Source organism: Xiphophorus couchianus, chromosome 4 (assembly GCF_001444195.1).
Source record: "Xiphophorus couchianus chromosome 4, X_couchianus-1.0, whole genome shotgun sequence".
NCBI lineage: Eukaryota > Metazoa > Chordata > Actinopteri > Cyprinodontiformes > Poeciliidae > Xiphophorus > Xiphophorus couchianus.
The window spans coordinates 20,308-88,764 of NC_040231.1; the positions used below are offsets into that span (position 1 = coordinate 20,308).

Genomic DNA, 68,457 nt, shown 5'->3' on the forward strand with positions numbered 1-68,457 from the left:
CAGAACCAGCCCGGTTGTGAGTCCCAGACTCAGGCTTTGTTTGCTGCTGCAGGTTAATTCAGCCGTTAATGCAGCCTGTCATGCTGCTGCAGCTTTTACTGCGCCGCTAATTGGTTTTTTGTCCCGTTGTGTTTTGGGAGCGGAGGCGGCCAGCAGCTGGAGGACACAGGGTTCCTGGTCTCTATCTGAATTTTTACGCATTAGGTCCAAGTTTTACCATGAGCTCAACTTAAATCTCAAGGTTTGGAGAAACCTTCCTCTTCTGGTGGGATTCTGTGATTGGTCGGACCACCTGAGCAGGTGACGTCACAAACAGTTCAGTTGGAATAGAGCGATAAATTAATTGCATCATATTTTTCAGTTTCCAGCAGCTTTCATGAAGGCAGAAACATCTTCCTGGTTCTGATGTCTCCGGCTGTTCTTGTTCGGATGTCAGAGGCTGGTTCTGATCCGGACTGGACCCGCCCGCCTCTCCGAGTCTCAGTCTGCTTTAATTTAGATGATTTATGGAGCTGCTGATCCAGCCGGAAACGAAACGTCAGCTGGAGATTTATTCTGACCCGAACGTCACTGGGTTCCCATCAGAACCGACTTCATTACAGCAGCCGGAAAAAAATCATGAAAATATTCAAAACGGTTTTTATGTCGACATCAGCTGGAAAAGTTCATTCAAAGAAAAACACTGGATTTATAAGAAAATAAATACACTTTACAAATGAATTATACTTTATTTATTAAAGAAGTTATGAATAAAATTTTTTGTTTTATAAAATTTTATATTTTTGTTTTTCTAAAATAATAAATTACTAAAATAAATATAACTGGTATTATTATTTTAAAATCTGTAATTTATTGTCTATATTTTTTTAACTGCAAAAACAGTAAAAATTTCTGTTTATCAGGAAGATGAAATATTTCAGCTTCCAACATGATTTTAACTTTTCATTCCTGCAACAGGAAAACCTCTTTCCGTTTCCCGGTGGGAATACCGGAGCGGCGGCGCATTTCCCAGGAGTCCGTCTGTCTGTCACTGAGGGGGGGCGGAGCGGGGCATCTTAATCTGTTCTGCATGCTAAGCGCCCCCCCCAGGATCACATTGTTATAAATGCTGTTTATGGTCCTGCTATGACAACTGTGAAGGGCAGAGAGAGAGATTCATCCTGGAGGAAATCCTCGGCCAATCAGAGCGCAGGACGGCTTGTAAACGACCGGCGGGGCAATAAAAGGAGGCGCAGCTCCGTGGAGGGGGAGGAGCGGGGCAGTTATTAATATTAATAATAATATCACAGGCTGACTTTAAGTCGGCAGTGTTTGTTTTGCTGTTGACGCCTGATTTTATTTATTTGAACAGCAGAAGAAGAGCAGTTTGTTTCTCATCGGCCGAATTAACCCGGAAATAAATCAACTTCAGAGAAACGATCAGAAGATCAACGACCTTCCTGGAGGTCAACTTCAGATTCACAGATTAAACTGCAGGAAACTGGGTCTTCTAAAGACTGGAGGTGGTTCTGACCCACTTTTAAAGCTCGTCTTAAAACCCATCTATTTTATTTGGCTTTCAACCCTAGCGGGATCTAGTTTTAAATTGCATGTTTTTGTTTTTAAACTGTAAGTTTTTATTTTATGTTTTTTTTATTGTTATGTTGTGTTTTGATGTACAGCACTTTGTATCAGCTGTGGTTGTTTTAAAGTGCTTTATAAATAAAGTTGGTATGGTATGGTATGGTTTGTCTGGTTCTGACCCATTTGGTTCTGCAGACTCTGAAAGTGGGTCAGGACGACTCGGCGTTCTGATGGGTCAGGTTGTGTCTGAAGGAGCAGATGGAGGCCGGGAGGCGAGGCCCGGCAGAACCCTGGCAAAACCCCAGCAGGGGGCCACGGGGGGCCCGGGCCCCAGGCTGTCAGTTTTTAGAGCGGTGCCACTACAAAGACAGCAGAGCGGTTCTGCTGAACCGGGTTCAGAACCGCTCATCTAAACAGAACCTGCCAACAACGAGGACCGGGTCCGACTCCAGAACCCGTCTTCATCATCTTCATCATCTTCAGCCTGACCTTCATCGTGGTTCTGGATCATCAGAACCTCCAGAATTCCTCAAACCGGCTGGAAAAATTCAGAACAAACATGAATCTCTGATACCAGAGGTTCTCTTGTCAGACGTTCATGGGACTGGTTCTGGACCGTTTTGTGCTGGTCCAGAACCAGCAGAACCAGTCCGGTCTGAAGCTCCGCTTGTCTTTTCTTACAGTAAATCCAGCAAAAATGATTTTATTTTCATTTAAAAAATAAATATTAATTTCAGCAGTCTTTCAGGATGCGTTCAGGGACGGTGGGAGAGTTGGACCCGGCTGGTTAACCAGAACCAGAACCGCAGCTTAAACCTCCATTAATTATTAAATGAACTCAAAGCCGAGAAACGAGATCAGACACCGAACCGGGGCAGTAATCTGATTACTCTCTTTCTGGTTTCACCCTGATGGAACGGGTCTGAGTTGATTTCCGCTGGGACCAGCACCAGACTGGAGCTGAAGCATCCAACAGAACCAGAACTCAAAGAGCAGAACAGAAGAACTTTAGACACTTTAACGTGTTTTTCACAAACAGAAACATTTTATACTTTGTCAGGATCCAAACAGGGCTCAGCCGGAGCAGAAACGGACCCGGTAGCGGCCCGGTTCCGATGCAGCAGCCCTGAGGAACACCAGGCTGGCTCCTCATGGACGAGCCGTCTCCCTCATAGTCAAGCAGCCAGAAAGAGGCAGCAGGAACTCTGACCTTCATGATGTAACGGAGCAGCGAAAGCCAATGAAGTGAACAAGGCCGCGCCCGGCCTCTGATTATGATAAAATATGTCTGAGCGCCACCAAAGACAAACGCACGTCCCCCCGTGACAGATATGGCTCCATATTTTAATAACGGCCCAATTTCTGCAGCACTAAAGTGTTTTACTGCAACCCATAAAACATGGAGGCCGACACAGAAAGCCTGGTTCCCAACGCCAACGAGCCAGAGGAGCAGGAGGAAACAGAAAACACGGAGGAACCAAAGAGCCATGGGAAAATCCGGACAATGGTTTTCCAAACAAATATTTCCCCATCACACTAAAACCGGGTTTAGATTGCAGTAAAGGTGTAGTACGCATCATCAGGCCTGTTCAGTCCGCTTTAACCCGACTCCGGTCCGTTTGCTATAAAGTCCGGTTCGGTTGGTGAGGTGTGGACGCTAACCGACCTCTGACCTCTGGTCCTCTGGTCCTCCAAACCTCAGTCTGGGTTTGGTTGAAGTGAACTCTGGTTTGGTTCGAATATGAACGCCCAGCAGACCAGAGGCTCCAAAAGCCAGAAGTGGACTACAGCGCAGGGCATTCTGGGTAAATACAACCAAAACAAATGTGCTAGTTTAGCGCTAGTGGGAGAAATGGCTCCTGGTCTTTAGCCAGAAACAAAAGAAACTGGAGGAAAACCGTCTTTGATAATGTGAAAAACTACGATATGTTACTGTTTTTTAGTGGATGGAGATTGTAACTTTATTAGCAACATTTCATAAGAGATACTAAATAAATACTAATAAAGTCCTACCACTTTTTAATAGCTCAATAACATTTTTATTTTACAATAAAAATGATTGAACTATTACTTACTATAACTAAAAAACAGTTATTATGCACATGAAAAACTTCATACCTGGTCCTAGCGAACCCAAAGGAATGGGCTCTTTGCACCTGCCGCGCTGACGTCACAACCGCATGCGCAAATGCGCCTCTCTTTTTTACCCTTTGAGTTACCATGACAGCTAGAAAAGACAAAGTCTTATTTCAGACGCAAATAAAACAATACTATGAACATTGCTGTCTTCCTAATATAATGGGCTTTTAAGTTTTCATGGATTTCCAAACGATCCTGAATTAAGAAGATGGTGGCTTGTAAATATTTGTGCTACCAGTTAAAGCTAACGCCGCACAGCAAAGTTTACAGCCTTCACTTCACTCCGGATCAACTTCTTCAGCCTAAAGCAGAAGGTAAAGGAGCCTCCTGTGTTATTTCCATGGAATCACTTCTGTATTCAGCCTGAAAGAGTTTATGGGAACCAGAGAGCAGACCAGAGCCAGACAGCCGAGCTACTGACCCGCCTGAACACACTGCTGTAAACACCGTCCTGCTTCACAAGAAACATGCTAAACTAATAAAGTGAAGTAACAAGGAGACCTTAAGGAACACGGCCATATTTTTCTAAAAGCAACAACTGAACCTGAACCGTCAGCTGAACTAGAACTCCGACACCAGAGCTGCTCTACTGTTAAGCTATGGGCTTGTTGTTCCTCAGGCTTCAGAAGCAAAAAGCCTGAACCGTAAAATCCCCGTTACTTGGTCTCTGACACTAACGACAATAAACCACCTAATATACTTGAACACAAGGTAAAAACATTGTCTGTTAGAATGGATGAAAAATGTTTAGATACTTAAATAGCACATTTTTATAAAAAAATGTCTAGCATAAGCTAAAGCTAATGTTAGCCACAAAGTTTAAAGAAAGTAAAACTCACCTTCGTATCTGTGAACTTATAACGAGGCGAACATCTTAAAACTTTTCTCCAGCTTATTGTCGGGGCTTCGGATCGATGTTCATCATTAATTGTTACCTTGGACAAGCCCTGCTAACACCCAGTGGAAAGAACCTTTTTCAATAGATCGGAAACGATTGAGCCGCTTTTCCCAAACGAGGAAGCTGAGGAGCAAAGAGCCCATAGAGACCGTATGCTAGCAGGAAACTTCTGACCCACCATAATGGTACGGCCCTGTAGGAGCCATTTCTCCATTATTTTCAGTTAAAGTTTAGAATGTAGATTATTTAGTTTATTTTTTTGTTTTGTAGTTGATTTATAATTAGAATGTTTATTTTGTTGTTTCTAAATACGTTTTTGGTTAGTAATTCACTTAATTAGTTAATTGATTTCAGTTTGGGAAGTGGGTGTGTTTCACAGTATAAATACGTAGAGTTTAGATGAGTCTAGAGGCAGATGGGAGGTCTTATGTTTTTTACCTGTCTGTCATCAGTCAGTCAGTTTTATCAGTGAGAACAGGTGCAGGAGTTAGGGTAGGTTTATCCAAAGCCTGTAACTTGTTTTTAGCCAAAAAACGGAATAAAGTAAACAAAGAGCTGCATTATGACTGTTTGACCTTTTGTTGGACTGCGTAAAGCAGAACCCATGATGCCCAGTATTGACTGTTTGAGTTTATTTCATTTTGCTTTGATCACCTTTGAGATTTGAATTTTTTCGATTTTGGAATTAAGTTTTTGGGACAAATAGTCAATACAGGCCTGTTAAATTTATGCATTTAAACACCGAACTGGAACCCAAAATAACACTCTACAAGCTTAAGAGCCCATATCTCACCATAGCCATAATAAAGGATAGACGAGTCACTGCACGATCTGTTCAAGCAGCATCATCCGAACCCTTGGCTCATTTGCGCATGCGCTGAAGAAATTCTTCCGGATTCTTTAAACGTACATCAACAAAGTGTAAAATATTCATTTATGTTGAATGAAATACTCCTTGTTATAAAACACATTTTAGGCAATTTTATAATTCTCTTAATGAATAACTGTCATAATTTAGCTAAACGATTATTAGATTAGAATATTGTGTGTAAAATATACACAATATTACGGAAGAGGATTAGGGCCACCGAAAAAAAAAAAGAGTTCTCTAATCCTCTTCCATACAATATAGTCTGCGGGGTGAAAAGCTAACTAGACTGTTAGCTAGTAGCTACCGTCAATGCTCCCTCTGGTGGACTCATCAGAGACCAAAAAACTTTATTTTTACAATAATTACGGTACATCTTTTATGAGATTAAATGTGTTATTGGACTGCACAAGACGACATACCGTGTTCATGGGAAAACTAATTTATTAGTCATGGGCAAATTAGTTGACACTGGAAGAGATCGCGCAGTGACGGCTTCCTTCTGCTCTATTAATAACCACAGTTTGAGGGATTTTGTTGGGAAATGTTTTATTTTACTTTTCTACATTTTCCAGAAAAGATGCTAAATGTTGTTTGCATTTGTTTTGTCTAATCAACACCCAGCTTGGTGTTCATGTAAGTGCTGTGTTCTTTGTATAGCTACTTCATTCGTTGGTTTGTTGTCATTTATTTAAAAGTAAATGAATAAATAAACTTCCTCCTGCTCCTCAGAAAAAGAGGGAGTCGCCATAGCAATCTTTGATGCAGCAGCCGCTTTCTCTCCCTGATGACATTAAATCAGATTTTTTAATGTGTGTGGTCCTGATGACGTCACTAATCTGGACGGCGGGCCCTGACAGCCGGCAGGGAGGCGGGATCGTCCCGCCGCCATGGACAGCTTCAACGCCAGGCTTGAAATTAGTTTGGAAGTCTGCGGGGTGAAAAGCTGAGCGCCTCCACTCTGGAAAAGCCAAGAAGAAGAATTAGGGCGACTGGGAGGACTGGGAGGACTGGGAGCGTGTGTGGTCCCTTCAGTCGGAGTGGAGGGAAGCTGTCAGCCGGATGAAGAGGAGGAGGAGGAGGCATTGTTCCTCCTGAGTGTCGGCAGCCGCTGAAAGGCAGAGAAGACGGCTCCGGTAGTTGATTTAGTCCGGACAAAGCCTGGGTCTCTCTCCCGGAGGAAAGTGATTGAGCGCGGCTTTGTTTGGGCCTGAATGGCTGCGAGACAACACGGCTGGAAGTGAACTGTTAGCTTAGCACATAAAGCCGCCATGCAGCCCAGCAGGCAGCTGCAGAAAACTTTACCACAGCTTCAGAAACAGAAAGATCTCATTCATCCAGTTATTTATTTACCTGCTCAGGTGAAACCAGCTAACAGGGAGAATTCACCTGAGAGGCTCCAGCTTCACTAATTATAGTTCATATTCTCAGCAACACACACATTTAGAAAATGAAGATTTTAGCAGGACCTGTGATGAGGTCATCACATTTTAATAAAACCACATGTCAACAGAATAAGCAACATTTAGAGTGGCTAAAACAAACACCAACTTTAGTTCAATTAGAAACCAGGAGTTCCCATTCCAGTTCTCTCAGTCAACTGGTTTCTAAATGAACTGGTTTCTGTGAGAACTGAGGAGGAATCGGGTTATTGGAGCAGAATGGACCGGGTCGGCGCTGCAGCAGGAGAACCGGCCTCTTGCTCCACTCCACATGAGGCCAGACGGGAGCAGGAAGCTGGATGAGGCCTGGCCTGCTGCAGCCCGCACGGCCTAGTTAAAGGCTGCATGTGAAGGATGGCAGCTGTGAAATCCTGATGAAGAGAATGAATCTTTTTCTTCTGTCAGGTTTTGCAGATTCAACTCAAACTGTTTGTTTTGTTTTAATCTCTGGAACTGATCTGTGGTGACCACCTGGGGGCGGTTGCCACGCCGACCTGAAATACTCGCAGGGCGTTCACACCGACATCAGAACCACAGTTCTGGACCAGAACCAGTTTAAAGCTGTTTATGGATCCAGAAGAGAAGAAATGCTATTACATGTTGTAACTGATAGCTGTGGACAGGAAGGAGCTCCTGTAGCAGCCTGTGTTACAGCAACTCTGAAAACCCTCTGACTGAAGACTTTAGGTGTGACAGTTTCATGAAGAGAATGTCAGTCATCTGTTCTTGATTTTATGAAGAATCCTTCTTTTCATCAGAACCAGAACCAGAGACTGAGCCGCTCCAACATGGAGACACCAGAAGAGTTCAAGTTTGAGTCAGAATCTGCAGAAATTACACTAAAAAACAAAAACTTTGCTTACAAGAGAAACTGGTTCCAGTAACTGGGACTAAACCAGGCCTGATGGAAGACGACTGGTTCTGTGCCCTCCCAGTTCAGAACCAGTTCAGAACCAGTTCTGGACTCCCTTCCGTTCTCATTCTGCAGCATTTTGTTTGGATTCTTGGTTTCTGATCCTTAAAATACATTCTGTGCAAAAGTATTCACACTGGGACAGGAAGCCTGATGGAGAAGAATCAGAACAATCTTGGATGGCTTAGATGGGTTGGAATGGCCTAGTCAAAGGCCAGACCTGAATCCAACTGAGAATCAATGAGAGATGATAAAAACTGATCCAAATTGGAGGAGAAAAACTGCAGACGGCCTGCAGCCACAGGGGCTGAAAATAGAAGCACTCCACACTTTTCAGAATCATTTCCTGCCCCTGATGCAGCCTCTGTCGGTCCGTCCCAGTAAGTCCCAGTAAGTCAAACTGGAGTTGGGGGTGTGAATACTTCAGGATAAACAGTTGTTTCCTGTGAACCAGTGGCGTGACCTCTGACCCCTGTTCCTCCTGGATCCACCTGGCTTCCCTTCGCTGCCTGCTGCAGATTGGCACCAAGAAGCCAATCTGTTGCCGTGGCGACCGACTGCCAGCCTGAATAAATCATCCTACAAGAAGGTGGAGCGGCGTGTGACCCGGCAACCACGGCAACAAGGTTTCATCTGCTGCCCAATCAGAACGCCTCGTTGCGTATCCAGAACCAGAACCATGGACCGGTCTAATCATAAACAAAACAAAGGAGATGACTGTAGATTTAAGAAGGAACGGGGTCAAAGGTCATTATTTCCACCATGGGAGAAGATGTGGAGGAATGTAAGTAGCACAGACTGCTACAGGAGCCTCTGACATCACAGCCCATTAAATTACAGCAACATTAACTCTGAAGTGAATCTTTAGAAAAATGAACAACAATAATTTATTCAGCAGAAAAACATGGAGGTTCAGTTTTCATTTAATTATAAAAATCATTTTAAAATAATATTGTATGTACTAAATATTTAGCTAATATGCTAATTAGCTTGTCGACAATTACATTCATAGTTCTTCTGATCTGGAGCTTTAATGGAACCAGAACTGGATCGGGTTCTTGTTTCCGTCTGAGAGGAAGAGAGATAAATCTTTATTGTCATTGTCACAAAAACAACGAAATTCAAAAGGTGCCGTCAGTCGGTGAACAAGTTTAAAAACAAAAAATAACTGTCTCACAATTCACACACAATGTAAGAATTAACAAATAACTGGTAAAATAATAATAATAATAATAATAATAATAATAATAAATAAGAACCAGATTAGCCCGAGCGGGTCGGAACGGAACCGCTGTCACTGAGCCGGTTCTTTTCTGGACCGGTTCCTCCTCCTCTGGTCCGAGGAACTGTTAAAAACATTTCTGCTTCCTAACCGTTAGCAGATCTGACTGGTTCTGGTTCTGGACTGGTTCTGATCCGAGAGATGAATCCGGACTGTGTTCTGAAGGAGACGTGTTGGTTTGCAGAACCTGAACGGACCCGTTGGGTTCCTGTAGGAGGCGTTGAGGCCCGTTTGGTTCCCAGGCTTGAAGATGACTGATGGATCCGGACGGAACCGGTTCCAGGACCCTCGGGTCGGGTCGGGCAGGACCGGGTTTGTCATTTTGACTCCTGAAGCTGCGCTGCGGCTCTGCTGATCCAGTTGGTTCTGGTTCTGCTTGTTGCTGAGGAATACTGAGATGATAACAGACTGCCGGCCGTAACAACCTGCCGCCTGCGGCGCTTTGCGGCGCTTTGCGGGTTATTTACGAGCAGCTCAGGAATCCTCTCCGGCCGTAAACTCACACCTTCAGCCGCGCGTCAAAGCCGCCGCCGCATCAAGGCGTCAGGCGTCCCGCGCCGCGGCGCTGCGCTGCGGGCCACAGGGCCGAACCGGGCTCCAGCGTCAGGCCACAGAGGAAACTGGACTCATTCTGTTCATTAGAACAAGCTCCAGTTCTTATCAAGGCCAGAACATTTCAGCCACCTGATGCTTTGCCAGATGAAAACACCAGAAACAAACAAGAAACTTTATTTCACAGCAGCAAAGTAAAGAAAACGATGAAACATTAAATCCAGACTGGAATGAATCTATTTCAGTTATTATTAGTCAAAGGAACTCTTAAGTTTTAACAACCTAAAAAGTACCTAGGCTAGCTCTGCTATTGCTAAATTGCTACACCAACAGGGTATTTAACAAAAGCTAATGCTAAATTGCTACAAAATGGTATTTAGTGGACGCTAATGCTAAAGCGTTGAATTTAACCATGTGTCAGGAAAAGAATGTGAATCTTTCACAAATAAATCATATGTCTGTATTTAACATGTATTTGTTTAACACTTCACTCATTCATTTGTTGTATTTGTCACTTGCTCAATAAAGAAGAGAGAACATGAAGACAGGACTGTTGCATTCAAAATAAAAGCATGAATATAAACGTTTAACTGCTTGAATATTCTTAGCTGAAACTTCAACACAAACAAAATGTATTCAGCTGAAAGTTACAACCAAGTAAGAATCGATCTGTGCTCTAAATGTTTTAAAAGTTAGCATAAAGCCTGAAGCACTAAATGAAAATTAGCGCTGCGCCTCAGCGGATTAGCGCCGTAGCTTTAGCAGGGTGTTCCCACCACTGGTATTTAAAGGAACTCAGTGTTTCGGCTGTTTTTCAGTTTTCTGGAAGATTGTTCTAGATTTGTGGAGCAGAAGTTGAATGCTGCTTCTCCATATTTGGTTCTGGTTCTGGTTTCGTTTGGACCGAATCTTCCTGCTCTGATGAAACCGCCTCCACCCGTGGGTGGAAGTGAAGTGAGTGCCAGGGAGGGGGTAATGGGAAGTGACGTAATCATCATTGTCATCATCATCTTCTTCATTGCCTTTCTGACGGTTTGCTAATTGAAGGTTCGGGGACTCCGCCTGGCACCGCGGCCTCTAATTAACGAGCGGCGGAGTGATTCATTACAGCTCAGCAGCACATCTTCATCATCATCCGGCTCCGCTCAGCTGGAACTGAGCCGGGAGCTGAAGAACGTTCTGTCAGTTTGGATCTTTTCTGTTTCTGATCTGGAGCAGCTCCTCTTCTTCTTCTTCTGCGGTCGGTCTCCGTCTCCTAGCAACGCTGTCAAAGAACCTCAGCTTTAATGGAGCTGACTGTGTTGGGCTACTGGCCGGATCCGCTGGACCTGAGTCCGGGCCGGATCGGACTAATTCTGGGTTCTTCCGAACCGTCCTGTTCGGACCGAACCTCAGACTCAGACAGTAACTGTGTTTCCATTAACTATAGAATTGCACAAATCGGAATTAAGGAAATAAATTAATTTACTGGAAACCCAGTAAGTTTGAGAAAAAAACTCATATTTTTTCATAAAAGGTTTTTTGCTGAATTAAATGATTTTTATTCAAATAGACACATTGAATTAAACTGCAATCAAACACTGTTTTCGCAGCATAGAGTCACGCGATCAACGGCGGGACATCTACTGGCGGAACCCACGAAGAAGACAACAGGAAGTAGTTTTCTTAGTAGTTTGTAGTTTTTATTAATTTATGTATTTTTGACAACAGGAAGTTGTGAGTCATTCCAACCTGTTGAATCCATTGCTACTCGATAAAATGGCCGACTACCGCATGGTAGCCGCCCCCACGTGGGCGGGGCTTGTCGCTGCAACGCCTCCTCTGATTGGTAGATGATGAGCACAAGCGGGTAAATTATGAACATATCTGATATAACTTCCAACACTGCCTAGACTTTTAATGATTTATCGCGTGATCAGGCTAATTCGCCTGTGATTTCAGTTTCATGTCGTTTTTAATAGAATATCGACTAAAATTTGCTCACATTTGTAATGAAAACGCAGCAAATTTCTTCCAACATGAGAGGAAGAAGAAAGAAGCTGATTCTGCAGCTCTGGAGAAACATCTATAACCAGTTACTGACACATTAACTAACCAGCTAACTCTGTTAACTAACCTCTTTAACTAACCTGTTACTATAGTTACGCTGTATGTTTTTCAAAAACCTTCGGGTGCCGGTTCTGTTTGAAATGAACGGACCTGAAACCTGAGATGGAAAGTTCTGGTTCGGCCCAAACAGAACCGGATCAGAAGTCTGGTCAGTAGCTGGTTGATTTTGAGGTTCTGGTGCCGGTCGGGTCAGATCATGTTAGAGTGAGACCTCTTGTTTCTGTACCAGCTTTGTTGCTCTGTTTCGTTGTTACACTTTCTTGCATTTATCACCTTGTCAGTATTAATATTAGTAAATATTCTGCTTAAGTTTGTGATATTATGGTTTTATTTCTTTCTTTTATTATCTCATTTAGTCTTTAAAATAATATTTGCACATGACGTCATATATTTTCTCTCTGTGATGACGTCGTTTTAAAATATGAAATGATACGTTCAGATCAGAACTAGTTTTACTTTATTTCCTCTAGTTTGAGAAACTTCTTGGACGACTTTTTACTTTTATTTGAGTAAAAATATTTTCTCTTATTGCGACTCTTACATGAGTTTATGGATCATCTCCACCTCCGCATATAAACACACAGAAAGCATAACGCTAGATGTCATTTCTTATTTTAATATACATTTCTTTAAATTCGGGCTGCAGGTGAATTTAGTTAGAAAACTGCAGATGCGCGCGCCTGTGTGTTTGAAAATAAACACATTTAAGGAAAAAGGAGTTTTTGTTTTATTTATGAAAACAATTTTTTTCCTGTCATGAAAACAAATTTGAAAAAAAAAACACATTGTAGGATCAAATCAAACGAAACAAAGTTTAAAAAAGGACATTTAATATTTTTTCACGCAAAGTATCACACGAAAAAAAAAAAGAATAAATTAATAAAATAAAGGAGATGAACATCCAGTAAAATAAAATAAAGTTTCTGATTCACAGAAATATTAAATCTTCTGACTTTCTTCATCGGTAAAAAAAAAAAGAAAAACTTTGAACCCGCAACTCCAGAAGCAAAAAGTAAAATCTGTTTTCATCTGAATTACAGAGAATTTCAGCGGAAACTGAATCTGAATGAAAACAGTTTGAAATCAAAGCGACGGGAAGCGAGAAGCTGCTGGAGCTTCACCTGCGGACAGGTGAGCCGCTGCTCCTCAAACACACACACACACACACACACACTTATTATTAATCATTTTCATTATAAAATCACTTTTAGCTTCTGTTTTGTCGGTTTCAGTTTCAAACTGTTAATATGAATATGAACTGAATTTGAACGTCAGTAAATTGATTTTGTTTCTGGAATTAAAATAAAATGATTGTTGTAGTTTTTCAACATTTGCAACAATTAGAAAAAAAGAGTAAAATGTGGGATTATGTTTTTTAAAAAGAGCCAGAAATAAATTAAACATTTTTTAAATATGTTCTTTAAATTTTTCCACCAACAAGAGAATGAAGCAAACAGAGGAGCTGCAGACGATTCATGCTTTTTGATGCTCAGGAACATTTTTACAGCAGCATGCGCGCACACACACACACACACACACACACACACACACACAGCGAGGCCTCTGGTTCTTCCTTCAAAGTGCTTCTCCGTCGTGGTTCCGTTCGGTAGAACTGTTCTCTCTGTTTTAGAAACAAAGTGAAGTAATTTTTTTCCCCCGGAACTTTCCTCTGAAGTTCTGATAAAGTTCGGTTTCACTCATGAGTTTCCTTCAGCTTCATGTCTCTGCTGGACCCACCGAACCTCCAGATCCGAACCGGGCTCCGTGGAAGGTCAGAGGTCTCATTAACAGACACGAACCCGCAGCTTGCCCCGCGTCTTGCGGTCCTGCGTGGCGCAGCGCGGCGCTCAGTGCACCGCCACCGCGGACTGCAGCGGCTCTGCGGGCCCGGCCGGGCTGCTCTGGCCGGCGGCGGTCTGCGGAGACGTCGGGCTCAGGGAACGCGGGGAGTGGGCCAGGAAGGCCGGGATGTGTGCGGGCAGGCCGGGTGCGGGTTTGATGGGCACCGGGATGGCGGGCAGAGTCTGTCCGCCGTGGCAGAGCGTCTTCAGCGGCATGCCGTAGGCCGAGTAGTCCGCGGGCGCCACGGAGAGGGGCGTCGCGGGGTCCATGACGCCCGGGCCGTACATGTGCGGCCAGGCCGGGCTCAGCTGGTTGTGCAGCGGGTAGCCGGCGGCCGGGAAGGCGGCCAGTCCGCCGGGAACCTTGTACTCTCTGGCGATGATGTTCTCGATGGCGAACGGGTGCTTGAAGCTGGACGGCTGCGTGGAGCTCAGGCCGTACCCCGCGGGGACCTGCGGGAGATGCGCGGCGGCGTGCAGCGCGCTCAGCCGCAGCTTGGCCTGCTGCTGCAGGTAGTGCGCGGCGTCCTGTGGCTTGCTGGGGCACAACGGGTCCGGCACCGGCACGCCGCCTACCTTGAAGCGTTTCCGGCGTCGCAGGAAGCTTCCGTTCTCGAACATGTCCCCACAGTTGGGGTGCAGCGCCCAGAAGCTGCCCTTTCCGGGCTGGTCCGGCCGGCGCGGGATCTTGATGAAGCAGTCGTTGAAGGAGAGGTTGTGGCGCAGGGAGTTCTGCCAGCGCTGCGTGTTCTCCCGGTAGTAGGGGAAGCGCTCCATGATGAACTTGTAGATGTCGCTGAGCGGCAGCATCTTGTCCGGGCAGCTCTGGATGGCCATGGCCGTCAGGGAGATGTAGGAGTAGGGCGGCTTCTGGTCGCTGTACGTGTTCCTGCCGGGCCGCGGCATGGTTCCGAACGGCCCAAATCACTCCAGTCCGAGTCTCTCCAAACTTTCAGCTCCTCACTGCGTCTTTACGCACAGCGACTCGCATGGTTCCGTCTGGGCTGGGAGGGAAACTCTGTGTTAAAGTTCAGGGAAAGTTGGATGAGCAGCAGCGGATGGTCCTCCGGTTCTCCTCCGGCAGGCGGCGGGGCTCCGTGCTGTCTGTGGCCGCTGCTGCGGTGCGCTAGGCGGCCCTGTCCTCCTCCATGTCCCGCTCTGCTCCGCTCGGCTCCCTGCGCGGCTGTCAGCGCCGGCAGCGGAGCGGCTTCATTAATGGGACGCTTTTCCACAGTCACGTGACGGCCACACGCAGGAAGGGGGGTGGGTGTGTGGGGGAGTCGCGCACGCTCACGTGGACGCCCTCAGGTTGAGTGGAGGAGCAGCTGGCGGAGCTGCGGCCGGGCAGAGGAGGCTGATGATGGGGAGGATCCGCGCTGCGGGTCGCTGCGGAGCCTCTCACGCACGGTGTGACTGTGGGAGCGGCGGGTGCGTGTTTCTGAGTGGGCTGTGGGGCCCCTCCAATTTACAGTGACAAATAGGTCCGCTGAGAGCCGCTTTCATTTCTTTATCCTCTTCAGCGCTGCTGAGGAAGAGGAGGAGGAGGAGGAAGGCTCAGGTAAACAAGCTATAAAAAAATCTAAATATGAAGAAGTAAAAAATGAATGAATTTAATTTCTGTGGCCTTTTTATCTAATTTATGGGGTTTTTTTGTTTCTTTTAATCAAATATTAAATGTTCATGGTTCGTTTTTTCTGCTGCTTCTAGATTCATATTTTCTTTATTTAATCTCCTTTAATGTCGCGGACAGCGAGGAAAATTAATCTTAAAAATGTTATTTAATTTTAATAAGAACTTTTGTAGTCAGGTCTTAGTTTTTAAATATTTTAAAATTCTAAGTTCTGTGTTGGCGCAGTTATATAATAACAATAATAATAATCATAATAACAATAATAATAATAATGTTATTGCAGCATTTTGTACAATTCAAGAAACGTTTTTTTCACGCTGTTGTCATAAATGTTGAAGCCGATTTCATCTTTTCTGTTCCGCTTATTTGTCACTTTTGATTCTAATTATTTAATTAAAGATTAATTTCACTGAACAGTTTAAAGAATTTATTTTAGCTTCATGTTGTGATGGAGCAGATGGAGGATTAAACATGAAGAGCGGGTGGAGTGTGTGTGTGTGTCTGTGTGTTTGGTGTGTGTGTGGGTGCGTGTGTGTGTGTGTGGGTGTGTGTGTGTTTGGTGGGGGTCGGTTGCATTTAACCACTTTAACACGTCTGACCTTTGACCCGACGCTGCTGATGTGACAGACGGGATAAAAGTCTCATTAATTTATATTTATTGTGAAATAATTTTGTAATTTCCCTTTTTGCTCAGATTCTGTTTATTTGATCATATTTTTGTTGCTTGTTTAATTATTTGACTCAATAAATTAAAATGAAACTGATGAATTATTCACTTCTTCTGTCATATGATTTTATTTTATGCATATTTTAGTCGTTCATTTTTAGTTTTAAATTTCGTATTTAAGCAAAATTTTCATTGAAACTTGGAACCAAAACAGAATTAGTTTATACTTTTAAAAACATGGAAATGCATCTATCTTGTTTTTGAGTTGAGTCTGGAATAAAATGTTTAAAAAAACTGAAATTTAACAGATTTATTCATTTGATCAGAAATGATGAGAAATATTGATTTAACTGGGGAAAGTTGATCAGAACAAACAGAATTTACACAAAGCAAATATTTCCTGGGCCAATAAAAGCAGACAGGCTGAGGGCCTCTGATTGGCTGCTGCTCAACCAATCAGAGGGCCTCCGCTTCTGACGTCATCCAAGTAAATAGGTTTTTAAATTGAAACTCTTCAGTCATGTGGCTCCGCCCCCTCATGTCAAAGGAAAGTCACCTTAGAAGGGTTGAGGCAGATCAGAACCAGACGGGTCCAGTTCAGCCTGCAGGTTGCTGGTTCTGGAGGTTCTGGGTGTAAACTGGGAGGCAGGTCTGCTCTCCACTGGAACCAGCTCCAGTTGACCTGGATTCTGTCCTCTGAAGCTGGGGTCATCCTGAGCGCTGGCTGTAGTCATGCTGCTACAGGACAAACTGACCACTTCCTCCTCCTGCTGGAAGGGCGGCGTGTGTGTGTGTGTGGGTGTGTGTGTGTGTGTGTGTGGGGGTGGGGGGGTGGGGTGGGGGGTTGTACCTGGTCTTATTTTAGTTTTAAAAGCCAGTTTTACGTAAAATAAACCTTTTTGATCTTTCATCATGTTTTTTCCTGGAGTGTTGCTTTGACTAGTTCATGTTTGAAAAATCCTTTTAACCATTTCACTGAGCAACACACCTGGGTGGACCGAGTCCCTGCTGAGCCCAACAGCTGCTGCTCAGAGCACCGCTGGTAAAAATGTTAAAGCGTTTAAAGAGGAGCCATATTGGGACGACTTCCTGGAGGCGGAGCTTCAGGAAGAGCAGGAGTTTTTCCTGCTCCCGTTATCCTCTCAACATTCTTCTGCTGGGACTCTGCAGTGCTACACACTGGGACTCCATCAAACATCTCATTGGGCTGTGGAATGCCAAATGTCCCACAGACAGTGAACTCAGCACATCTGGGAGGTTCAGTTGCCAAGGTAACTAAATACCTGAGTCTTTGGTCAGGATTAGACATGTCAGAAGTGAAATGTTTCAACGTTTTGGGCTGTTTGTCGTTTCTGCTCAGTGCTGGAGCAGAACTTGACTTCAGTTAAATCCAAAGTAAATGGATCATCAGAACCGATCACTGACAGGCCGACCAGCTGGGCTGGGTTCTGGTTCAACCAGCTTCATCTTCATCGTGTTCTGGTAGGACCTAAAAGTCTGAGTTCCCTTCAGGAACCTTTCCTTTGTTGGAGTTCAGAGATGTTTTCATGCTCCTCCCACCCAAAGAGCCTCCAGGTGAGTGAGGAATGTGGCTCAGGTGTGTCAGAGTTAGCTCCGCCCACAAAGTGAGCCACTGCTCTGACAGAGCCAGAGTGTTTTGGAGCAGCAGCCTCCTTGGTGTGGTCCACTGAGCAACCAGAACCTTCACTGTGTCTGTTGTTTCGGGCACCGCTAACTAAAAACTTAGCTATGCTAACCAAAGCACTAAACATAAACATTAATTCTGCTAATGCTAAACTTCTACGCCAACATGGTTTTTAGAGAATGCTAACGCTAGAGCGCCAAATTAAAAATTAGCTCCACTGTTAGCACATTAGCAGAAATGCCCCGTCACCCCCACTGTTGCCATGCCAACGTCAGGGCCAGGTCCCCTAAATACACCGACCTCCATGTTGATTCTACCAGACATCATGGCCGCCGCTGTCTGCGCCTCACCTCCGCCCCCTGGTGGCGGTTCTGCACATGTATGTTTTAAGAACTGATGTTGAACTCTGACCCCACAGCCAACATGGCACTCAGCAAGCAGTCTGCAAAGGTTTATACTGGGAGTGATGGGAATCACTGCAGAGCCAGAGAGAAACTGGAACCTTTAACTAGGCCAGAACAAAGTCTGCAACATAAAACTAGATCTGCAGATTCTAGAAAACCGTCCAGTAGAACCGTCTGCAGCTCAGGAGGATGATAGAGATCAGAGTTTATTTTTCACTAATTGCTTCACAATAATCACAGGTAGATAAAAAAAAACAGAAATGAAATCAAATTTGGTAAAAATCTCATCTTTCCATCAGGAACTCCGGCTGACCTCCAGGGAAAACCGTCGGGAACGTCTCAGAGTTACCGGGGAAACTGCTGGAAGTCTGATCCCAGTCAGATCCGATGGGACCTGACATCGGATCAGAACCTGATTTAGCTTCCGGCTCGTTAAAGCTGATCTCAGGTCTGAATGTCTAATTAATAATTAGTCAGTAATTCCTCCTCAGGAGTTATTATCCCTCAAAGCGGCTGGAGAATTTAATTATTAGCAGCCTTTTTGTTTCCGCGCCGTCATTACTGTCAGGATTGATGAAACATAAACTTCATTAAAAATTAAAGTGGGATTCTTTAATTACGAGGCCGCCCTCACTGCAGCCTGAATTAGCCAAGTCAGTGATGTGCAAATGAGAGCATTATTTAAGAAACATGCTGGAAGTAGTTATGCTAATTCAGCGGCTTCACAGTGGCAGAGCGCTGCGCTGCTCCTGCACATCCATTAAATGCTGGATGCAGATTTAATGTAGCAGCCGTAGAAACGCCTGTTCATTTACTCAGATTTATTGAGACGACTTGTAAAAAGTAGCCGTTTAATTAGCTCATCTGCTGCTGATGGCTGAGCTTTTTAAAAACACTCGGCAGACGCACGCCTCCTTTCCTTCAGAGGAGAAGAATTGCTGCTGCTGCTGGAGGAGGAAAGGGTTCTGAACACGAGGAGAGCGGGCCGAGCCGGGCCGCAGGCGGCAACACGTCAACGTGGGTCAAGTTGACCTCTGACCTGAGCGTCGGTCTGACCCAAAACTCAAAACACAAACGTAATTACGGATGTACACGTTCATTAACGCTCTGTCAGAAACAGGAAGTTCCTCTGGTCCACAGGAAGTTCCTCTGGTCTATGAGCTTGAAGTTGGATGCCTGGATGTGACTGAAAGTAGAACCAGAACTGGGTCCAGATCTGGGAACAGCAGCAGGACCGGAGGCTGCTAGAGTTCGGTGTCAGCCCGGTTCGGTGTCAGCCTGGTTCGGTGTCTGGCCCGGTTCGGTGTCAGCCCGGTTCGGTGTCTGGCCCGGTTCGTTTCTCAGCTGTCAAACAGCTGCAGAGTTTGCCGCTGAATCCTCTGGATCAGGTTCGGCTCTGATCCCGGCAGGAAGCTGTTAGCAGCTGTTTATCCGCAGCTTCCCGTCCCGCCGGTTCGGCTGGGTTCGGCTCGGAAAGCCGCCGCTCCTCGGCCCAGAGAGGCAGCGGAGAGCCGGAGGGACTAAACCCACAGATCAGAGCCGAAATCCCCGAGGCGAGTTCCGATCAGGTCCAGATTTACTCGCTGATCGCTCTGCTCTCCAGACGGAGTCAATTTGACCTGAGAGCGGCGGCATTACGGCGCCCAGGGCCCTCATGAGGGGCCCGGGGGCCCGCAGCTCCCGCAGTAATGGGACATTAATGCCGGGCTTCGAGCTGAATCCCGGTTCCGGTTCTGTTGGTGCCGCATCAGTCAAGCTGCCGCGCTGCATCCTGGGAGCCGTTAAGCTGGATGGATCTGCTGTATTTATTGGGCTGTTATGCAGTAATAAAGTGACGCTCTTTACACAGAGAGGATTTATCTGCTTTAACCTGCAGCTCAGACTCCTGCTGATGCTCCAGACGAACCGGAGGAAATCTGATCCATGGAGCTGCTGGAACCGAACAGGCGGGATCCGGACCTTCGCTGCGATGATTGTTAATGATTTCCTCTGAATGCATGTTGTAGTTCTGTTCATAACCAGAAATAAAACTGCGTGTTTCTGCAGCAGAGGCTGACAGTTCAGTCACTCTGAGTTAAAAACCGGATCAGAAACTGAATCTCTTTCCTGGAGAATCTCAGAGTAAATATTCACAGCAAATCTCAGTGAATGAAACTGAAGCTGCTGAACAAACAGAACAGATCCAATTAGCAGAAGATTAATGTTTGGTTCTGTTCAGAGATGAACTTTGATGTGATCGCAGCTCGGTGGTAATTAAATCCAAATCCTCCTCAAACACCACAAGCTGCTGTCTGCCCGAGTTTTTACAGGACTTAGCCACATCCCGCTTCCTGCCACAGCGCCGGCCGAACACCAGAACGTTCTGATCCGGTAAGCAGAGTACCAGAGGAGAGAGGTTGGACCTGTTCGGTTCATTAAGAACCGGGCCGGAAACCAAAGTTAGCCTTTAGAAAGAAAGCAGGTAAAGATGAGACATCACAGCTCTGACTGACCAGAACCGGAACCAGTACTAGAACCAGAACCAGGACTAGGACCAGAACTAGAACCAGAACCAGGACCGTCTCACCTGCCCGCCTCTCTGCTCTGCAGCTCCAGGATCTTGTGAGCTGATGGTGAATCAAGATGGATGCGGCGGCGGCTCAGCAGGAGGACACTCCATCTTAACATGGCCGCCCGGTGTCTTATGATATCTTATCATTAGTTTCTCTGACAGTGATGGAGCAGCCGCCAGCCGTGTATAAAAGTAACCTTCTTTCCATAATAATGGCCATTCGTCACTTCCTGAACTGTCACGCAAACAAAGTGGCCTTTAACAAGGCGTGGGGGGTCAGAGCGTTCAGTGGTCCTCAGCGTTCACCTGCTGATGCGTTCAGGGAGAGTGGGACCGCAGAGCATCATGCTGCCAGGCCGCGTCCCTCCGGACAGACCGCAGACAAACTGTAGGTCAGAGCGGCCCGCTGCCTGTCAGGCAGAGCACAGGGAAAAACGTTTGACTAATTCTGGAGGATTTACAGAAATGTTAATTAATTTGTTCCTGATAAATAAATAAAAGAGCAGAAATCATAAATAACATCAGGTTCTCCTCAAACATCATTAGAAAGTTTTATCACTTTTATTCACTTTTCAACAATAATTACATCCGTTTAGCATAAACGCCCCCCTGCCCCCCCCCACCCACACACACACACACACATTTGAACAAGGCTGGTTTGGATGTCCCACAGAACTGGACCGGTCCAGATCCGCTCTGCAGAGAGCTCCTTCAGAGGTGACCTTCACTTCCTCCAGGTCAAAGGTCAGGAGAGGTCAGCTACCAGGACTTTGACCTCCAGGGCGGCGCTACAGAGACGGTTGATGAACTTCTTTCTTTATCTGTTAAAACAAAACTTCCTTTACTCTCATTTAAGTTTTTATATATTTATAATTAATTTCTGCAGGCTGTGAGTCCAATAAACCAAAGTCAGACTGATTGTATGAACTCACAACCAAAGCTGGTTCTGGTTCCGGTTCCGATGGTTTTCCAGAGATTATTACGTTTTTCTATTTCTATTTGAACTCTCAGGTTTTTTTTCTGGAGGTTGAAGCTGCATTTTGATTGGCTGTTGGTCTGAATGAGAATGGGTTCAGCTTTTAAACTGATCAGAACCTCCAGAACCTGCAGAGCTCAGATTTGGGTCTGATGCAGGACCGGAGCTGAGATTAACGGCAGCAGCAGCAGCAGCTCTGCTCTCATCAGTCTTTAGGGCCGTTTCCCTCAGATTGATGAGTCTGATTATCTTCATAAAACGCTGCGAGAAGCGAGAAGAGGTCGGTCATCTGGTGGAGGAAGAACCAACTGGCAGCGAAGTCCACTTCCTGTCAGAGGAGAAGAAGAGCTGCAGCTGGTCGGACCGTCAGGCTGCAACCTTACAGTAAAAATGAACAGCAGTAATTTAGGTTAATCTACGTCAGACCTCACAATGTTTGTAGCTAAATATTGAGCTGATCTAAATATATTTGAGTTAAATATTTTGGAGGTAAATATCCAGGTTGCTAAGTAGCTTAATATTTAATTAGCTCTGAGCTAACCATTTCCATCCATCCATTATCTTATCAATAGTGGAGTCATGAGAGGTGATGGTGACTGACTCCAGCGGGGTCACCTGGGCGGGTCAACTGGACGGGTCACCAGTCCATCAAGCTAACTACTTGGCTTGGAGATAAATATTTAGCTGGCTAACTAATTATTCTCTTAAGACAAGCTTAATAATCCAAAGTATTGCTGATCATTTTTGAGTGCGGCGCTTTACAACCTGCAGCTGCTACGATCCTGAGCCTAACATGACAAACAGAAACAGGAACATCCTGGTGAGTTCTGACTCTTCTTTGGGTTTTCTGCTCCCAGCTCACAGGAAACGTTCCTCTGAAAAGCTTCTGAAGAAATTTATGGAAACTACACACTGAGTCTGTAGAAGTTCAAGAAACTGAGGTTTCCAATGTGAGATGGAGTTCCTGAATGCATCACTCAGCTGGATGAAGCTCCATGTTTGACTGCAGATTAGCGACAGCTAATTAGCTGTAATGCTGCTAATGAGAGCGTCCATGTTTACTCAGACATCAGAGCGCGGCCGGATTACAGGAGAAATCCGCTGAAATCCCTCCCAACATGAACTGTTTGTCTTCCTGTGAGGAAGCTCTGTCTGCACACACACACACACACGCACACACACACGCACGCACGCACGCACGCACGCACGCACACACACACACACACACACACACACACACACACACACCAGGAGAGCCGGCCTTACTGGGACACAGCAGAACCAGGTCTACACTTGAGAGACCAGAACCGGACCTGAGAGACGAAGCTGATCATCAGAACCAGAATAAATGAAACGAGGAGGAAGAGGAGGAAGAGCAGTTCCCAGCAGGAAGGTTGGAGAGAAACCATGAGAGCCGCCGTCCCCGTTCGTTTGGACACATCAGTTCAGTGATGTCTCTAGTCACATCTTTAGCCCATAAACACGTTGGGCCACTGGATGACTGACCAGGTCAGAAAGTGCTGTGAAGGAAAACCTGCATCATGTCTGCAGGCAGAGTGAGAGACACGGCTGGCTGCTGCCTCTTCGGCTTCCCCTGTCTCCGTCTCCATGGTAACCACCTTTCCTTCCAGGTGAGATGAAGGGTTCAGGAACTGCTGCATGTGGTGATGTCTTCATGCTGTGTCTCTGCAGCGACCCGGGACGAGTCGGGTCTGGTTCCGGACCATAGTTCAGATGAATGTTTCCATCGTTTATAATCGTTCTGCCTGCCGGCCGCTCTGTGGCTCCTTGTGCCTCTGGGGGTCAAAGGTCAGAGCAGTGGCTGCTGAAACAGAGCCGTCCACTAGCACCCGTCCATCACATGCAGTCGGCTCCCAGCACAACCAGAACCAGAACTAGAACCCGGCCTCCACCTGCGGGGCCTTGCTCTGAAAGGAAGCTGCGTGACGGAGCAGAGAGGAAAACCTTCCGTCAGTCCACTTCCTGATTATCATCATCCGCTCAGCAAATGAGGCTTTAGGAATTAAAATTAAGAAAATAATCTTAAAGCAGCAGAGATTAGATCCATCAGGTATATAAAATGTTTATGATATATTTCCATAAGTTTATTAAAATTAATTTCAGTTTGAAAGTTTTTCTCTGGATTTAACCTAAACTAGAAAATTAAAGTTAACAAAAAAAATAATTTTTTCACAAATTTCCTCAGACATACATAATTTCTGGTCTGAGCTGATCATTTTTCTGGGTTTTCCTCACATTTTAACCCCTCTTGGTTTATTCCCCTTTTCTCATCACATCCAATCCGCACAAACAAGGAACCAGAGCAGCAAACGGGAAATAACTGGCCTGTATTATACTGCCACCTACCGGCGGATCCCAGCAAGCACAATACACACACACACATACAGTATAAAAAAAATTCCCTTCTCACCCACCACGGGTGGTTCTTATCCTCTGAGCTCGGGTCCTCTACCAGAGGCCTGGGAGCTTGAGGGTTCTGCACATTTCTGGACTGAGATGTCTGATGTTGTTCCTGGGATCTGTTGTAGCCATTGGTCCAGTTTGGGGGTGACTGCCCCGAGGGCCCCGATGACCACAGGCACCACTGTGGTCTTCACCTTCCAGGCCCTCTCCAGTTCCTCCCTGAGGCCCTGGTATTTCTCTAGTTTCTCCTGCTCCTTTTTCCTGATGTTGCAGTCGCTTGGTATTGCTACATCTACCACAACGGCTTTCCTCTGTTGTTTATCCACTACGACAATGTCTGGTTGGTTCGCCATTACCATTTTGTCTGTCTGGATCTGGAAGTCCCACAGGATCTTAGCTCTGGCGTTCTCCGCCACCTTTGGGGGTGTTTCCCACTTTGATCTCGGGGTTTCCAGTCCATATTCTGCACAGATGTTTCTGTACACTATGCCTGCAACTTGGTTATGTCGTTCCATGTACGCTTTCCCTGCCAGTATCTTGCACCCTGCTGTTATGTGCTGGACTGTCTCAGGGGCCTCCTTGCACAACCTACACCTTGGGTCTTGTCTGGTGTGGTAGATCTGGGCCTCTATTGCTCTGGTGTTTAGGGCCTGTTCCTGGGCGGCCAGGATGAGGGCCTCTGTGCTGTCCTTGAGTCCAGCTTTTTCCAGCCATTGGTAGGATTTACTGATATCAGCCACTTGGGTTATTTGCTGGTGGTACATCCCATGTAGGGGCTTGTCCTCCCATGATGGCATCTCTGGCACCTCAACCTCCGTTCCCTGTTGTCTGAGACATTCACTGAGCACATTGTCTGTTGAGGCTTTGTCCCTGAGGTATTTATGGATCTTAGTTGTTTCGTCCTGGACTGTGGTTCTCACACTCACTAGTCCTCTGCCTCCTTCCTTGTGGCTCGTGTACAGTCTCAGGGTGCTGGATTTGGGATGGAACCCTCCATGCATTGTTAGTAGTTTTCTAGTCTTAATATCCGTGGCTTTTATCTCCTCCTTTGGCCAGTGTTAAGAAAAATGATTAATTTTAGTGCTTAATACAGTTAATCTACGACATGCGTAACAGTTATATTCAATACTCTTATTTGGAACAGGTTTCGTCTGAGATGCGGTAAGGAGTTGAATAAGCAGGGCCCTTTTTCCTCCCCCGCTGGCAGACAGAGCAATAAAATTTACATTCTGATAGGGGGAAGAGACTTTTTGGTGCCAGGGATCTCCCCGTATCAGACAGAGATGAACACGAAGTGGTCCGCCCTTTTACTTAGACAAAAACCAGACACCTTTGCCATAATGAGGGGAGTTTCCAAGTTTGTCTGAGTCCCTACGGAGTTTCTAATTGGTCAAAGAACGGAACGCCTTGACTGCATATATTAAATAGGGAAACACCTCTTTAGTTTAAGATTCCGTGTTAGGAAAAAAACCAGAGAGAGAGACAGCGGCCGCTATTTTTTGCCTTTTTTTGTCTGTGTTTTATGTTTGTCTGTCTTCCCCTTGTGTGTTTTTATTTTTATGAGAAAATACATATCTCTGTACCTCTGCAGCTTTGTTAATTGATTCATGCGTTGCTTTGTGTGGGATTAAACTCTGTGATCTGTGACGTCAACACGCTTTGTTGTTTTGTTTTAGCAGCACGCCGTCGCTGCACGTCGCCCACGGAGAACGTCACTCGCCGAGGACTCGGGAGATTAAAAGAGGAGAAAGCCAAACGTTTTATCCAAAGCTAGCATTAAATGATCCTCTTTTTTTAATACCAGCTAATTATTCCAGCAGGGTATCTGATTACTGGCAGGGCATAGCTGTTTATCGCACGGATTTTGTTCTTGCCATTGAGCTGGCTTCTCAGGACTTGCCTTATTCGTTGGAGGTATTTAGCTGTGGCTCCTTTCCTTGTGACCTCATCGAGGTTGCCATTTGCTTGTGGTGTATATTAGGGCTGTTGTAAACGAATATTTTAGTAATCGAGTAATCTATCGATTATTCTTACGATTAATCGAGTAATCGGATAGAAAAAATTTATAAAATAAACTATTGGCAAATCTGCAATAACACCAGTTAGTCCAGATCAGTCCAATATCTCCTTTTTGAGCATCCCTAACAGTTAAATGTTTGTAGTTTAGAAAGTTTACTTGTAACTGTAGTTTGCTTTAACCTGAAGAAAAGTTATACTAAGATATTAAATTATATTCAAATAATAAAGTGGCAGGCTCACAAATATGCTTATAAAAATGTCTACACTCCAGCTTTTAGTTTATGTATTTATCTTCAGTGAGTAATACACATACACGTAAAAGAACTAAGTAAACAACTCATTTAACTCTAACATTTTATTGATAATAACGCAATTTTGAGGATGCTTTAATTAAAAGCATTATTTTTAACCATCACAGAAAAATCTAAATGCAGTGAAATGTTTTTTTATGTATTGGAAAACAGAATGTAATCTATATGTTAGGAAAAAAATAAACTTACTCAAAATGTAAAGGTTTGAGTTTGTACAGAGTTCTGCAGCCTTAACTAGTCATAATAAAATGCAAAAATGTTGCTATTTTTATTAAAACGATGCTATTATTTATTCTTGATTGCTTAGGTATAAACAAATATAGAATTACTACAAAAAATATTAATAAAAAATTTCTAATTCATACATAACAGTAGCGAGAAGAAAAGACTGTAACTTTTCAGGATGGAAAGACACCAATAAATAAATGCTTTTCAGCTTATGCCTGTAATCTGTTGCTGCGTATTTTTATTAACAAACTTCCATTAAGTCCTGCATAATTTCTCTCAGTTCCACCCTCACATACAATTTACACTACACCCGGTTAAGTAACTGCTATGTTTAGATGTAACGTCAGCAAAATAATGTGCCTCAATTTACATCTATAACATGGCAGATTATCACACAACGTAGTTAGCAAAGAGAACATAAACGTTACCTGTTGGCAACCGTGTACGAGTTGGATGCATGTAGCGGGTGTTTTCTCTTCAGATGCTGCAACATTGATGTCGTGCTGTTGTGGTGCGCCAATTCTGCTTTGCAGTGGATGCATTGCGCTGTGTTGTCCTTTCTGTTTAGCCTAAAATGTTCCCAAACTTTTGACATTTTTTGTCGCTTTCGGGGTTCTCCTTCTGAGCATTCTCCGGTTCCCTCCATAGCTACAAACTTAGCACATGTGCTCCAGGCGCTAACGGAAGTGGTAGCGTTGTGCAACACAAAAACCCTCCGGCTAGACCAGTGTGCTGCGTATTTAACAGCATTGCTTATTACAATACAATAAATTTAGCGAAGCTTCGAGGCAGATAAATTTCCTCGAGGATTTTTTGTAATCGAGTTACTCGATGAATCGTTTCAGCCCTAGTGTATATATATATATATATATGCAACACGGGGGAAAGCACCCCGGATCGTGCCCGAGGGCGTGGCCCTAAAGCCAACTAGTAGACCTCTCAAATCTATTTAAGTAGTCTAGGGTTTCCCAATTAAAAATACTCAAGTAAGTCTGGCTCGAAATGATGAAACAGAAATAGCATACAAAAATATATTTTATTTATACTTCCCTTCACAATATTAAAATATACTTTATTATCAAGACAAACAAAACACTGCAAACCAAACTAATAGAAACCAAATTAATCACACAAAATAATATTACACAAAAGAAAAATAAACCTCCAATCGGCTAATTCATTAAAAGAAGGAATATAAACTCTGGTTTTGGTTCTGTGGTGCTTTGCTACACCTCCAGCTCTAGAGGATAATCTAGTTAGCCACTTAACTGAAACACCTAGAAGAATCGCGCCTTGGTGAGAGCATAATATGCAATGTCAGCCTCCTTAATCGGCCTCCCAACAGCTACTTTCAAATGCTTACAGTGAAACAGCCACTAAAATGAATCCACAATGTGCAAACCCTGGTGTAGCAGCTCATCGAGCACGGCGCCAGCCAACGGATCCAACTGCTGCCACAATTGACCCGACTCCTGTCTTTGGCTGGCACACCTGGTGCCTATATATGCTAACCAGCCCAACACCGCTGCGACATGAAAGTGGAGGCGGGGACACTGGGCATGATGCGTTCAAAGACCCGCCTTCTGTGGGAATTTACAACCATTCTATGTAAGCACAATTTAAACTAATAATCCACCCAGTTACATATATATGTTACATATATATATATATATATATATATATATATATATATATATATATATATATATATAATTTTATAAAGTCATAAAATGAAATGTCCTCGCAGATATAACGGATCCAGGACCAATAAGATCCTCCGAACTACAGGAAAAAGCTGCGGAATTTACCTGCTCAGATTCCGGTTTTATTTTGAAAAGCTAGGAACGAACGTCTTTCTTTCAACTGCGTTTATTGTGAAAGGTTTAGGCGGAAGCTAGTTAGCGGTGGATGCAGAAGCTAGCTAGTTCTGTGAGGTTCGGTTTAGTGCAGTCAGAACCAGAGAACCATGGCCTACCAGCTGTACCGGAACACCACGCTGGGGAACAGCCTCCAGGAGAGTCTGGACGAGCTCATCCAGGTGACACCGAGCGAACTCACCGAACCGCGGCGGGGGGAAGGTCCGGATGTCGGTCCGGAGCCGGAGCAGCTAGTTAGCTGTTAGCCTCGGCTGATTTCGCTATGTTCTGGGTCAGAACCGGTCCGTAGAATGATTTAGATCTGTTGACAGTGACCCAGAAAATAACGTCCGAACTGGATTTAAACCAATTAATGTTGAACTGATTTGAAACTGGTACCATGAACTCCACTGCTGTGGTCCGGTTCGGCTCAAAAGCTCCATTTTGGTGTTTTTGGAATAAATCTGAGACTAATTGAGACAGATCCGGGTCAAACCTCAGTTTGTTGGTCAGATTCTGTTATTAATAGCAAACAGGTTATACTCCTAGAAGTTCTGTTTTATCGGCTTCGGATCAGTTCGGGTCCATCGGGACCGGACTATTATCACTGTCTATGCCTAAGAAATTCTTTAGGCCACCCGGATTTTCTGTCTTTATCTTCATAGTTGGGTTCCAAATCTGGACCTTTGCTTCTTCACTGATAAATGAGGCAACAGCATGAAGCTGTGTCGGCTCTGTTAAGGAAACTACAAGTCCCATGATGCAATGCGCTCCAGTCAATCACCAGTGATCAGAGGCCGTCCAGCTCCTCTTCAGATACTCTGGTTGATCTGCAGGCCTCTGCCCTGTTTTCAGCCGTAAAATAAACCCGTGGCTACGGAAGACGACTAGGGCCACTAAAAAAAAAATAGATGTAGAATTTTTTTTAAATTTTGAAATGTTTTTCTGACTTTTATCTCCAGAGTCCTGGTATTTTTCTAATTCTGACTTTGTTCTCTCCGGGTTTTGACAGTGTTTTGTTTTTTTTTTTTCAGAATATTTTTTTCTATGAATTTTTACTTCTCATTTCAGCGTTTGAATTTAATTTTTTACTCTCTGAATTTTGACATTCCCCCCCTTATTCTCTTTAGATTCTGACTTTTTAATTTTACGTTTTTTTTCCCCCTCTGAATTTTGACATTTTTTCCCCCTGAGTATTTACTTTAATTTCTGAATTTCGTTATTTTCTATTTTGTAGTCTGTCAGTAGCTGCAGGTTCTGTGATGATCTGGTTTTCCAGCAGAATAAAAGTCAGATGAAAGTTGAAGAGCAGATCTTGTTCTGGAACGAGCAAATCTTCCTGACCCAGATGTCCTCAGACGGTTCTGATGGTTCTGCTCTGTGTGCTCAGACCCAGCAGATCACCCCCCAGCTGGCCCTGCAGGTTCTCCTTCAGTTCGATAAAGCCATCAACGCAGCACTGGCCAGCCGGGTCCGGAACCGGGTCAACTTCAGGGTGAGTCTACGCTCCTGTGTGTCTGGTCCGGAACCAGTACCAGGTCTGAACCGGGCCTCCTGTTTCTCTTCAGGGTTCTCTGAACACCTACCGGTTCTGCGACAACGTTTGGACCTTCGTTCTGAACGACGTGGAGTTCAGGGAGGTCACAGAGCTGGTCAAGGTCGACAAGGTGAAGATCGTCGCCTGCGACGGAAAGAGTGAGTCCGAGCAGAACTGCAACAGAACCTGAGAAAGAGTCCGGAACCCAGATCAGCTGCAGGTTAGCAGCAGCAGAACCTCAGCTGGACCTGACCCGCTCAGCGACTGAAACTAGACGGGTCGGCTTCAGAGGAAGTCTGACATTAAGCCCAGTCCTTTCTACCAGACCTGAAAATTCTATCAGAACCGCTACAACAGCAGGTCCAATAACAGCTGCAGTACCAGGTTAAACCAGCAGGCGGAGTCCTGCTCCAAATGTCCTCGTGACGGAGTGTGTCTCCCTGACGGTGTCCCGTGACCCAGGATGCCTGGACACTGTGTGATTCGGGACTGTAGTCAGACTGTTTGGTTCTGCTGTAACGTTTTCCTGTCTCCCCTCCTCAGATTCGGGCTCCAACGCTGCAGAGTGATCCTCCATCGGCTGGACTGTACAGATAACTTATACAGCACAATTACACCTGTGTGTGTGTGGGTGTGTGTATGTGAGTGAGAGAGTGTGAGTGTGTGTGTGTTTTTTATTCCCATCAGGAGAAGTGTGTTCAATTTGTTGAATCATCTTTAATAATAAAAGTTGATGGAAAGCTGCTGCAGACTGTTGGCTCCTCGTCTTTAACGCTAGAGTCGGCTGCGTGGTTCTGTTAGGTTCTGCTTGGTTCTGGGTTGGGGTGAGCATTGTCATATTATTTATCAGGAAAAAAATTCTTATAAAAATTGCGATTTATTGTTGTCTTAATTTTAAATAAAAAGCTAACAGATTTATCCACCTAATTCCTGGGAGGCTTACTGAGGAAAGGATCAAGAGTCTTACTTCCGGCACCCACCGGAAGTAGCAGTATTTCATTGTAATTTGTAGGGTTTTTTGCTAATCTATATTCATGATAGAAGTTACATCTCTTTTAGGTTATAGTACAATATTTAGTAAAACTTGTTCACGGACACACCGTCTTGTAACAGAGAGCTGCTCAGTACAGAGGATCGTAATTGTGCGTTTAATCACAGGGAGCGACAGGAACACGATCATTACGTTTTGTTACGGAATGACCTGAATTTGCAGCTCGTTTCTCTGAAGAACTGACAGTAATAAAGAGAAAAGCAGAGAAGCTGCTCAGAGATCTGAGCTGCAGGTTTGTGCCGATAGTATTATAGCCTGTGAATTTTATTTTTCGTTGGAATTTAAAAAATAATAAAGTTTATGATCTGAGTCTTTTTCATTATGATTGGGCCAGCAACATTTATTTATAAGACAAAATAAAATATCTGGGTTTATTTAGTCCATCACAACCAGAACCTCGAGGTTCTCCGGTGCTGAGTGTCGCTGCAAATCAGCGGAGAAATGACCGCAGCTGCTGCGCTCCAGACTGTAATACGAAGAATCTCCAGAACCGAACCGAATCACACATTGACCTGTTATAGAGAGCAAGTTGCCACTGGAAAGTGTCTGCCCTTTCGGAGCTCGGTAACTGTTGTGCTGTTCGTGGCTGTACTTTAATAATCAGACCAGGTTTAATCAGTGGCAGAAACAGGTGAGTCTTTAAAGGCTCCCAGAACAAAAGCGGTAGTTTTCATCGTCCACCGACAGATAAGGAAACAAAAAGAACTTGGCTAAAAGTTCTAAACCTGAACATAGAACCCAAAATGCTTTATGTGATCATTTCAATGTGTGGACAGAAAACCATGGGAAGAAAACTCGCATCTACATCCGAAGCAACTGAGTCAGTGAAGGAGCTAACTATGCTAGTGCGGGTAGCTAACTATGCTAGTAGCTAACTATGCTAGTGCGGGTAGCTAACTATGCTAGTAGCTAACTATGCTAGTGCGACTTGAAGAAATGCGGCCATTTCTTCAAGTTGCCATCCCTCCCCGCAATAGCTGTAAAACAATACTGTCACATTTAAGCTTTGATAGCTGGTGTTCCCACATATTTTATAGCCTAAAAGCTCTGACGAAAGCAGGTTAGCAAGTTGCTAACATGAAAACAAATAGCGGTTCCGGTTTGCGGCGGAAGTCGCGCCCATAAATCACGCAAAGTCTTATGGGGGCTAGGAAGAAGGTGGATAGGAAATAAAATTTTTATTATTTTCTCCGGTTTGTTCCTCCAGATAATCAATAAATATCAGAAATGAAATTCAGTGACTGTTAAGTTTACCGTTATAAATCAGAGTTTAAGCTCCTGCTTCTGATGTGTCCGAAAAACAGTATTTGTGTTTATGGCCCTATGAATACTGTTAGCTAAAAAATAAGCAGAGAATATTTTTTCATATTTTCCTCATACGACAAACTATCCCAATCAATTTCTGAAGCAGTTCAGGTTTTACTGCTTTATTACAACATCAATATTTACATAATGTAGAAAAACAAACGGACCTAATGTCCGTTTGAGGAACCGGGTTCGGACCTCCGAACGAGTAGCACCTTCTGGAGAACTCGGAGGACTGGGAGGCCACGCCTCCTCATAAGTGCTGGCTTCCTATTGGCTGGATCACTGAATAAACTGCAGCTGAAATTAAAAATATTTGGCGGTGTTCATCCTCCTCCCTGACCCGACCTGAGATGACCCAGCAGCCTGGAAACATGCAGGATGAAGGTCTGCATCTCATCATCACTGCTCCATGCAGAACATCATCATCAAATAAAGGCTGAAGGAAAACATGGACTGGAATCTCCTGGAATCAGTCCAGGAAGCGCTGGCAGGCCTTCTTCCAGCGGCAGGCTGTGCACCACAGCTCTCGGTGCTCGATGCCGTAAACTTTCCGACACTTCTTGGCCTCGCTCCGAATCCGCCTGAAGATCAGACACACAGCGGTCAGAGCGCCCCCGGAGGCCACCGAGGGGACAACACTACACAGAAACACCGACCTGCAGGGGGCGCTGTGCTGCTGCAGCCACTGCTCTCCCACGCTGACCGACCGGACCCGGAACGGTGCTCCCTGGAAACGACACAGAGGTCAAAGGTCAGGCAGAAATGACCTGAGCTGCTGGCTCTGCTGCAGTTCCACCTGCCGGCCAGCAGGGGCAACGCTGCACCGGTAAATAACCCGAAGGCATCAGCAAGAAGAGCAGCAGCTCCCTGCACTGCTCAGGTCAGGAGGTCAAAGTTCACAGCAAATCAAAAGAATAAATTTAAAGTTGAAGAACACAGAACATGAAACCGTGGCAGAAGAAGAAGCTATGGGAGGTTCTGGTTCTGGTTCTGGATGTGGACGGACTGACACCGCTTTAGAACCAGAACCGGATCAACTTCATGTTTCCCAGGAAACAGCTGGTAGTTTTCAGGGATTTACCTGTCTGCTGCATGTGGTGGGCGGGGCCGTCAAAAGACAGGAAGCTGCTTGTGAAACCACCTGACTTGGGGGCGGAGCCTAAAGCAAAGATGGCATATTAAATTATTTTAATAAGAAAAGATATGAACCAGCTGCAGCAACTTCAGGGTGAATATCTATTTATTGATTTCTCAGGCTCAAAAAACAAACGATCACTCGTTAACGAATTGTCAGTCATGTGACTCCCTGTGATAAGCCCCGCCTACCTGGTAGGAGTGCTCTGATTGGACCTGCCAGAAGCTGCTGCAGGGTGAAGGCGCAGAGCGGCTCAGAGCGCTGCCGATGGGAGGGGAGGGGGGCGGCGGCGGGGGAGCAGAGGGAGGAGACTGACAGTGCGGCTCCTCCCATTGGTTGATCTCGCAGTAGTAAAAGTCTTCCTCGCTGCGAGAGCATCGCTCGTGTTCGCCGCCGTGGCTGAAACACAGAGGTCAAAGGTCAACAATCAATCATTTGTTGACGTCAGTTCTGGTGGCTTGACAGCCGGGCCTTACCACAGGTGAACCGTCCTGATGTGACGTTTGATTCCCACCACCGACGTCAGAACCTTCCCGCAGGCCGGCCACAGGCAGCGGAACGCCGCCTTCAGTGAATTCTGTGGAAGAAAACGCACCATCACCGTCTGACCGCCGTCTGACCGCCACCCCTTCTAATCGTCATGTTTTTTTTTTTTTAAAGGTTCTATTGGCTTTAGTGGCCTTTATTTGATAGTTAATTGACAGGAAAGTTAATGAGAGAAGGGGGAAAACATGCAGCAAAGGTCAGGCTGGGAATTGAACCTGCGACAGCCACGTCGAGGACTAAGGCCTCCTTATGTGGGTTGTGCTCAACCCCTGCGCCACCACAGCACGTCCCTATCGTCATGTTTGTCCATCTGTTGCTACCTCCTGGTTATGCTCACCCTGCGTTTCCGCGGCGCCGGTTCTTCAAACAGAACCTGGTTGAGCTCCATGTCCAAGCCCTCGTCAGGGGGCGTGGCTGACCCGCCTCTGGCTTCGTCTGTTGGTGAGGAAGGGGCGGGGCTTTTGGGATCGACGCTCCAGTAGCCGCTGCTGCCGCTGACCGAGAGCTCAACGGCGCCACCGTCTGTCAAAGGAGCTGAAACAGGAAACAGGAAGGGAGTCAGGAAATACTTTTGTTTTGTGTTTCTGTTGTTTCTTACCTGTCGTGTCTTTGTGGGCGGAGCCCTGTGGCGGCGGCGGGCTGCAGGACAGGCTGCTCAGCACCATGGCGGCCATTAGCTCGTCCATGTCCACTTCCTGCGGCGCATTGCGGCTGCAGCAGAGCATCATGGGTGAGAGGATGTTTACTAGCGAAGGACAGACGGAGGGGGCGGGGCCTAACCTTCTGGGAACGTCGATGCAGGTGGAGACGGACCTGCCGCAGGAGGTGTTCGCGGCCCGTGGGTCGCCTGCGTCGTCACACTGGAAGAACACCTGAGAGAGGAGCCAGGTGTTCAGAGCCCAGCAGGAGCTGACAGAAATCCTTCTGACATTTCCTCTCACCTTTAGGTCGCTGTGACCTCTGACCCTGCTGATGCCCTGTGGCCCCATTGCCACGACGACGCCGGGCCTGGTGGTCTCGGGGCCGACCAGCGCTCCGAACGGCGAGCGTTTTCCCAGACGAGTGTTGGGCATCATGTCTGGCAAAGAAAATATCACAAACCATCGTGTTTCTAGAGTCCTTCACAGGAAGCTGCGACCAAATATGGATGACGTACGGCACATCGACTTCCTCCTTACGGTGTTTCTACATGTTTGTTAACCAGCAGCAGCAGACAGACCGGTCACCCCGTGGTTAGATAGAGGCAGACTGGATTAGTTAACGTGTGATCTTGTTTAGACTTTATTGTTCACATTTCTCTCCATGTTTCTTTATGAAAATGAACAGAACTATTAAAATAATAAACTAGAAGTCAGCCTAAATTAAAATTTAATTCGGTTTATTTCAGGGTCTGGAATTAATTAATTGCTTTTAACCAAAAACCATTTTCACTTTAAAAAGATTTTCTCAGTCGGAGTTGAACATATTTATAGTCAGATCGTTCATGGAGCTTCTTTAGACATGTGGACTATGGACGCTGATATTAGCATTAACTGCTACCTGTTAGCATTGTGATGCTATTTTAGGCTAGCATAGCTTCACTGATAGGCTAACTGCTTTTGGCTCAACTTGAACACGACAGAAGTGTTTTCCAGCGTCCAATCAGATCGCATAGAAGCAGAAATTAAGAGAATCCGCTTCCACTGCTGCTGTTAGCGATGTGGTTGTGCGTCAGATTTACAGTTGTACCAGCAACACGTGAATGCAAAGGTTCCGCCTCGGTATTTTTGTATGCAAACAAGAAAAAATTGTTTAATTGTGTCAAACTTTTTAACAAATCAAAATCTATGTAATTAATCTACATTAGCAGGTTGAAGTCCTGGCCCTAGTATAACATCAGCAGCACAGCGTTGGTCAGATGAAGGCCTGTAGGTGGCGCTGTAACCTTGAGCAACACGCATCGACAGGCGTTGGGATGGAGGTCGGGTTGGAGGTGGGGCTGTGACATCATCAAGTGGCTCAGGAATTTCTCCACATCATGTCGGGTTTAACGAGCTGCTGAGGTTCCTGCAGCTTTAAGAGCTTCGCCTGGTGACTAACGCAGAGAGGAACCAGAGCAAACAATTCCAACTCTGAGTCAACTCCATGATGGCTGAGCTGAGCACCACACCGCTGACCTCTGACCTCACAGTGACACTGAAGCTTCACCAACCCTCTTCTTGCTCTGCTGGAGCAGAAGGAACAGAAGCTTCTCATCAACTCGCCGCTGTCTTTCAGGTCGCCATGGTTACGATCATCCGAGCTAACTGATCCACTTGATTCATCGAAACTGTTGTCCCCATAAAACACATTTCCACCAGCAGCTGCCAGCCAATCACAGCCCAACAGGCCTTCACAATAAAAGCCTGACATCAACAACAGGAATCTGAAGCTTGGAAGCGTTTCCTCTGCAGGCAGAAGTTTCTCTGCTCCAACCGAACAGGAAAACAAGCAGAAAACAGCTGGAAGAAGCAAACGAAAGCCTCAGAGCGTTTCTCCAACACGTCCAGCAGCAGCTGCTGCAGCTGCTGCAGCTGCTGCACCTACCTGCAGAGTCTGAAGCTCCAACACAAACCAGAGGAGCTGCAGCAGCTCCAGGAATCCTCCGCTGCTCAGTGAGACTGACACTGGGAGGACGTGCATTTGGAGGTGTGTGTGTGTGTGGGTGTGTGTGTGTGGGTGTGTGGGTGTGTGCTTGTAGTGACAGGGAGAAACTGGCTTCCACCGAGACCTGGACTGGATCAGACTGGAGAGAAATGAGTTTGAGATGAGAGTGAAGAGATGACACCATGCGACACGATGATAGACCAACAGTTAGTTAGTTAGTTAGTTAGTTAGTTAGTTAGTTAGTTAGTACCAGCAGCATCGATGAATGTAGGTTCACACAAAAAAGTGTTAAAAATATATAAAAATACGATTAATAATGATAACTATGTGCTGTACAGATCATAACCTAAAACAATGTGCTGTTAGTTACATAATTAGTTTAACAGGTTTGTTAACTAGCTAATTAAATAGCTAATTAGTTAGCCTGTTGATAAGTTAGATACCTACTTAGCTAGAAATGGATTTAGTCAGATAGATAGATAGATAGATAGATAGATAGATAGATAGATAGATCACCCCATCATCTGTTTCCATGGCAACAACAGCCCATTTCCCCCCAAACCTCAGAGCAGACCTCTGGACCGAATCCTGATCCCTGCCTCTGGTCCGCTCCTGGTTTTCCCATCAGCCTCTGGGTCATTTTCCTGCCGTCTAGTAAACAAGATGAGCACGTGACACCGAGCTGCACGGTGATTGGTGGAGAGGAGCTGCGCACGGAGCCTCCTGTGTGTCTTCAGGGTCAGAACAAGACTCAAACGCTGAGCTGGAACCAGAACCAGAACCAGAACCTTCGGAACCTGCAGGTACTTTACTGACTCAGGATGACCGGCTGCCGGAAACGCTGCTGCACGGTGCTGTTGGGGGCGGAGCCTCGGCAGGCTGTGTGCGCGTGCTGGGTTGTGTGTGCGCGCCCCTCACCCACGCGCACACGCGCAGCGCTCGTGAGCTACGTGCGGAGTGTGAGCTGCTGCCTTAAAGGAGTATTCCGCCTTTTCTCTGCTGCTTCCTGGACCGAGACTGGTTCCGGTCCAATCAGAACCAGCCAGACTCCCTCTGACCCTCAGATTAAAACAAAAACTATCAGAACCATGAAGCTCTGAGAGCAGCAGCCTCAGATGGATCAGAACCCACCGGTCCGGTTGAACGTGTCCATTTGGACCAGAAGATTCCCAGTCGAACCTGCCGCTCCTAAACTCTGAGATAATAAAGGTTCGGCCCTGCTCGTCAGAACCTGATCTGGGTTCAGGTCCAGGTTCTGGTCTCTGGTTCTGATCCAATCCTGATCTTTGTGTCTCCAACACGCGGTTCCCGGGCCGCATGTGGTTCTTAAGAACTTAGGCTGAAAATGAAGAACCAGTCAAAAGTTTTAAGATTTTTGAAACTTTTCCAGTTTATTCCACAAAATCGACATAAAATAAATAATAAAAATCCTCTTTCTTATAATTTTCTGTTTTAAATCCTAAGAATAGAAATTAAATGGTGCTTCTGTAGTTTATCTAAATTATAAAATTCAAGATTTTCAAAAAGTCTTCTTATGCTTGTGGCTTTACAATATATTATCATCATCGCCATTTATCGCCACGCTGACAGAGGAGCTGAACCTCTTCTTTGCCCACTTTGAGGTGAAGCCAACAGAGGCAGCCACACTACACCAAGCGACCCACAACACCACACCCCTCGTTGTAGAGGAGCACAAGGTGAGGCGCACAGTGCGGGCTGTCAACCCAAGGAAGGCTGCTGGACCTGACGGCGTCCCTGGACGTGTCCTGAAAGACTGCGCCGATCAGCTGGCTGGAGTCTTCACCAGGATCTTCAACCAGTCCCTAGCCCTGTCTACAGTCCCATCCTGCCTGAAATCTTCCACCATAGTCCCCATACCCAAGAAACCTCACATCTCCTGCCTCAACGACTACCGGCCAGTGGCACTAACCACTGTGGTGACGAAGTGTTTTGAAAAACTGGTCCGGGGTCACATCACAGTACTTCTCCCTCCTGGCTTTGACCACCACCAGTTCGCCTACAGAGCCAACAGATCCATAGAGGACGCTGTGATCATGGCCCTCCATGCTGCTCTGTCACATTTGGAGCAGCAGGGGAGCTATGTGCGGATGCTCTTTGTAGACTACAGCTCTGCTTTTAATACCATCCTCCCTCACAGACTGGTGGACAAACTGGGGCACCTGGGCCTCCCTCACTCCACCTGCATGTGGATCCTGAGCTTACTGACCAACCGACAGCAGAGAGTTAGGGTGGGAAAACATACATCCACTGCCCTCAGCCTTAGTACTGGCTCTCCACAGGGCTGTGTGCTGAGCCCCCTGCTCTATTGTCTGTACACATACGACTGCACCTCTGCCCACCACAGCAACACCATCATCAAGTTTGCTGATGACACCACAGTGGTGGGGCTTATCTCAGGAGGCGACGAGTCCGCCTACAGGGGAGAGGTGGAGCGGCTGTTGCAGTGGTGCAGGGAGAACAATCTGCTCCTCAACAACTCAAAGACTACAGAACTCATAATAGATTACAGGAGGAATAAAACGGACATTACACCACTAACCATTGGGGGAAAATGTGTGGAGAGGGTAGCTGATTTCCGTTTCCTGGGGTCCACATTGAGCAGGGCCTCACATGGAACATGAACACCTTGGAGCTGATAAAAAAGGCCCAGCAAAGACTGAACTTCCTGAGGGTTCTCAGGAGGAACAGCATCAAGGAGAAGCTGCTGGTGTCCTTCTACAAGTGCTCCATAGAGAGCATACTGACCTACTGTATCTGCGTCTGGTATAACAGCAGCACTACGGCTCAAAGGAAAGCTCTCCAAAGGGTTGTGAATACAGCCCAAAAAATCATTGGCTGCCCTCTCCCCTCACTGGAGGACCTGCACAGCGACCGCTGTCTAAGAAAAGCACAACACATCACAAAGGACACTTCTCACCCCGGACCTTCTCTGTTCACACTGCTGCCTTCAGGCAGAAGATACAGAGCAACCAGAACCAGAACCAACCGTCTCAGAGACAGTTCTTACCCGACAGCAATAACAAAACTAAATGCAATCAAAAACAACCATTAATCATCATGAATGATGATTGTGAGAATGTGGCTGGTCTGATTTATTTTTTCCAGTTGTTTGTTGATTCTTGCGTTGTGTGTGAATTGTGAGACAGTTATTTTTTGTTTTTAAGCATATGCACCGACTGATGGCACCTTTTGAATTTTGTTGTTCTTGTGACAATGACAATAAAGATTTATCTTATCTTATCTTATCTTCTTATCTTATCTTATCTTATTGTTGGAGTTCATTCATTCTGTCTCTGTGCTCCACCAGGTCCGTTTACCAGCTTCAGAACCCGACCAGAACCTCTGAGTGTAAATTACCTTGAGGAATGATGAGATGTGGTTATATATGAAAACAGGCTTTAGTGCTGAAAAATGATCAGATGTCAGAAGCCGTACATGTCATCCAAACGGATCAGAACCAGAGTTACATTCACTGTCCAGCACCGGCCCACTGAGCTCCGTCTGGACGGAACCAAGTGAGGCAAAGACTGGAGAGTTCAGTTTTTATTCTTCTTCATATTTGATCAGATGGACCTGGAGTCACACATAAACATGGTTATGTAAGCTGCAGCGTCTGCATGTAAGCAGTTAAAAGAGAAAGAGGAAAAGACAGAATCCATAACAATAATTTTATTACTGCTGAAGCCGTTTAATGGTCAGGCTGAGAGGTCAAAGGTCACGCCAGCCTCTCTGTGTTTCCATGTGGTTTATTTTGGCAGCAGGACGATTCTGGGTTTGAATCCCTGCACACGTTTTGTTTCTTCACCAGAGCCTGAGTACAGACCGGACCAAAACCAGGACCAAAACCCAGAACCGGGCCTGGACCCGGACCTGCAGCTGCAGCTGCGGATGGACGTACTCGCTGCCTCGTCTTGCAGCTGACCTCTGGCTGACCTCTGACTCAGAAGGAAGTGGCTCACAGGCCGGCGCCGACCCGTTCTGCACAGCTTGGTTGAATCAATGCGCCTGAAGCTGATCCGGAACCAGAACCAGAACCTGTAATGCTGGCCATAGTGACAGCTGGAATTCACTGCTTATATTGTTATTTTATGACTTTATAGATGATTATGGGAAATTTTAATGTTTTTGCTATTAAACTATTTATTAACCTGAAGATAAAACAAATGAGGATTTTTTACGACGATCGTCGTCAGAGGAGAGAATCGGCGTAAATATGCCGCAGTTATAGATATGAGATTTTACTTATTGTCAACCATTTGCAAAAGGTTTTTTAGTAAATGTCCCATTTTGTTGATCATTATTGATTTTTGTAAAACAATAAAAGCATAAAACATCCAGCCGAGTATGCAGAGCATTCAGGATTATGAATTTTATTTTCACATTTTTATTCTCTGTCATCCAAAACAGAGAAAATATTGATGAAATCCCCGTGCAGCAGGTCAGGAGAAATATCTTTATTGATGAGAGATTAGTAACAAAACTAATCAGATGAATGAAAACGGGAAAGATGAAGTTTACAAACATTTTCCAGTTTATCTTTGATCCAGACTTCCAGGAAAATCAAACATTTAGGAAACAAACTATTTTATTCTGATATGTTTGATTGAAAATAGAGTGAATGTGATGTGTTGCTGTGCAGCGCCCCCTGTGGGCCATCCACGGAAATCCACTCAGGTTTTCATTCTGTCTCTATGAAATATGGAAACTTTATGATGAATATAAATGATTGTTTCTGTCGTTCCTGTTTCATCAACATGTTTCTGTTCCTGATTTACTGGGAGGAAAAACGATAATATTTCATCAGAAACTTAAAAATCGAGCTTCCAGAAACAATCAGTCATTTAATAATTAATAACTTTATCATTTGTAATGTTGATGCTAAATCGTCACTAATGTTTGAGAATATTATTATTGGTTTTCATGGAAAGAATACAAAGACAGGCAGAAAACTTTCAAATAATTATATTTCTCATATTTTGTATTTCATCACCTTCACCTTTTTCAGTTTTAGGGAACTAAAACTATATTTATCCAATAAAAAGACAAAAACAAAACACTGAACACGTATCAATCTTCCTGTTTTTGTACCACTGTGTTTAGAAATCTTTAAAATCTTTTAAACTTTATTTCAGTTCCTGTTCCTGCAGCGCCCCCTTCTGGATGGACATGAAGCGAGCAGCAGATATCAGCTGATCAGAACCAGTTTGGGTCGGAACACAACGGACCAATCAGAACTCAAAAGTTTCATGCAGGATGGTTTCCAAAGATCCGCGTTTCCATGGTAACAGACGGTTTGAAGTCAGATGAGGCGTCATCATCATCCTCCTCTTCCTCTCTGCAGCTGGCTGCCACAGCGCCCCCTGGTGTTGGGGTTATTCTGCTCCGTCCTCCCGCCATGTTTCCGGGTCGGGCCGCGGAGGGGAGCGCTGATCCTCAGGCTCCTCCCCCCGCGGTGGCCCCGCCCCCCCAGGTGTGGGAACAGGTGAGTTGGCCAAGCGGAGCTTCTTGCTGACTCGAGCGTAAACCGTGTTCCTCTCGTCGGACTGAGTGACGTAATGAAGCTGCGTTGACAGCCGATTGGCTGTCGGTCCCAGCGGTTCGCTGCCGTGGCCCCGCCCATCTCTGACGTGGTCGCAGGTTCGAGGGGCGGAGCCTTTCAGGTCTAAGGGGAAAAAAACACTGACGTCATTAACAACCCGAGTCCATCCTTTATCCCACCCTGTCGGGCTCTCAGCCCCTCCTCTGCTCTCTGGCGCCACCAGGTGGCTCCTCCAGGGAGGCACGCGGGCTGAGGTTCCCTCTGAGGGGTTTGGGTCTGAAAACAGGCATCATGGGAAATGTAGTCTGGTGATGAATCATGATGACACAGCGGCAGCTAAATCTAAACGTTAACAATGTTGTGTAGAAACGTAACAATATGAAGTGAAGCTGCTGCTGAACTGCAGACCGAGACGCACAAAGCGGCGTTTCCACAAATCCTTCCCCCAACAAACCCAACAGGTTTTATCATTCTGCTCTTAGCTGCAGCGTTTTCACTGCTTGTTGTTGTTTTTATGCACATATATATCCATACACATGCTGCACATTTTACTTTTCTAAATTATCCTAAATGCTGTAGTATTATTTTCATGTCGGCCCGATTGCAGAGAACCGTTAGTAAAGTTACAGTTAAAAATTAATTTGGGTTATTTAGCCAAAAAGAAAATCAGGATTCGTTGTTCAGTCGTATTTTCACATTTATTCACTTATAAATGTTACAGTTTCAAACCAAATATTTGGTTAGTTAGATCTAGCTAAGCCAAACATTTAGCTTCCAACCTTAATATTTACTGCTGCTCATTTTTGAGCAACAGAAACTCTGCAAACTAATTTAATTACTGTTGTTTATATTTTTCTACCTTTGTGTGAATCTGCTGCTGCGTTTCCAAATGTGTGGGAGATAAAAATGTCTTTATATTTGTTTCCTGTTGCAGTTTCTCCTACAGTGAAGCAGCATATCTCTAATCTGAGCCGTTGTTATACGGATGTTTAATGCAGGTGAAGTCAAACTGATTCCATCTTCTGCAGGTAAATATTTCCAATAAACGGATTGATCCGTTTATTGGTTCTGCTGCTCGGCTCTCTGGGAATCTGACATCATTTGACATGCAAATATTTAGTCTGTCCATGAATTTAAATGAGCAAATATATCAGAAGGTTATACTGAGAGCTGCAGTGGGAGTTGGATATTTAATGAATTATTTTTCAAAGCATGTTCTGGTTCTGGTTCTGGTTTCTCTTCCTTCTGAGCCTGTTTGGCCCACAGAACCAGCCTGACCTGGGCGGCTCTGCAGCTCCCCCTGTTGGCCCTCGGAGGAACTGACCGGTTCAGCTGGATCTCCTCCAGGACTAAACTCTGCAACAGAAAAAGGTCCAAACTGAACAGGACCGGATTCCCCGGGTTCTGCAGAACCTTCTCCGGATCAGACGGCTCACCTCTCTCGTCCTTCTGGATCTCTCCAATCATCGGGTTCTCCTTCACCTCCTCCAGCTTCACCTGCAGACCGGGTCACACATCGGTTAGTCGGTTCCGGCTGGAGTTCTGCAGCCGATCCGCGGTTCTGCTGATCTTACCACTCGGATGAGAGCTGACGGCGGTTTCTCTGTCTTTGAGTCCTGGAGCTCAAACGAATTTCTGAAACCCAAACAGATTATCACCTCTGCTCCAGATCTGACCGTCATGGATGGACATATTCTGGTTCTGGTGCCAGATTTCAGGTAAAGGTTCTGATCCACTATGGCGGGCCGTTTGTAAAGTTGTACTGTCACAAATTAACAGCAATAATTTGGGTCATTTACCCTGTCATAATCGGAAAAATGGAGGAAAATGTATTATTTTCACCATGTTGTTCATTCATTTATAAATGCCACAAATCTAAACTAAATATTTAGTTAGCAAGCTAGGTATGTACCTAAAATGTAAATATTTAGGTAGCAAGCTTACGACATATATAACTGGAAAAAATATACATATATTTTAATGACAGGCTAAATGACCTACATTATTGGGGTTTGTGTAACGGTATAAACGGTCCCCATCGATTCCATCACTGCTATGAGCTGCGTCTGACTGGGTCTGACTGCGTCTGACTGCGTCTGACTGGGTCTGTCTGCGTCTGACTGCGTCTGTCTGCGTCTGACTGGGTCTGTCTGCGTCTGACTGGGTCTGACTGCGTCTGTCTGCGTCTGACTGGGTCTGACTGCGTCTGTCTGCGTAAGTCTGCGTCTGACTGCGTCTGTCTGCGTCTGTCTGCGTCTGACTGCGTCTGTCTGCGTCTGACTGCGTCTGACTGCGTCTGTCTGCGTCTGACTGGGTCTGACTGCGTCAGTCTGCGTCTGTCTGCGTCTGACTGGGTCTGACTGCGTCTGACTGGGTCTGACTGGGTCTGACTGCGTCTGACTGGGTCTGACTGGGTCTGACTGCGTCTGACTGCGTCTGACTGGGTCTGTCTGCGTCTGACTGCGTCTGTCTGCGTCTGACTGGGTCTGTCTGCGTCTGACTGGGTCTGACTGCGTCTGTCTGCGTCTGACTGGGTCTGTCTGCGTCTGACTGCGTCTGTCTGCGTCTGACTGGGTCTGTCTGCGTCTGACTGGGTCTGACTGCGTCTGTCTGCGTCTGACTGCGTCTGTCTGCGTCTGACTGGGTCTGACTGCGTCTGACTGCGTCTGACTGCGTCTGTCTGCGTCTGACTGCGTCTGACTGGGTCTGACTGCGTCTGACTGCGTCTGTCTGCGTCTGACTGCGTCTGACTGGGTCTGACCGGGTCTGACCGGGTCTGACTGCGTCTGACTGCGTCTGACTGGGTCTGACTGGGTCTGACTGCGTCTGTCTGCGTCTGTCTGCGTCTGACTGCGTCTGTCTGCGTCTGACTGGGTCTGTCTGCGTCTGACTGCGTCTGTCTGCGTCTGACTGGGTCTGTCTGCGTCTGACTGGGTCTGACTGCGTCTGTCTGCGTAAGTCTGCGTCTGACTGCGTCTGTCTGCGTCTGACTGCGTCTGTCTGCATCTGTCTGCGTCTGACTGCGTCTGTCTGCGTCTGTCTGCGTCTGACTGCGTCTGTCTGCGTCTGACTGGGTCTGACTGGGTCTGACTGCGTCTGTCTGCGTCTGTCTGCGTCTGACTGCGTCTGACTGCGTCTGTCTGCGTCTGACTGGGTCTGACTGCATCTGTCTGCGGCTGTCTGCGTCTGACTGGGTCTGACTGCGTCTGTCTGCGTCTGTCTGCGTCTGACTGGGTCTGTCTGCGTCTGACTGCGTCTGTCTGCGTCTGACTGGGTCTGACTGCGTCTGTCTGCGTCTGACTGGGTCTGTCTGCGTCTTACTGCGTCTGTCTGCGTCTGACTGCGTCTGTCTGCGTCTGACTGCGTCTGACTGGGTCTGACTGCGTCTGACTGCGTCTGACTGCGTCTGTCTGCGTCTGACTGCGTCTGACTGGGTCTGACTGCGTCTGACTGCGTCTGTCTGCGTCTGACTGGGTCTGACTGCGTCTGTCTGCGTCTGACTGGGTCTGTCTGCGTCTGACTGCGTCTGTCTGCGTCTGACTGGGTCTGACTGCGTCTGACTGGGTCTGACTGCGTCTGTCTGCGTCTGACTGCGTCTGTCTGCGTCTGACTGCGTCTGACTGCGTCTGTCTGCGTCTGACTGGGTCTGTCTGCGTCTGACTGCGTCTGTCTGCGTCTGACTGGGTCTGTCTGCGTCTGACTGGGTCTGAATGCGTCTGTCTGCGTCTGACTGGGTCTGTCTGCGTCTGACTGCGTCTGTCTGCATCTGACTGGGTCTGTCTGCGTCTGACTGGGTCTGACTGCGTCTGTCTGCGTCTGTCTGCGTCTGACTGCGTCTGTCTGCGTCTGACTGCGTCTGACTGGGTCTGACTGCGTCTGACTGCGTCTGTCTGCGTCTGACTGCCTCTGTCTGCGTCTGACTGCGTCTGACTGGGTCTGTCTGCGTCTTACTGCGTCTGTCTGCGTCTGACTGGGTCTGTCTGCGTCTGTCTGCGTCTGACTGGGTCTGTCTGCGTCTGACTGCGTCTGACTGGGTCTGACTGGGTCTGACTGGGTCTGACTGCGTCTGACTGGGTCTGTCTGCGTCTGACTGCGTCTGACTGGGTCTGACTGCGTCTGTCTGCGTCTGACTGGGTCTGTCTGCGTCTGACTGCGTCTGACTGGGTCTGACTGCGTCTGTCTGCGTCAGTCTGCATCTGTCTGCGTCAGTCTGCGTCTGTCTGCGTCTGACTGGGTCTGACTGCATCTGTCTGCGTCTGACTGGGTCTGTCTGCGTCTGACTGCGTCTGTCTGCGTCTGACTAAGTCTGACTGGGTCTGACTGCGTCTGACTGCGTCTGACTGCGTCTGTCTGCGTCTGACTGGGTCTGACTGCGTCTGTCTGCGTCTGACTGCGTCTGTCTGCGTCTGACTGCGTCTGTCTGCGTCTGTCTGCGTCTGACTGGGTCTGACTGCGTCTGTCTGCGTCTGACTGGGTCTGACTGGGTCTGACTGCGTCTGACTGCGTCTGACTGGGTCTGACTGCGTCTGACTGCGTCTGTCTGGGTCTGACTGCGTCTGTCTGCGTCTGACTGCGTCTGACTGCGTCTGTCTACGTCTGACTGCGTCTGTCTGCGTCTAACTGCGTCTTACTGGGTCTGACTGCGTCTGTCTGCGTCTGACTGCGTCTGTCTGCGTCTGACTGCGTCTGTCTGCGTCTGACTGGGTCTGACTGGGTCTGACTGCGTCTGACTGCGTCTGTCTGCGTCTGACTGGGTCTGTCTGCGTCTGACTGCGTCTTTCTGCGTCTGACTGGGTCTGTCTGCGTCTGACTGGGTCTGACTGCGTCTGTCTGCGTCTGACTGGGTCTGTCTGCGTCTGACTGCGTCTGTCTGCGTCTGACTGGGTCTGTCTGCGTCTGACTGGGTCTGACTGCGTCTGTCTGCGTAAGTCTGTGTCTGACTGCGTCTGTCTGCGTCTGACTGCGTCTGTCTGCGTCTGTCTGCGTCTGACTGCGTCTGACTGGGTCTGACTGCGTCTGTCTGCGTCTGTCTGCGTCTCTCTGCGTCAGTCTGCGTCTGTCTGCGTCTGACTGCGTCTGACTGCGTCTGTCTGCGTCTGACTGGGTCTGACTGCGTCTGTCTGCGTCTGACTGGGTCTGACTGCGTCTGACTGCCTCTGTCTGCGTCTGACTGCGTCTGTCTGCGTCTGACTGCGTCTGACTGCGTCTGACTGCGTCTGTCTGCGTCTGACTGCGTCTGTCTGCGTCTGACTGGGTCTGACTGCGTCTGTCTGCGTCTGACTGGGTCTGTCTGCGTCTTACTGCATCTGTCTGCGTCTGACTGGGTCTGACTGCGTCTGTCTGCGTAAGTCTGCGTCTGACTGCGTCTGACTGCGTCGTTCTGCGTCTGTCTGCGTCTGACTGCGTCTGTCTGCGTCTGACTGCGTCTGACTGGGTCTGACTGCGTCTGTCTGCGTCAGTCTGCGTCTGTCTGCGTCAGTCTGCGTCTGTCTGCGTCTGACTGCGTCTGTCTGCGTCTGACTGGGTCTGACTGCGTCTGACTGGGTCTGTCTGCGTCTGACTGCGTCTGTCTGCGTCTGACTGGGTCTGTCTGCGTCTGACTGGGTCTGAATGCGTCTGTCTGCGTCTGACTGGGTCTGTCTGCGTCTGACTGCGTCTGTCTGCATCTGACTGGGTCTGTCTGCGTCTGACTGGGTCTGACTGCGTCTGTCTGCGTCTGTCTGCGTCTGACTGCGTCTGTCTGCGTCTGACTGCGTCTGACTGGGTCTGACTGCGTCTGACTGCGTCTGTCTGCGTCTGACTGCCTCTGTCTGCGTCTGACTGCGTCTGACTGGGTCTGTCTGCGTCTTACTGCGTCTGTCTGCGTCTGACTGGGTCTGTCTGCGTCTGTCTGCGTCTGACTGGGTCTGTCTGCGTCTGACTGCGTCTGACTGGGTCTGACTGGGTCTGACTGCGTCTGACTGGGTCTGTCTGCGTCTGACTGCGTCTGACTGGGTCTGACTGCGTCTGTCTGCGTCTGACTGGGTCTGTCTGCGTCTGACTGCGTCTGACTGGGTCTGACTGCGTCTGTCTGCGTCAGTCTGCATCTGTCTGCGTCAGTCTGCGTCTGTCTGCGTCTGACTGGGTCTGACTGCATCTGTCTGCGTCTGACTGGGTCTGTCTGCGTCTGACTGCGTCTGTCTGCGTCTGACTAAGTCTGACTGGGTCTGACTGCGTCTGACTGCGTCTGACTGCGTCTGTCTGCGTCTGACTGGGTCTGACTGCGTCTGTCTGCGTCTGACTGCGTCTGTCTGCGTCTGACTGCGTCTGTCTGCGTCTGTCTGCGTCTGACTGGGTCTGACTGCGTCTGTCTGCGTCTGACTGGGTCTGACTGGGTCTGACTGCGTCTGACTGCGTCTGACTGGGTCTGACTGCGTCTGACTGCGTCTGTCTGGGTCTGACTGCGTCTGTCTGCGTCTGACTGCGTCTGACTGCGTCTGTCTACGTCTGACTGCGTCTGTCTGCGTCTAACTGCGTCTTACTGGGTCTGACTGCGTCTGTCTGCGTCTGACTGCGTCTGTCTGCGTCTGACTGCGTCTGTCTGCGTCTGACTGGGTCTGACTGGGTCTGACTGCGTCTGACTGCGTCTGTCTGCGTCTGACTGGGTCTGTCTGCGTCTGACTGCGTCTTTCTGCGTCTGACTGGGTCTGTCTGCGTCTGACTGGGTCTGACTGCGTCTGTCTGCGTCTGACTGGGTCTGTCTGCGTCTGACTGCGTCTGTCTGCGTCTGACTGGGTCTGTCTGCGTCTGACTGGGTCTGACTGCGTCTGTCTGCGTAAGTCTGTGTCTGACTGCGTCTGTCTGCGTCTGACTGCGTCTGTCTGCGTCTGTCTGCGTCTGACTGCGTCTGACTGGGTCTGACTGCGTCTGTCTGCGTCTGTCTGCGTCTCTCTGCGTCAGTCTGCGTCTGTCTGCGTCTGACTGCGTCTGACTGCGTCTGTCTGCGTCTGACTGGGTCTGACTGCGTCTGTCTGCGTCTGACTGGGTCTGACTGCGTCTGACTGCCTCTGTCTGCGTCTGACTGCGTCTGTCTGCGTCTGACTGCGTCTGACTGCGTCTGTCTGCGTCTGACTGCGTCTGTCTGCGTCTGACTGGGTCTGACTGCGTCTGTCTGCGTCTGACTGGGTCTGTCTGCGTCTTACTGCATCTGTCTGCGTCTGACTGGGTCTGACTGCGTCTGTCTGCGTAAGTCTGCGTCTGACTGCGTCTGACTGCGTCGTTCTGCGTCTGTCTGCGTCTGACTGCGTCTGTCTGCGTCTGACTGCGTCTGACTGGGTCTGACTGCGTCTGTCTGCGTCAGTCTGCGTCTGTCTGCGTCAGTCTGCGTCTGTCTGCGTCTGACTGCGTCTGTCTGCGTCTGACTGGGTCTGACTGCGTCTGACTGGGTCTGTCTGCGTCTGACTGCGTCTGTCTGCGTCTGACTGGGTCTGTCTGCGTCTGACTGGGTCTGAATGCGTCTGTCTGCGTCTGACTGGGTCTGTCTGCGTCTGACTGCGTCTGTCTGCATCTGACTGGGTCTGTCTGCGTCTGACTGGGTCTGACTGCGTCTGTCTGCGTCTGTCTGCGTCTGACTGCGTCTGTCTGCGTCTGACTGCGTCTGACTGGGTCTGACTGCGTCTGACTGCGTCTGTCTGCGTCTGACTGCCTCTGTCTGCGTCTGACTGCGTCTGACTGGGTCTGTCTGCGTCTTACTGCGTCTGTCTGCGTCTGACTGGGTCTGTCTGCGTCTGTCTGCGTCTGACTGGGTCTGTCTGCGTCTGACTGCGTCTGACTGGGTCTGACTGGGTCTGACTGGGTCTGACTGCGTCTGACTGGGTCTGTCTGCGTCTGACTGCGTCTGACTGGGTCTGACTGCGTCTGTCTGCGTCTGACTGGGTCTGTCTGCGTCTGACTGCGTCTGACTGGGTCTGACTGCGTCTGTCTGCGTCAGTCTGCATCTGTCTGCGTCAGTCTGCGTCTGTCTGCGTCTGACTGGGTCTGACTGCATCTGTCTGCGTCTGACTGGGTCTGTCTGCGTCTGACTGCGTCTGTCTGCGTCTGACTAAGTCTGACTGGGTCTGACTGCGTCTGACTGCGTCTGACTGCGTCTGTCTGCGTCTGACTGGGTCTGACTGCGTCTGTCTGCGTCTGACTGCGTCTGTCTGCGTCTGACTGCGTCTGTCTGCGTCTGTCTGCGTCTGACTGGGTCTGACTGCGTCTGTCTGCGTCTGACTGGGTCTGACTGGGTCTGACTGCGTCTGACTGCGTCTGACTGGGTCTGACTGCGTCTGACTGCGTCTGTCTGCGTCTGACTGCGTCTGACTGGGTCTGACTGGGTCTGACTGCGTCTGACTGCGTCTGACTGGGTCTGACTGGGTCTGACTGCGTCTGACTGCGCCTGACTGGGTCTGACTGCGTCTGACTGGGTCTGACTGCGTCTGACTGCGTCTGACTGCGTCTGTCTGCGTCTGTCTGCGTCTGACTGGGTCTGTCTGCGTCTGACTGCGTCTGTCTGCGTCTGACTGGGTCTGACTGGGTCTGACTGCGTCTGACTGCGTCTGTCTGCGTCTGACTGGGTCTGTCTGCGTCTGACTGCGTCTGTCTGCGTCTGACTGGGTCTGTCTGCGTCTGACTGGGTCTCACTGCGTCTGTCTACGTCTGACTGCGTCTGTCTGCGTCTAACTGCGTCTTACTGGGTCTGACTGCGTCTGTCTGCGTCTGACTGCGTCTGTCTGCGTCTGACTGCGTCTGTCTGCGTCTGACTGGGTCTGACTGGGTCTGACTGCGTCTGACTGCGTCTGTCTGCGTCTGACTGGGTCTGTCTGCGTCTGACTGCGTCTTTCTGCGTCTGACTGGGTCTGTCTGCGTCTGACTGGGTCTGACTGCGTCTGTCTGCGTCTGACTGGGTCTGTCTGCGTCTGACTGCGTCTGTCTGCGTCTGACTGGGTCTGTCTGCGTCTGACTGGGTCTGACTGCGTCTGTCTGCGTAAGTCTGTGTCTGACTGCGTCTGTCTGCGTCTGACTGCGTCTGTCTGCGTCTGTCTGCGTCTGACTGCGTCTGACTGGGTCTGACTGCGTTTGTCTGCGTCTGTCTGCGTCTCTCTGCGTCAGTCTGCGTCTGTCTGCGTCTGACTGCGTCTGACTGCGTCTGTCTGCGTCTGACTGGGTCTGACTGCGTCTGTCTGCGTCTGACTGGGTCTGACTGCGTCTGACTGCCTCTGTCTGCGTCTGACTGCGTCTGACTGCGTCTGACTGCGTCTGACTGCGTCTGTCTGCGTCTGACTGCGTCTGTCTGCGTCTGACTGGGTCTGACTGCGTCTGTCTGCGTCTGACTGGGTCTGTCTGCGTCTTACTGCATCTGTCTGCGTCTGACTGGGTCTGACTGCGTCTGTCTGCGTAAGTCTGCGTCTGACTGCGTCTGACTGCGTCGTTCTGCGTCTGTCTGCGTCTGTCTGCGTCTGACTGCGTCTGACTGGGTCTGACTGCGTCTGTCTGCGTCAGTCTGCGTCTGTCTGCGTCAGTCTGCGTCTGTCTGCGTCTGACTGCGTCTGACTGCGTCTGTCTGCGTCTGACTGGGTCTGACTGCGTCTGACTGCCTCTGTCTGCGTCTGACTGCGTCTGTCTGCGTCTGACTGCGTCTGACTGCGTCTGAACGGGTCTGACCGCGTCAGTCTGCGTCTGTCTGCGTCAGTCTGCGTCTGACTGCGTCTGTCTGCGTCAGTCTGCGTCTGTGTGCGTCTGACTGCGTCTGACTGCGTCTGTCTGCGTCTGACTGGGTCTGACTGCGTCTGACTGGGTCTGACTGCGTCTGTCTGCGTCTGACTGGGTCTGACTGGGTCTGACTGCGTCTGTCTGCGTCTGACTGCGTCTGTCTGCGTCTGTCTGCGTCTGACTGGGTCTGACTGCGTCTGTCTGCGTCTGACTGGGTCTGACTGGGTCTGACTGCGTCTGACTGCGTCTGACTGGGTCTGACTGCGTCTGACTGCGTCTGTCTGCGTCTGACTGCGTCTGACTGGGTCTGACTGCGTCTGTCTGCGTCTGACTGCGTCTGACTGCGTCTGTCTGCGTCTGACTGCGTCTGTCTGCGTCTGACTGCGTCTTACTGGGTCTGACTGCGTCTGTCTGCGTCTGACTGCGTCTGTCTGCGTCTGACTGCGTCTGTCTGCGTCTGACTGGGTCTGACTGCGTCTGACTGCGTCTGTCTGCGTCTGACTGGGTCTGTCTGCGTCTGACTGCGTCTTTCTGCGTCTGACTGGGTCTGTCTGCGTCTGACTGCGTCTGTCTGCGTCTGACTGCGTCTGTCTGCGTCTGACTGCGTCTGACTGGGTCTGACTGCGTCTGTCTGTGTCAGTCTGCGTCTCTCTGCGTCAGTCTGCGTCTGTCTGCGTCTGACTGCGTCTGACTGCGTCTGTCTGCGTCTGACTGGGTCTGACTGCGTCTGTCTGCGTCTGACTGGGTCTGACTGCGTCTGACTGCCTCTGTCTGCGTCTGACTGCGTCTGTCTGCGTCTGACTGCGTCTGACTGCGTCTGACTGCGTCTGTCTGCGTCTGACTGCGTCTGTCTGCGTCGGTCTGCGTCTGACTGGGTCTGTCTGCGTCTGACTGGGTCTGACTGCGTCTGTCTGCGTCTGACTGGGTCTGTCTGCGTCTGACTGGGTCTGTCTGCGTCTTACTGCATCTGTCTGCGTCTGACTGGGTCTGTCTGCGTCTGACTGGGTCTGACTGCGTCTGTCTGCGTCTGACTGCGTCTGTCTGCGTCTGACTGGGTCTGACTGCGTCTGTCTGCGTCTGACTGCGTCTGTCTGCGTCTGACTGGGTCTGACTGCGTCTGTCTGCGTCTGACTGGGTCTGTCTGCGTCTGACTGGGTCTGTCTGTGTCTGACTGCGTCTGACTGGGTCTGACTGCGTCTGTCTGCGTCTGACTGCGTCTGTCTGCGTCTGACTGGGTCTGACTGCGTCTGTCTGCGTCTGACTGGGTCTGTCTGCGTCTGACTGCGTCTGTCTGCGTCTGACTGCGTCTGACTGAGTCTGACTGGGTCTGACTGGGTCTGACTGCGTCTGACTGCGCCTGACTGGGTCTGACTGCGTCTGACTGGGTCTGACTGCGTCTGACTGCGTCTGACTGCGTCTGTCTGCGTCTGTCTGCGTCTGACTGGGTCTGACTGCGTCTGACTGCGTCTGTCTGCCTCTGACTGGGTCTGACTGGGTCTGACTGCGTCTGACTGCGTCTGTCTGCGTCTGACTGGGTCTGTCTGCGTCTGACTGCGTCTGTCTGCGTCTGACTGGGTCTGTCTGCGTCTGACTGGGTCTCACTGCGTCTGTATGCGTCTGACTGGGTCTGTCTGCGTCTGACTGCGTCTGTCTGCGTCTGACTGCGTCTGTCTGCGTCTGACTGGGTCTGACTGCGTCTGTCTGCGTCTGACTGGGTCTGTCTGCGTCTGACTGCGTCTGTCTGCGTCTGACTGCGTCTGACTGGGTCTGACTGGGTCTGACTGCGTCTGACTGCGTCTGACTGGGTCTGACTGGGTCTGACTGCGTCTGACTGCGCCTGACTGGGTCTGACTGCGTCTGACTGGGTCTGACTGCTTCTGACTGCGTCTGACTGCGTCTGTCTGCGTCTGTCTGCGTCTGACTGGGTCTGTCTGCGTCTGACTGCGTCTGTCTGCGTCTGACTGGGTCTGACTGGGTCTGACTGCGTCTGACTGCGTCTGTCTGCGTCTGACTGGGTCTGTCTGCGTCTGACTGCGTCTGTCTGCGTCTGACTGGGTCTGTCTGCGTCTGACTGGGTCTCACTGCGTCTGTATGCGTCTGACTGGGTCTGTCTGCGTCTGACTGCGTCTGTCTGCGTCTGACTGCGTCTGTCTGCGTCTGACTGCGTCTGACTGGGTCTGACTGCGTCTGTCTGCGTCAGTCTGCGTCTGTCTGCGTCTGACTGCGTCTGTCTGCGTCTGACTGGGTCTGACTGCGTCTGTCTGCGTCTGACTGGGTCTGACTGCGTCTGACTGCCTCTGTCTGCGTCTGACTGCGTCTGTCTGCGTCTGACTGCGTCTGACTGCGTCTGACCGGGTCTGACCGCGTCAGTCTGCGTCTGTCTGCGTCAGTCTGCGTCTGACTGCGTCTGTCTGCGTCAGTCTGCGTCTGTGTGCGTCTGACTGCGTCTGACTGCGTCTGTCTGCGTCTGACTGGGTCTGACTGCGTCTGACTGGGTCTGACTGCGTCTGTCTGCGTCTGACTGGGTCTGACTGGGTCTGACTGCGTCTGTCTGCGTCTGACTGCGTCTGTCTGCGTCTGACTGCGTCTGTCTGCGTCTGTCTGCGTCTGACTGGGTCTGACTGCGTCTGTCTGCGTCTGACTGGGTCTGACTGGGTCTGACTGCGTCTGACTGCGTCTGACTGGGTCTGACTGCGTCTGACTGCGTCTGTCTGCGTCTGACTGCGTCTGACTGGGTCTGACTGCGTCTGTCTGCGTCTGACTGCGTCTGACTGCGTCTGTCTGCGTCTGACTGCGTCTGTCTGCGTCTGACTGCGTCTTACTGGGTCTGACTGCGTCTGTCTGCGTCTGACTGCGTCTGACTGGGTCTGACTGGGTCTGACTGCGTCTGTCTGCGTCTGTCTGCGTCTGACTGCGTCTGTCTGCGTCTGTCTGCGTCTGACTGGGTCTGACTGCGTCTGTCTGCGTCTGACTGGGTCTGACTGGGTCTGACTGCGTCTGACTGCGTCTGACTGGGTCTGACTGCGTCTGACTGCGTCTGTCTGCGTCTGACTGGGTCTGACTGCGTCTGTCTGCGTCTGACTGCGTCTGACTGCGTCTGTCTGCGTCTGACTGGGTCTGTCTGCGTCTGACTGCGTCTTACTGGGTCTGACTGCGTCTGTCTGCGTCTGACTGCGTCTGTCTGCGTCTGACTGCGTCTGTCTGCGTCTGTCTGCGTCTGTCTGAGTCTGTCTGCGTCTGACTGCGTCTGTCTGCGTCTGTCTGAGTCTGTCTGCGTCTGACTGCGTCTGACTGCGTCTATCTGCGTCTGACTGCGTCTGACTGCGTCTGTCTGTGTCTGACTGCGTCTGTCTGCGTCTGTCTGCGTCTGACTGGGTCTGACTGCGTCTGTCTGCGTCTGACTGGGTCTGACTGCGTCTGTCTGCGTAAGTCTGCGTCTGACTGCGTCTGTCTGCGTCTGTCTGCGTCTGACTGTTTGTGATGTTTGTGTTCGGGCTGCAGATCTGACCTGTTGCAGTCGCTGCAGAGAGTAGTGAGGAAGATGGAGAGGAGGACGATGAGGATGAGGAGCAGGAAGAGTTCTGGTGTCAGGAACCACGACCCGGTCGCTTCCGCTCCCACTGCCGCCATGGAGGATTCCCGGATCCGACCCTGGAATTAACCCAACAGGAACCAGGAAGACCAGCTGAGCACCGAGCTTCTCGATCAGAACCAGAAAGTTCTGTTCAGTGAGGACGGATCCAGCGGAACCAGAGATTACTACTGGAATGGTTCTGCTCGTCGTGGTTCTGCACAGACACCAGAACCCGAAACATCCACTGTGCTTCAGAAAAGATCACGTTCCAGAACCGTTCTGGCTTAACGAGCCAGAACCTGGGTCAAAGGGTGAACCGAAGGTAGAGCAGTAAATATAGAAGCCTCAGCCGGGTCCATCAGAACCATTTGGACCTTTTTTGATAGATAACAGTGACTCACCAGCCTGTGTTCTGACGCATTCAGCAGATTAGTTAAAGATGTCGGCCACGTTGGAAATAATCAGGAGGTTCTGGAGAGAGACTGTGAATTGTAGCATTTGGGTCGGGTTCTGCCTGGCAGAACTCTGATGGTTCTGGTTCCTATGAGAGAAGAGCTGCAGCCCGACGCCAGCTTGCAGCCGTAAATGAAAATGAGTTTGTTTCTGTTTCCTGCAGCATGCAAATCGGGTCCGACCCGAATGACGCCTTTCAGGACAAACCCACAAAGACGGCTCTGTCAGAACCTTTAGTGTTCTGATCGGACCTGTAATGGGTCAAAACCTCCTACATCCTGATCGGACCTCTAACAGCTCATGTTTACATTGAGGAGGTACCGGGTGTGTTCAGGTCCGACTCGCTGTGTTTGACTTTCTGGGTGTTTCCACCTCCGACGGTTCACCGGATCAGATGACAGACAGGTTCTGTCCAACCGGCCCGATCAGAACCCAGAGAGGCCAACACATTCTGAAACCGTTCGGAACCGGGTTCCAGGAGCACCAGCAACTGAAAGACGAATCAAACTGCTGGGTTTCCTTAGAGAGAAACTTGAAGTTCAACTTGATGCACTGATTGATAACTGGGCCTAACTGGGCCTAACTGGGCCTAACTGGGACTAACTGGGACTAACTGGGCCTAACTGGGACTAACTGGGCCTAACTATGATGACCCAACTGACCAACAACCCGACAGGAGGCTGAAATCGGCTCTGAGATGGAAACAGACGAAAGTTTCCCATTAGAAACCAGGGAATCAAAAAGTGGATCTGTGAAAGTGATGATGAAGAATAAAACCTCCTCCTCTTCTTCCTCACCATCATCATCATCATCGGTTTATTTTCAGAGGAAGACCTTTCATCTGATCTAGTTAACCTTCATCGCCTTCAACCAGCTGAAACCTGAAACTCAAACAGCTGATCGACTGGAGATCAATCATCTATAATCACATCTTCTGATCTCTGCGACCTTTGCCCTCTGTGATGTCAGAGAGAGAAGCTGGAAGATTAGTTTAGAACAGATCAGTGTTAACTGGTCTCCAGTTCCAGTTAAACAGGCAAACTGGTTTCTAATTTGAGCTAAACTGGTTAAGAAGTTAAAGTCCAAACCAACCTGAGTTCTGGGAGTTCTGGTTCTGCTGGACTTCCTGCTCCACGTTTACGGAGCGACTGAGAGAGCAAACATGCAGCTGATCACACCAAAACACACACACACACTGTGGCTCTTCCTCCTCCTCTTCCTCACTGCAGAACCAATCAGATGTTTGTTGATGCTCCGAGTTTTACAGGAAACGGACCGGCTGCCTTGTTCTGTTCAAGCTGCCTGGTTCTGTTCTGGCTGCCTGGTTCTGTTCTGGCCCGGCTGCCTAGTTCTGTTCTGGCTGCCTGGTTCTGTTCCGGCTGCCTGGTTCTGTTCTGGCCCGCTGCCTGGTTCTGGCCCGCCCTGCAGCTGATAAGCTGCTGAAAGCGGAGCGTTATCTGCGGCTCCAGGTTCGGGCGGGTTCAGACGTTTCCCCCAAACTGAACCAACTGAAATCCTCAGTGAATTTAAACGGCAGATTTTAAAAGATGATTTTGCTCCAGATAAACTCGGTAATTTAACGGTCAGACGGTCATTATGAACCTGATTACTGCTTTTTAGTTTTAGTTCATTTTCAGACATTCACAATCAACAACTTCATATTGACCATCCTGAATGATTATTCAAGATTTCTGAAGTCACATTATTCTATGAAGAATAATTAATAATAACTTACATTATATTATTATTATTGACAGATTCTAATTCATTTCAAGGTGGCGGTTTCATCATCTGAAGGGTCAGACATCCAGAACTACATAAATATATGGCAACATAATTATGACTTAGTCTACAGTTTTAGATACAGCAGTTATGAAATGTTGCCACTGAGGTGTCCAAAACGCTGCCTGCAGAATTTTGGGTTTCCTGCATAAATGATCAGAAAATGCTTCAGAGTGGAAAAGATCAGCAGGATTTTAGAAAATGGATGGGAGGCGAGGGGAACAAGAACTTCATAATTATTCTCCGCCGAGACAGAAACGTCCCGTCTAAGAGCCATACAGTAAAGTGTCGCGGTGTGACCAGCAGGTGTCACTGTAGTTCAATAACCATGGGAACCTCTGCGGGTTTGCTGACGGCTGATCAGAGTTAGCTGCTGTTTGAGTCAGTGGCTTTCATGTTTGTTAAATAAACTAAAGACCGGTGGACTCCATTTTGGAGCAATAAATGGACAAATGTTTCCTAGAGTCAAACAAACAGTAAACCAAAGCTTCAGTAAAATATGATAGAGCTAGAGGAGCTAAAGGTTCTGCAGGCGACCCAAGATGCAGTTTCTAAATACTTTTAAAATACTTTGATTGTTTCAATTTCAAAATGATATGTAAATCTGTGACGTTTTAACAGAATAATTGCTAAAGATATCAGTGATGTCACAATGTTACTTCAAGAATCTCAAGATTTCTGAAGTACATTAAAAACGTCAAGAATTACTCAGAATTATGCTAGTCAGAACAAAAATCGAGACGTCTCAAATTTATTTTATGACTCATAATTTACTGGTGAGTAAAATTAATGGATGGAACATTAATTTGCATTAATTTTCCATGCAAATTAATTGTAAGTATGACGTCGTTTATACCGGTCAGAATGTAATTAGAGACTGAAAACACAATTAGAGTCTGACACTGGCATTCTGGAAGGATGAAGAATCTGCTAAAACACAGAAACAACTTCTTTCTATCCACATTGGGACTTTTTTTGCCTTGTCCCCCCCACCCCATTTAAAGTATTTATTTTTCAGATTTTCCGTGTACACGCTTGTTTAGGGTCCCTGTTTATTCCCCTCAGCGCAAAAGAGAATAATACATTAACATAGTTTGGATTAAAATTGTACCAAAATCAAGACAAAAAATTTAAAAAACGCATGTTTCACAGCAACATACTCAGAGGAACAAAACTGGAAAGAAACGCTACAATTTAACGCAAGTCGCATTTTACCAGCTCACATTCAGATATCTGGAACGGAAGTGTGGTGAAACTGATTTTATGTTAAAACGGCTTGCCATAGCACGATACAGGCTTCAGGTGTCCCATCATCATCATCATCATCATCATCAGCTGCAGGTCTGTACATCCAAACTTCTTGTTTCTGTCCATTTATGCGCCTTAAAGCTCATTATATGAATATGAATCATATAATTCATATTATTATTATATTCATATAATTCAGTTTGGTTTTCACTGATCGGTGTCTGAAACGGGAGCTGCTCTAGCTAATGCTAACTACTTCGGGCTAGCATGTGCAGATAATGCTGGAATCTGTATTTTGAGTTTGATTGGTGGGTTAAATGTCATGTTGTCATCACAATCCTTCCCATCTTTTGATTCTAAGAAAACGTGTAATATTTTATGTTAATCCCATCAGATTGTATTCCCACAGTTCTTACAAGTTTTTTTTACAGTCATTTCCTCCACAGTGGGGCTGCCAGTGTTATGGATTAACTGGTGGCGGCTGCAGGGAAAGACCGCTGTTTCTGTGGGCGTGGCTTTTTAGGACCCCTTTACCGAACCAGGAAGTAAACAATGCGATAAGCTTAAAGAACTAAAAATCTTAGCAAAAATACTATCCGATTCCGTAATACACCTATTAAGATCTCAAGAATAACTAATTAGAAAGACTTCCATCCATCCATCCATCTATCCATCTTCTTCCACTTATCCGGGGTCGGGTCGCGGGGTCAGCAGCTTCAGAAGCGAGGCCCAGACTTCCCTCCCCAGCCACTTCTTCCAGCTCTTCCAGGGGAATCCCAAGGCGTTCCCAGGCCAGCCCAGGAACATCGTCCCTCCAGCGTGTCCTGGGTTTTCCCCTCCTCCTGGTGGGACCTGAACTCCTCACCAGGGAGGCGTCCAGGAGGCATCCTGACCAGATGCCCCTCAACTGGCTCCTCTCGATGTGAAGGAGCAGCGGCTCTACTCTGAGTCCCTCCCGGATGACTGAGCTTCTCACCCTATCTCTAAGGGAGAGCCCAGCCACCCTACGGAGAAAACCCATTTCGGCCGCTTGTATCCGCGATCTCGTTCTTTCGGTCATGACCCAAAGCTCATGACCATAGATGAGGGTGGGAACGTAGATCGACCGGTAAATCGAGAGCTTCGCTTTTTGGCTCAGCTCTCTCTTCACCACGACGGACCGGTACAGCGCCCGCTTGACAGCAGACGCTGCGCCAATCCGCCTGTCGATCTCCCGCTCCCTTCTTCCCCCATTCGTGAACAAGATCCCGAGATACTTGAACTCCTCCACTTGGGGCAGGACCCCCCCCCCTGACCCGGAGAAGGCACTCTACCCTTTTCCGGCTCAAGACCATGGCCTCGGATTTGGAGGCACTGATCCCCATCCCGGCCGCTTCACACTCGACTGCGAACCGCTCCAGCGAGAGCTGCAGATCATGACCTGATGAAGCCAGTAGGACCACATCGTCTGCAAAAAGCAGAGATGAGATCCTAAGGCCACCAAATCGGATCCCCTCGACACCTTGGCTGGTCTAGAGATTCTGTCCATGAAAGTGATGAACAGAATCGGTGACAAAGGGCAGCCCTGGCGGAGTCCAACTCTCACCGGAAACGAGTCCGACTTACTGCCGGCAATGCGGACCAGACTCTGACACCGGTCATACAGGGACCTGACAGCCCGTATCAAAGGGCCCGGTACCCCATACTCCCGGAGAACCCCCCACAGGGCTCCCCGAGGGACACGGTCGAACGCCTTCTCCAAGTCCACAAAACACATGTAGACCGGTTGGGCGAACTCCCATGCACCCTCCAGGACCCCTTGGCAGAAAGACTTTTACTAGTCTAATATGGTATGTTGCCTTTTTAAAAAATAAATCTGCAAAATCATCAAAACATGTAAACTACGCAGAACTTCAGAGGATGAAACTCGTCAAAGGAAGATCGAAATAGATCTCAAGATGCCATAAACAGATCTCAAAGCAAAGATTAATCCCTGAAAACCGACGTAAATGTTGAAGAGCCGTAGAATTAAAAATAAAATGTTTAAAAAGTTCGACTGGCTGTGTTGGTTTTCACATGTCCCTAGTGAAATGTTTTAAACATTGTTTTTGTAACATGTTAAGGGTTATTCCCTTCATTTACAGAAGACATGGCTACCGCAGATCTACGTGGCAGTGTCATTTATTCCTTATTGTTGCTATTTTTCCCTGGTAATTTAACTAAAAGTCTTTATTCTTTTCATTAAATGACCCTAATACTCAACCATAAGAGACAACGCTGAGAAAACTATCCTTATATAGTTTTACATCAGAAACGGGTTAAAATCTTCCCTCAAACTGAGATTCTGAAAGCGTCACCAGTTAATCCAGGTTTGCTTCCTAAAGCGTGGGGTTTCCGTTAGATCAGAATCAATAACAGGTTGGATGGTTGGACTTCCGTCGGCCATTACAGTTTAGTGGTTACAATGGCGCTCTCGGAACTCGGCGACCGCTGGTACGATATCAGCGCCGTCGTCTGATTCACTTGTTGGACCAGCTTATTTTATTGTCTACAAAAGTAATATTCACTTGCTGCCAACGTTTTGGAGTTAATATTGTTTAACAGGTTTGTCAGGCAAACTAACTGGAAGAATATCGCTAAATTACCAAGTTGAGAGTCAATTCCAATGTTTTTCTGATCAGTGCTGGTTATAAAAAGCAGAAACCTTCCACTCAGGTTTACATTGTGTCTGTTCATGAGATGAAATTAATTTATTCTGGTGAACCTGAATGTGAATGGGATTGTCGCGTCACTCGTTGATCTGGTTTTGCTCCAATGCGGTGTTTTTGAAGCGAACTGAACGCTGCTCTGTAGAAACTTGTTTTGAAAAATTATTTTTCACATGTAACATTAAATGTATATGCATCAAATATAATTCATAGTAAAGTTTTGCGAACAGTTTTGTCACATAGTTAGAATTTTTCAACAGGCATTGACGCAGCCACCTACTATTTAGAAACATCTGCGGTGTGCAAAGGTTTCAACCAGTTAATTTAGCCACCAGTTAATCCATAACACCAGAGGCTCATTTGGTCTTTTTTTTTATCAGAAAGTTTTTCCAGTTTGGTCTCGCTATGCTATGCTAGCTTGAGGACCAAGGCTAGCATAGCATGACTGGCAGCCATTTGGAAATGAGGAGAAATAATATGTAAATGTAACCCACAATTAGCAAACGACTTTTATTTTTGCGGGCCCACTTCCTGTGTTGCCCGAACGCTGCTAACTTATTTAAAGCCACGCCTCCAGTGCGCAGTAAAAGATCCTCACCTGTTCCACTATGATTGTGGCTTGCTGTTGGCGTCTTCCTTAGGAATTCCTCAAAAAAATCTTTGAACATATTGATTTGATTGCTGGGTGAGTTTGTTATTTGTTAACAGTGTTATTTGTTCTATGTGGTACTTCTGCTCAATTGCTCATTGGAGCGTTGTTTTATTAGAATCACTGGCATTGTTTACCTGGACCGTCACCAGGATTCTGTTAGTGCTGATTGTGGCTAAGTACGCCCCACTCTCTTCAAAAAGGTAACTTGTTGCTGAAGTTTGTGCGTATTCTGACACCTTTACATTGATGCCGAGGCACTGAAGTTTAAACTAAAATTGATCAGAACAGAATGTAGCTACACTTAAATTGATATTGCGCAGTATATTTATTTATTTATTTATTTATTTATTTTTCTTCCCTCACTCTGCTTGAGTATTTGACAATTAATTTATTTTATTTTTCTTGATTGATATTTTGGAAGTGCACTTTAACTTTAGTACTTTAAGTTTAAATTGATTAGTTGAAATATGATAGTTTTGTTTTATTTAAATTATGGTTAGTTTAACCTGATTGAAATGTCTGTTTAATTATTAGGAATCTAATTATTGCATTTGCATTTAGTATGCATAAACTAGATGTTTAAATTTAATAATTATTTCCTTTGTATTATATTTGTTTCTGATAAAACACTTAATGGGTTTTCTGACCTTTTAGGTCGGGTTTTTTTTTTCCACCTGTCGGATCAGATCCTCATCTGGATCAAAAGATGGCGAGCTAGAAATGGACTATGGACTTTATGATTTGGACAATCAATTTATTCTGAGTCAATTCTCATGTGTCTCATTGTGTTATTGTAATTGTATGTTTTTTTATTCAAATCACTTAATATATATTCACCAAAACTAAAAGCACTGCCTCCTCTGTTTTTTCACACCTCAGGCTCCTTAAAAGGCCACTCTTCCGATGCTGCTTATGTAGCCGCAGTTAGCTGCCTAGCCCATAACTGTTACATAAATCATTGATTTTAAATTAGATTTTATTTTTAAAGTGATTGAAAAACAGAAAAATGTTTAAGATTGAAAATTCATTGACTTTTCTTTATCTCTCATTTCCTGCCAACTTTCTGAGGCCCTCACAGCGCCCCCTGGCGGCCGTACTTTGATAAAACAAACCACCTTGTATAGTTCTGCTGTAATGCTTTGCAATGTTTTCACATAACTCCTGTTTACTTAGATTGATGCTGTTTTTATTGTATTTTACAGCATCTTTGAGCCCCTGCATGTCTCTCAGGAGATTAATAATTTATGTATCAATGAAAAATATTCTGCTTGGCTAGAGGTTTGTTTACAGCTGCAGAGTGTTTTCCAGGTTACGAAGAATTCCTCTAGACGCGTAGATCTCCATTTTCTCTCCAGTTTTCTAGATTTTTCCTTTAAAGTCTGAACTAAAGCAGCGAAGCTGCTGGAAAACCGATCGTCTGTTTAAAGGAAGCTGCTTGAAGCCTCGCGTGATTTGCTGCCCCCTGCTGATGGTTCGGTGTTACTGTCTAGTAAAGTTCTGCTGTAATTACATTTTAATCAGAGCAGAACTGGCGGGAAACAAATATAATAATTCAGTCAACAGCCAGTCGGTAAAACCAGAAGATATCAGAGAAAATGAAAACCTTAAATTAACCGATAAACCCAAAGGTTTGGGTTCAGAACCAGAACCGGATCAGAACCTGACACTAACAAACAGAACTGGATGGATTTTATTTATTCACATTTCTTCAGTTCCAGTTTATTTATATGAAATTAAAGAATTAAAAAACAGTCCACATTTGAACAGAACTTCAGCTGAACCAGAACCAGGACCAGATTAGAACCCAAAGATTCAGAATCTTTATATTTTCCAACATTTCTGTACAGAAAGAGTCAAAAGGAAAGTTTAGTCAGTTTAATAAATATGAATATGTAAATAAACAGAACATTTCAGAATCAGAACCACAAACAGAACCCGAGTTCAGCCAGGAATGGAAATATCTGCTGCTCTTCACACGAATCATAAACATTTTTCTGGTTTAATAAATAAACAAAAAACATTTCAGGTTCAGAACCGGGCTGGAAGACAGCGGTTCTGTCCGAGTCCGTGTTCATAAATTTGTTCAGAACCAGAAAATATCGGTTTCTATGGAAACGCAGAGCTCTGAGGAGGAAGAGGAGCAGTCAGAGTTCTGAACAGAACGGATCAGAACCAGGAGGACCGGACCTCAGAGGAACCGGGTCGAACCAGAACATCAAACTGGATCCAGAACCGTTTCCATCAAACTACTGGACCATAGATTTCTGGTCCTGGTCTCTAGTTCAGCTCGGCTCTGATGCTGGTTCCGGGTCCGGTTCTGGTTCTGGTTCCGGTCTCTAGTTCTGCTCGGTGCTGGCCCGGACGCAGGTGCAGCCCACTGCCACTGAGAGGTAGGAGGCGTTGTAGCAGCGGCTGCCCTCCATCCGGGTCAGAACCAGAACGTCCTGGTGGATCGGGACGGAGTTCCAGTCGTGTTCTCCCTGCTGACCCGGTTTGGGTTCGGAGCAGAACTTGGTGCTGCAGCTGGCCTCCCAGATGGTGGACGGGATCCGGTTCTTCGCCGTGCTGGACCTGCAGGGGCAGAGGGCAGAGTCAGAACCAGAACCGGGACCAGAACCAGAGGTTCTGCTGGACCCACCTCCAGCTCCACGGCGACAGCGAGCGCTGGTGGACGTTCCCGTTTCCTTCAGCCGGAGAAACGTCAGAGGAGAAAACCAGCATGGAGTCACAGGCCGGCTGCCCGGAGATTACCCACAATGCACTGCACAGGACCTGAGGAGCACACAGCAGGGTCAGCTGGGCCAGAACCAGAACCTGGACCTGGACGGTATTAAAGGTATTCATCTCCAAACTCTGATTATTTTTACAGTTTCCAATCAAACACAAATATCAGCAGACCAACCGAATCGGACCGGGTCCAACCGGGTCGGACTGAATAACGTGACGCTCTCTGCCTGCTCGCCTCCACAGCTGCTGCTGCATCATGACCTTCCTGGCAGAAAGTAAGTACACCCTGAGGTTCAACTGGGACAATAATTTAATAAAAAATAAAATCTGTTTCAGAACCGCAGAACAAAAACCCAGAGATTCATGGATGAAGTGAAATCCATAAATCTATTGATCTACTGAGTTCTGATTGAAATAAACCAATCATTTAATTACTAAACAAATCAGTTATTGTTTTCAAATTCAGCAATAAGCCATTTAATCTGATCACTTAATGACTAGTTAATCCAAAAATATAATCTATAATTTCAGCATAAATATTTTTATCTCATATTTATTTGTTTATGGTTCGTTTTAGATGTTTACTGTAGATAGTTACATGTTTTTATATTTAGAGATTTTTTCCTCGCCTGTTTGACCTCATATGATCGGTTGCTGTCCAGTCAGAGTTTCTTTGGTTTTCCCAACATTCCTGACCAGAGCCGGACCCAGAAGGACGGGGCCCGGGGGCCGGAGCCCTGCTGGGGCCTGAGCTTTGAAACGTAGCTTTCATATTTAGTTATAACATTTAGCTTTAACGTGTAAACTCCCTGATCTGCTATTAGCCTCGTTTGACGCCTGGTCATTTTCAAATACTTTAGGATTTTGTATGTTCATTAAAAATCCCTAAATATGAATTTGACTCACCTGCTGTTGCCCTGTTAGCTTTATATAAAGTTCGATGTTTGCGCCGCCCAAAGCGTGGCGGCCCTGGGCTACTGCCCTTCCTAAAGCCCAGTTGGTTCCTGACCCGGTTCTGGTACTTTCTGTCTTATGAATCTTAATCTTAGCGTCATCCTGAGCTCTAAACACAGCAGCTATTTTCCAGTTACAGGTTTCTTTCAGAACCAGAACCGGGTTTGGGCTCCCTCCCTGACAGAACCCGTCAGTGCAGCAGCAGTCAGAGTTCGGCAGCCATGATTCTCACCAGCAGCGTGTCGGCGGCGCGGCGAAGCAGCAGCATGTCGGCTCCTCTGGGTTCTGGTCCGGCTTCTGATTCTTCTGCTGTCAGATCAGCTTATTTATGACCATCAGATCTGATCTGGGATCAGATAACCGATCGGGGAGATTCCTCCTATCAGAGCGTCCATCAGCTCTGAGCACGCTCCGGTGATTAAAGCTGATCAACTTCCTGTCTGCTGATTAGCATCTATCTGTGCGAAAAACCCAAAAACAGAGAAACTCCTACAGACTGAGGCTGAGTCACTGCAGAGCACAACATCCAACTGTCACCCAACATCCAGCATCCATCCATAATGCATCCAACCATCCATCAGAGCCTGCTCCCCCGGCGCTGATGGAGGCTTGGATCTCTGCCGGTTCTGATCCTCTGGATCCATGACCCAGATCCTGAAGCCTCTGATCTCTGACTCTGTGAAACTCAGCATGATGCTGATGCTGCAGACTCCAGAAGCCGAGGATCGTCTCGCTCATTTGTCCTGGTTTCACCCCAGCAGCACCGATCAGAACCAATCAGAACCGATCAGAACCGATCAGAACTGCCGGCTCTCAGCAGAAACGGAATAAAAATATTATTAAGCTCTAAATATCTGAGGAGGATCTCCTGCTGTTAATGCTGCTGCTCAGCACAAACTTCAAGATATCAAGTTAAAGGTTAAAGGTCATCACACAGAACGCCTCTCCTCTCTAGAAACAAGATGGCCGCCGGCCTGAGGTTGGTAGAGCCACATCTGGATGGAGAGCCGATGAGACCAGAGCGGAGACGTTGGACCAAGATGGAGGAAACCAGCAGATCAGGAGAAGCCGACGCTACAAATTATGATGAAAATAAGTTAATAAACTGTTTTCAGTGATAAGTGGACAGATATGCTGTACATGTATTGTTGTGGTTTAAAAGTCTATTTAAAGCTGAGACTAGCTGCAGCTACAACACGCCGTGTAAAACTGGCCTCCCTGCTGCTTGATGACGCTCTGACTAGTTAACCGCCGAGTCAGGATGTTAATACTGTTAATAAAGTATCTGATGTTCTTTGTCATGATTCTGTGTTGCTGATTAAATAAAATCATATGGTGATGACAGAGTGTACTCGTCTGACAGATACAGCCGTCAGTTCGTGCTAAGCGCATGACGATCTGACAGAACAGCGGGTCTTGGACCTGGACTTTTCCCTGGACTGGACCGAGACGCCTGGAGACAGAAAACATGGACAGATGTTTTGGAGCTTCTCCTCATGCCTGTTTTTAAGACGCAGTTTGTGATTTTCAAAGTAAAAGCTTTTCGGAAAAGTTGTTAGTTTCTGAAGCTGATAAATCTGCAGGAGCAGGAAAAGATCAGACAACCGCTGACAGTCGGGGTTCCAGTTTAGACGGGTCAGCTTCCTTCCCAAAGGTCAAAGTGTCGAACGCAGCAGCAGCCAAACGAGATCCGGCTTTTCCTCTAGGAGCCCAAAACAAGATCCCACCGGTTCCACTTCCACCTGTGGAAATAAATCAGATACTTTTCAAAGCAACATCTTTACCGCTTCCAACAGAGCGCTGCAGGGCGGCGGCCATCTTTACCGCCTCCAACAGAGCGCTGCAGGGCGGCGACTACGTTCTTCTTCTTTGGTCGCGTTTAATTAATAAAATTAATTAAACAGATTTAAACTGAAATCAGATTTCAGCCAAACCTGAACTTGAAGTCCTGCAGTGTGAACGCAGTTACATCTGGATCGTGATCATTGTCTAAAGTTACCATCTTGATTAAAGCTGTGTCTGTGGAACGGTTTGATAGATCTACATAGATCTACATAGATCTAGATCAGGGGTGTCAAACTCCAGTCCTGGTGGCCCGCTGTCCAGCAGCGTTTAGATGAGCTTCTGCTGCAGCAGCTGAACAGAATAATCGGGTCATTAAGGTTCTGGAGAACCTGATCTACACCAGGAGGCGATGAAGCCGTTTCATTCCAGGGTTTTGTAGCTGTGGCTCATCTAAAACCTGCAGGACAGCGACTGGAGGCCTGGAGTTTGAGACCCCTGATCTAGATAGATCTACATAGATCTAGATAGATAGATGGTTTATTGTTCCCATGTGTGACTGGAGCAGCTGAACATTTTATTTACAAGTGAAGCAACTTTTTCAGTCCAGACTGAGCAGTTGCTGCAGTAGTTTGTGTTGCTCTCGGCAGACATGTTGCTGCGTTGCGCTGCGCGGCGCTTCCTGTCAGCCCCTCGGCTCGTTTCTGCTTCATGCTGACTTTCTTATCGGTACTACACATCTGCTGGTTGCTCTGCTGCCGCAGCGCTTTGGTCTGTCTGACTGAGATC

The 68,457-nt window shown here is 47.4% G+C and overlaps 5 protein-coding genes and 2 long non-coding RNA genes across 14 annotated transcripts; 2 read left to right on the forward strand and 5 right to left on the reverse strand.

Annotated features, from left to right (window-relative positions):
* Positions 1–10,464: 10,464 nt before the first annotated feature.
* LOC114143190 (uncharacterized) lies at positions 10,465–27,239 on the reverse strand. Its single transcript, XR_003595189.1, has 3 exons — positions 27,228–27,239; positions 25,476–25,481; positions 10,465–10,545 (listed from the first exon to the last, which is right to left on the reverse strand). It is a non-coding gene; the product is annotated as an uncharacterized LOC114143190 (long non-coding RNA).
* Positions 12,739–19,991, forward strand: LOC114143191 (uncharacterized). Its single transcript, XR_003595190.1, has 3 exons — positions 12,739–12,897; positions 18,253–18,401; positions 19,830–19,991. It is a non-coding gene; the product is annotated as an uncharacterized LOC114143191 (long non-coding RNA).
* On the reverse strand, positions 12,894–14,819 carry LOC114143188 (forkhead box protein B1-like). Its single transcript, XM_028015002.1, has one exon. It carries the CDS (start codon positions 14,511–14,513, stop codon positions 13,614–13,616), a length of 900 nt encoding a protein of 299 aa, XP_027870803.1. The 5' UTR covers positions 14,514–14,819; the 3' UTR covers positions 12,894–13,613.
* Positions 27,240–28,327: 1,088 nt separating the features above from the next.
* On the forward strand, positions 28,328–30,600 carry gtf2a2 (general transcription factor IIA, 2). Of its 2 annotated transcripts, none has more exons than XM_028015003.1 (4): positions 28,328–28,500; positions 29,709–29,813; positions 29,887–30,075; positions 30,399–30,600. In XM_028015003.1, exons 1-3 carry the CDS (start codon positions 28,429–28,431, stop codon positions 30,043–30,045), a joined length of 336 nt encoding a protein of 111 aa, XP_027870804.1. In that variant the 5' UTR covers positions 28,328–28,428; the 3' UTR covers positions 30,046–30,075; positions 30,399–30,600. The 2 variants fall into 2 exon arrangements, with proteins under 2 accessions (XP_027870804.1, XP_027870805.1); XM_028015004.1 differs by having other exon boundaries at positions 29,887–30,013.
* A 1,717-nt stretch (positions 30,601–32,317) lies between these two features.
* On the reverse strand, positions 32,318–37,988 carry LOC114143187 (zinc finger protein 395-like). Of its 4 annotated transcripts, none has more exons than XM_028014999.1 (11): positions 37,083–37,977; positions 36,461–36,659; positions 34,837–34,973; positions 34,676–34,767; positions 34,494–34,606; positions 34,233–34,429; positions 33,826–33,926; positions 33,541–33,748; positions 33,296–33,373; positions 32,871–32,941; positions 32,318–32,795 (listed from the first exon to the last, which is right to left on the reverse strand). In XM_028014999.1, exons 1-11 carry the CDS (start codon positions 37,158–37,160, stop codon positions 32,684–32,686), a joined length of 1,386 nt encoding a protein of 461 aa, XP_027870800.1. In that variant the 5' UTR covers positions 37,161–37,977; the 3' UTR covers positions 32,318–32,683. The 4 variants fall into 4 exon arrangements, 3 of the variants coding, with proteins under 3 accessions (XP_027870800.1, XP_027870802.1, XP_027870801.1); XR_003595188.1 differs by having other exon boundaries at positions 32,697–32,795; positions 32,871–33,086; positions 37,083–37,988; XM_028015001.1 differs by lacking the exon at positions 36,461–36,659 and having other exon boundaries at positions 37,083–37,964.
* A 2,991-nt stretch (positions 37,989–40,979) lies between these two features.
* Positions 40,980–57,224, reverse strand: LOC114143611 (uncharacterized). 3 transcript variants are annotated; one of them, XM_028015814.1, is made up of 6 exons: positions 56,929–57,224; positions 55,318–55,460; positions 43,655–43,715; positions 43,517–43,577; positions 43,359–43,436; positions 40,980–42,203 (listed from the first exon to the last, which is right to left on the reverse strand). In XM_028015814.1, the coding sequence occupies exons 2-6, from the start codon at positions 55,437–55,439 to the stop codon at positions 41,914–41,916; spliced, it is 612 nt and encodes a 203-aa protein (XP_027871615.1). In that variant the 5' UTR covers positions 55,440–55,460; positions 56,929–57,224; the 3' UTR covers positions 40,980–41,913. The 3 variants fall into 3 exon arrangements, with proteins under 3 accessions (XP_027871615.1, XP_027871617.1, XP_027871616.1); XM_028015816.1 differs by lacking the exon at positions 56,929–57,224 and adding an exon at positions 55,785–56,922; XM_028015815.1 differs by lacking the exon at positions 56,929–57,224 and having other exon boundaries at positions 55,318–56,922.
* A 6,653-nt stretch (positions 57,225–63,877) lies between these two features.
* On the reverse strand, positions 63,878–67,766 carry il17a/f2 (interleukin 17a/f2). 2 transcript variants are annotated; one of them, XM_028013829.1, is made up of 3 exons: positions 66,119–67,766; positions 64,844–64,977; positions 63,878–64,776 (listed from the first exon to the last, which is right to left on the reverse strand). In XM_028013829.1, exons 1-3 carry the CDS (start codon positions 66,152–66,154, stop codon positions 64,542–64,544), a joined length of 405 nt encoding a protein of 134 aa, XP_027869630.1. In that variant the 5' UTR covers positions 66,155–67,766; the 3' UTR covers positions 63,878–64,541. The 2 variants fall into 2 exon arrangements, with proteins under 2 accessions (XP_027869630.1, XP_027869629.1); XM_028013828.1 differs by lacking the exon at positions 66,119–67,766 and having other exon boundaries at positions 64,844–65,063.
* Positions 67,767–68,457: the final 691 nt, after the last annotated feature.

Excerpts from the sequence above, each read along its gene's own strand:
- LOC114143188 (XM_028015002.1), bottom strand. The coding sequence starts at position 14,513 with ATGCCGCGGCCCGGCAGGAACACGTACAGCGACCAGAAGCCGCCCTAC.
- gtf2a2 (XM_028015003.1), top strand. The coding sequence starts at position 28,429 with ATGGCCTACCAGCTGTACCGGAACACCACGCTGGGGAACAGCCTCCAG. Across the intron at positions 28,501-29,708 it reads GTCTGGACGAGCTCATCCAG|ACCCAGCAGATCACCCCCCA; the intron begins GTGACACCGAGC and ends CTGTGTGCTCAG. Across the intron at positions 29,814-29,886 it reads GGAACCGGGTCAACTTCAGG|GGTTCTCTGAACACCTACCG; the intron begins GTGAGTCTACGC and ends GTTTCTCTTCAG.
- LOC114143187 (XM_028014999.1), bottom strand. The coding sequence starts at position 37,160 with ATGACCCAGAGGCTGATGGGAAAACCAGGAGCGGACCAGAGGCAGGGA. Across the intron at positions 34,974-36,460 it reads TGGAGCTTCAGACTCTGCAG|ACATGATGCCCAACACTCGT; the intron begins GTAGGTGCAGCA and ends TTTCTTTGCCAG. Across the intron at positions 32,796-32,870 it reads CAGCACAGCGCCCCCTGCAG|GCGGATTCGGAGCGAGGCCA; the intron begins GTCGGTGTTTCT and ends TCTGATCTTCAG.
- LOC114143611 (XM_028015814.1), bottom strand. The coding sequence starts at position 55,439 with ATGGCGGCAGTGGGAGCGGAAGCGACCGGGTCGTGGTTCCTGACACCA. Across the intron at positions 43,578-43,654 it reads CGTCAGCTCTCATCCGAGTG|GTGAAGCTGGAGGAGGTGAA; the intron begins GTAAGATCAGCA and ends CCCGGTCTGCAG. Across the intron at positions 43,437-43,516 it reads GATCCAGAAGGACGAGAGAG|AGTTTAGTCCTGGAGGAGAT; the intron begins GTGAGCCGTCTG and ends TTTCTGTTGCAG.
- il17a/f2 (XM_028013828.1), bottom strand. The coding sequence starts at position 65,049 with ATGAATACCTTTAATACCGTCCAGGTCCAGGTTCTGGTTCTGGCCCAG. Across the intron at positions 64,777-64,843 it reads CTGTCGCCGTGGAGCTGGAG|GTCCAGCACGGCGAAGAACC; the intron begins GTGGGTCCAGCA and ends CTGCCCCTGCAG.